This window comes from Triticum dicoccoides, chromosome 4A (genome assembly GCF_002162155.2).
Source record: "Triticum dicoccoides isolate Atlit2015 ecotype Zavitan chromosome 4A, WEW_v2.0, whole genome shotgun sequence".
Classification (NCBI taxonomy): Eukaryota; Viridiplantae; Streptophyta; class Magnoliopsida; order Poales; family Poaceae; genus Triticum; species Triticum dicoccoides.
The window spans coordinates 17,813,333-17,869,969 of NC_041386.1; the positions used below are offsets into that span (position 1 = coordinate 17,813,333).

General features: G+C 43.9%; 1 protein-coding gene and 3 non-coding genes across 4 annotated transcripts; all 4 read right to left on the minus strand.

Moving 5' to 3' along the window:
• Window positions 1-19,836: 19,836 nt before the first annotated feature.
• TRNAY-GUA lies at window positions 19,837-19,921 on the minus strand. The gene is given in 2 exon segments: window positions 19,837-19,872; window positions 19,885-19,921. It is a non-coding gene; the product is annotated as a tRNA-Tyr (tRNA).
• A 1,105-nt stretch (window positions 19,922-21,026) lies between these two features.
• TRNAY-GUA lies at window positions 21,027-21,112 on the minus strand. Its single transcript is given in 2 exon segments — window positions 21,027-21,062; window positions 21,076-21,112. It is a non-coding gene; the product is annotated as a tRNA-Tyr (tRNA).
• A 904-nt stretch (window positions 21,113-22,016) lies between these two features.
• On the minus strand, window positions 22,017-22,102 carry TRNAY-GUA. The gene is given in 2 exon segments: window positions 22,017-22,052; window positions 22,066-22,102. It is a non-coding gene; the product is annotated as a tRNA-Tyr (tRNA).
• Window positions 22,103-22,247: 145 nt separating this feature from the next.
• On the minus strand, window positions 22,248-26,790 carry LOC119284664 (probable 3-ketoacyl-CoA synthase 20). Its single transcript, XM_037563815.1, has 2 exons — window positions 25,837-26,790; window positions 22,248-23,235 (listed from the first exon to the last, which is right to left on the minus strand). The coding sequence occupies exons 1-2, from the start codon at window positions 26,545-26,547 to the stop codon at window positions 22,417-22,419; spliced, it is 1,530 nt and encodes a 509-aa protein (XP_037419712.1). The 5' UTR covers window positions 26,548-26,790; the 3' UTR covers window positions 22,248-22,416.
• Window positions 26,791-56,637: the final 29,847 nt, after the last annotated feature.

Sequence of the window (56,637 nt, forward strand, 5' to 3'; positions counted from 1 at the left end):
GAGGCAGCATCGATCGGCTTCATTTAGCAGCAGTAGCGAAGGAATCGCTCGATCGGGTTCAGTTAACAGCCATCGATAGATCGCTCGGTTTCAGTAACGTGTAGCCTGCAGTGCAATCGCTCGGATTCAGTTAGAGCCCAACGCCTCGCTTGGGTTCAGTTAGAGCCAACGCCTCGCACACACGCGCGTACGTGTACGAGAGAAACGCACATCGCTCGGCCCCCGACCTCCCATCGTAACCGGAAACTCCCCAAAATTTTCCTCCCCCTCGCTTCTACCACGGTTTTTTCCGTCATGGACGGCCCAAAGAATGTCATGCAGCTGCGTCTCCGGCCCGCCCAGGACGAAAAGCCCATTTTTCTGTCATGATTTTTGTTCATAGAAGTAGGAGCCCACCACATCTATGATGATACCGGGTTTTGTCACAATTATCGTCATATAAGTGTCATATGTATGACAGAATTTTTTTTTGTTCGGCCCAAAATGTCACGGATGTGTCTTTTTTTGTAGTGAGCTTAAACCCTAGTTTATGTGTTGCTTCGTAAGGGGCTGATTTGGGTCCATATGTTTCATGCTATGGTTAGGATTACCTTAATAATTTTGTTGTAGTTGCGGATGCTTGCAATAGAGGTTAATCATAAGTGGGATGCTTGTTCAAGTAAGAACAGCACCCAAGCACCGGTCCACCCACATGTCAAATTATCAAAGTACCGAACGCGAATCATATGAACGTGATGAAAACTAGCTTGACGATATTCCCATGTGTCCACGGGAGCGCTTTTCCTTATATAAGAGTTTGTCTAGGCTTGTCCTCTGCTACAAAAAGGATTGGGCCACCTTGCTGCACTTTATTTACTTTTTTACTTGTTGCTCGTTACAAATTATCTTATCACAAAACTATTTGTTACCACTTATTTCAGTACTTGCAGAGAATACCTTGCTGAAAACCGCTCATCATTTCCTTCTGCTCCTCATTGGGTTCGACACTCTTACTTATCGAAAGGACTACGATAGATCCCCTATACTTGTGGGTCATCAATAACCTAGATGGATCTTGCGTGTGCGTAGGATTTTTTTTGGAAATTACTGCGTTCCCCAACACGATGGACGACGCCTATGGTGGGGCGTCCCAGGTCGCACCCTCGAAGCCATCGTCAAACACATCGAGGCCGGCAACACGCCGCGCCTGGAGTACCTTGAGCCCCCACCTTCTCTTGCCGCCGCCGCAGCTCCTGGACGCCGCGGGGAATGGAGACGGTGACGTGAAAACCCACAAGTATAGGGGATCGCAATAGTTTTCGAGGGTAGAGTATTCAACCCAAATTTATTGATTCGACACAAGGGGAGCCAAAGAATATTCTGAAGTATTAATAGTTGAGTTGTCAATTCAACCACACCTGAAATACTTAATATCTACAGGAAAGTTTTTCGTGGCAAAGTAATATGGAAGTAACGGTAACGATGGCAAAGGTAATAGTAATAGTTTTGTAGTAATTGTAATAGTAGCAACAGAAAAGTAACTAAGTAAAGATCAATATGTGAAAAGCTCGTAGGCAATGGATTAGTGATGGATAATTATGTCGGATGCGATTCCTCATGCAACAGTTATAACATAGGGTGACACGGAACTAGCTCCAGTTCATGAATGCAATGTAGGCATGTATTCCGAATATAGTCGTACGTGCTTATGGAAAAGAACATGCATGATATTTTTTGTCCTACCCTCCCATGGCAGCGGGGTCCTATTGGACCTAAGGGATATTAAGGCCTCCTTTTAATAGAGTACCGGACCAAAGCATTAACACTTAGTGAATACATGAACTCCTCAAACTATGGTCATCACTGGGAGTGGTCCCGATTATTGTCACTTCGGGGTTACCGGATCATAACACATAGTAGGTGACTATAGACTTGCAAGATAGGATCGAGAACTCACATATATTCATGAAAACATAATAGGTTCAGATCTGAAATCATGGCACTCGGACCCTAGTGACAAGCATTAAGCATAGCAAAGTCATAGCAACATAAATCTCAGAACATAATGGATACTAGGGATCAAACCCTAACAAAACTAACTCGATTACATGATAAATCTCATCCCACCCATCACCGTCCAGCAAGCCTACGATGGAATTACTCACGCACGGCTCCGTATCATAAAACGCGATGAATCCTTCTCCCTGATTTTTTCCTCCCCGAACGTGAATATATAGAGTTGGAGTTGAGGTCGGTGGAGCACCAGGGGGCCCACGAGGCAGGGGGCGCGCCCAGGGGGTAGGCGCGCCCCCACCCTCGTGGACAGGGTGTGGCCCCCTGGTCTTGATTCTTTTGCCTGTATTTTTTATATATTCCAAAAATATTCTCCGTGAAGTTTCAGGTCATTCTGAGAACTTTTATTTCTACACAAAAATAACACCATGGCAATTCTGCTGAAAACAGCGTCAGTCCGGGTTAGTTCCATTCAAATCATGCAAGTTAGAGTCCAAAACAAGGGCAAAAGTGTTTGGAAAAGTAGATACGTTGGAGACGTATCAACTCCCCCAAGCTTAAACCTTTGCTTGTCCTCAAGCAATTCAGTTGACAAACTGAAAGTGATAAAGAAAGAACTTTTACAAACTCTGTTTGCTCTTGTTGTTGTAAATATGTAAAGCCATCATTCAAGTTTTCAGCAAAGATTATGAACTAATCATATTCACAATAACCTTTAGGTCTCATGATTACTCATATCAATGGCATAATCAACTAGCGAGCAATAATAATAAATCTTGGATTACAACACTTTCTCAAAACAATCATAATATGATATAACAAGATGGTATCTCGCTAGCCCTTTCTGAGACCGCAAAACATAAATGCAAAGCACCTCTGAAGATCAAGGACTGACTGGGAATTGTAATTCATAGTAAAAGAGATCCAGTCACAGTCATACTCAATGTAAACTAATAGTAATGCATACAAATGACAGCGGTGCTCTCCAACTGGTGATTTTTAATAAGAAGATGATGACTCAACATAAAAGTAAATAGATAGGACCTTCGTAGAGGGAAGCAGGGATTTGTAGAGGTGCCAGAGCTCGGTTTTTGAAATAGAGATGAATAATATTTTGAGCGGTATACTTTCATTGTCAACATAACAACCGAGAGATCTCGATATCTTCCATGCTACACACATTATAGGCTATTCCCAAATAGAATGGTAAAGTTTATACTCCCCCTACCACCAACAAACATCAATCCATGGCTTGTCCGAAACAACGGGTGCCTCCAACTAACAACAATTCTGGGGGAGTTTTGTTTGCAATTATTTTAATTTAAGCATGGGACTGGGCATCCCGGTTACCAGCCATTTTCTTATGAGTGAGGAGCGGAGTCCACTCCTCTTGAGAATAACCCTCCTAGCATGGAAGATATAGACAACCCTAGTTGATACATGAGCTATTCGAGCATACAAAGCAGAATTTCATTTGAGGGTTTAGAGGTTGACACATACAAATTTACTTGAAACGGCAGGTAGATACCGCATATAGGAAGGTATGGTGGACTCATATAGAATAACTTTTGGGGTTTATGGAAGTAGATGCACAAGCAGTATTCCTGCTTAGTACAATTGAAGGCTAGAAAAAGACTGGGAAGCGATCAGTTAGAGAGCGACAACAGTCATGAACATGCATTAAAATTAATCAACACTGAATGCAAGCATGAGTAGGATATAATTCACCATGAACATAAATATCTTGGAGGCTATGTTGATTTTGTTTCAACTACATGCGTGAACATGTGCCAAGTCAAGCCACTCGAATCGTTCAAAGGAGGATACCACCCTATCATACCACATCACAACCATTTTAATAGCATGTTGACACGCAAGGTAAACCATTATAAACTCCTCGCTAATTAAGCATGTCATGAGCAACTATAATCTCTAATTGTCATTGAAAACATGTTTCATTCATAATAGGCTGAATCAGGAATGATGAACTAATCTTATTTACAAAAACAAGATAGGTCGAGATCATACCATCTTTTCTCATCTCAATCAGTCCATCATATATCGTCATTATTGCCTTTCACTTCCACGACCGAATGGTGTGGATAATAATAATAGTGCACGTGCATTGGAATAAATTGGAATATGCAAGCATTCAATACAAGGGAGAAGACAAGGTAATATGGGCTCTTGGTTAGACTAACAACAATGCATATGAGAGCCACTCAACATTTTCATCATGGTCTTCTCCTCTCGACCCCCCAAATAACAAGAAAAGAAATAAAACTATTTACACGGGAAAGCTCCCAACAAGCAAAAGAAGAACGAAAAATCTGTTGGGGTTTTCTTTTAATTATTACTACTACAGGCATTGAAAGTAAACTAGCTAAAGCTACAACTAATTTTTTTTCTTAAGGTTTTTCAAACACACAAGAAAAAAGCTTAAAAAAGCAAATAAACTAGCATGGATGATACAATGAAAAAGTATAAGCACCGACAGCTGGCGTGAGTGTGTGAACATGAATGTAATGTCGGTGAGAAATACGTACTCCCCCAAGCTTAGGCTTTTTGGCCTAAGTTGGTCTATGCCCATGGATCAAAGCGACCCTCTCTGGTGTGTGGAGGAGTGTCATCTGGGTGCCACTGGTTGGCGATCTCCTCCGGATTCCACTGATAAGCAGACTGTCGATGAGGGTCAAGTGGCGGTTTCGGCTCAGGCTCTGGAGCTGGTGTCAGGCTCCAGTATGCATAAACGGCCTCCGGCAAAATGAGGTACGTGCCTGAAAATATGTCAAACAAAGAGGGAGCAGGCAAGGTAATAATCTCAAAGTAATTTTTATTAAATATCAATCTATATTTAAGCATCTTCTTCTTATCCCTAACAATAAAATCATGCGCTACCATACTCTTATAATCTAGAAAAATAGGAGGCAACAATTTTTCCTCTTTCTCATAATGCCTAATAGGTATGTTAAAGTGTGCAGCAAGGCGCGAGGCAAAGATGCCTCCAAAGACGGGACCATTCGTACGGTTCAGATTTAACCGTTTAGCAACAATGGCACCTAAACTGAAAGTAGCATCACGAAACAAGACATGGCGCAAATAATAATATCAGGGACACTAAGGTTTCCACTGTTCCCATGACCAATTAAGCATCTACTAGCAAATATTGTAAAATAATGTAGAACAGGAAAATGTATGCTAGTAATTCTTGCCTTGAAAACTTTCCTTGTTTCCCCTACAGCAATCATATCAATAAACCCCTCCACATCATTACGATGTGGTTCCTCTATGCTGCCTGCAAAGGGTATCTTACAGACCCGACAGAAATCATATAGTGACATCTCCTTAACCTCATCATATAAGTGAAATTCCACCGAAGGTGGTGATTTCTTAGCATGAAAGTAAAATTTTTGCACGAAAATATTAGTTAGGAGGAGATACTGTTTGCGACAGTCACGGAGGAAGTCGACGAGGCCTGCATTCTCAGCCAAATAATAAAAATCTTCATAAATCCCGGCTTCTCTCAAGAACTCATCACAAGGCCATTCACATGGCCGAACTTCCGCAGTGCGAGGGAGATTATATTTGGGCTTCTTATTTTCTTCAATTTGCTTATCCTTCGAGTTTCGGCTCGAAGAGCCCCTCAACAATCTTTTCATCATTTTGTTTCTCTGAAAAATTTCTGAATTTTTTAGTAACTCAAAATAAAAGTAAGCCGAACTCAACAAAATTGATAACAACTACTCCTACAAGTGCCTAGAGGCCATATCATGCATTAAAACTACTTGGGACCATATAAATTTGACATGCAAGCTCAAGAACAGGGTCACCTAAGCAGCAAAAATTTGCAATAAATAAAGCACTAGAGCAAAAACTAATTGGACCTTTGGAGGAGTCACACACCGAAGAACAATCCCCCAAAGCAGTTTTGTGAATGGAGCTTTGAGCAAGGAGATCGAAAATGGCAGCAAGATGAGCTAGAACTCAGGTTTGAACTGGTGGGGGGTTTTTTTCTGGAGGAAGAAGAAGTGTGTCGGTGCATGAATAAGTGGAGGGGGGCCATGTGGGGTCCACGAGGTAGGGGGCGCGCCCTGGACCCTCATGGCCAGGTGGTGGCTCCCTCTGGTGTGTTCTCAGTATTCTTAAATATTCTACAAAAAGTCATATTTCATTTTCGGGACATTTGGAGAACTTTTGTTTTCGGGGTATTTTTATTGCAAGCATAATTCAGAAAACCGATAGAAAATACTATTTTTGCTTTATTAAATCTAAATAACAGAAAGTAAAAGGAGGGTACAGAGAGTTGTGCTTTCTAACTTCATCCATCTCATGCTCATCAAAAGGAATCCACTAACAAGGTTGATCAAGTATTGTTAACAAACTCATTCCGAATCGCATGAAACCGGAGAAATTTTGAATAACACTAAGTTACCTCAACGGGGATATGCACGTCCCCAACAATAAGAATATCATATTTCTTCTTAGCAGTAGGAAGAGGAAATTCAAAACCTCCAATAGTAATCATTGAAGTTTTTCCAATAGAATTGATACTGTGGACTTGACGTTGTTTCCTTGGAAAGTGTACCGTATGCTCATTACCATTAACATGAAAAGTGACATTGCCTTTGTTGCAATCAATAACAGCCCCTGCAGTATTCAAAAAGGGTCTACCAAGGATAATCGACATACTACCGTCCTCGGGAATATCAAGAATAACAAAGTCCGTTAAAATAGTAACGTTTGCAACCACAATAGGCACATCCTCACAAATACCAACAGGTATAGCGGTTGATTTATCGGCCATTTGCAAAGATATTTCAGTAGGTGTCAACTTATTCAAATCAAGTCTACGATATAAAGAGAGAGGCATAACACTAACACCGGCTCCAAGATCACACAAAGCAATTTTAACATGGTTTCTTTTAATGAATAATGGTATAGTTGGTACTCCTGGATCTCCTAGTTTCTTTGGTATTCCACCTTTAAAAGTGTAATTAGCAAGCATGGTGGAAATTTCAGCTTCTGGTATCTTTCTTTTATTAGTAACAATATCTTTCATATACTTGGCATAAGGATTCATTTTAAGCATATCAGTCAAACGCATACGCAAAAAGATAGGTCTAATCATTTTAGCAAAGCGTTGAAAATCCTCATCATCTTTTTTCTTGGATGGTTTAGGAGGAAAGGGCATGGGTTTTTGAACCCATGGTTCTCTTTCTTTATCGTGCTTCCTAGCAACAAAGTCTCTCTTATCATAACATTGATTCTTTGATTGTGGGTTATCAAGATCATCAGCAGGTTCAATCTCTACATCATTGTTATTGCTAGGTTGAGCATAAACATGAACATCATCATTAACATTATCACTAGGTTCATGTTCATTACCAGATTGTGTTTCAGCATCAAAAATCGAAATATCATTGGGATTCTCAGGTGTGTCAACAACAGGTTCACTAGAAGCATGCAAAGTCCTATCATTTTTCTTTTTCTTCTTCTTAGAAAAACTAGGTGCATCAACATTAATTCTCTGATAATCTTGCTCAATTCTCTTAGGGTGGCCCTCAAGATACAAAGGTTCCTGAGTCATTTTACCCCCTCTAGTCACAACTCTAAAAACATTATCATTTTTCTTATTATTTAATTCATTGAGCAAATCATTCTGAGCTTTAAGTACTTGTTCTACTTGAGTGGTAACCATAGAAGCATGTTTATTAATAAGTTTAAGTTCACCTTTAACTCCAGACATATAATCACTCAAGTGTTCAAGCATATAAGCATTACGTTTCAATTGTCTACCAACATAAGCATTGAACTTTTCTTGTTTAACAATAAAATTACAAACTCATCTAAGCATTGGCTAGCAGACTTATAACGAGGGATATCACCTTCATCAAATCAATAGAGAGAATTTACCTTTACTACCTGTGTCGGGTTATCAAGACCATGTATTTCTTCAATAGGTGGCAAATTCTTAACATCTTCAACTTTAATACCTTTTTCTTTCATACATTTCTTTGCCTCTTGCATATCTTCAGGACTGAGAAATAGAATACCCCTTTTCTTTGGAGTTGGCTTAGGAGTTGGTTCAGGAAGTATCCAATCATTTTCATTACTCAACATATTATTCAATAGCAATTCAGCTTGATCAGTTCTTTCCCTGAAAACACAACCAACACAACTATCCAGGTGGTCTCTGGAAGCATCGGTTAGTCCATTATAAAAGATATCAAGTATTTCATTTTTCTTGAGAGGATGATCAGGCAAAGCATTAAGTAATTGGAGAAGCCTCCCCCGAGCTTGTGGGAGACTCTCTTCTTCAATTTTCTCAAAGTTATATATTTCCCTTAAGGCAGCTTGTTTCTTATGAGCGGGGAAATATTTAGCAGAGAAGTAATAAATCATATCCTAGGGACTACGCACACAACCAGGATCAAGAGAATTAAACCATGTTTTAGCATCACCCTTTAATGAGAATGGAAATAACTTAAGGATAAAGTAATAGCGAGTTTTCTCATCATCAGTGAACGGGGTGGCTATATCATTTAATTTAGTAAGATGTGCCACAACAGTTTCAGATTCATAGCCATAAAAAGGACCAGATTCAACCAAAGTAATTAACTCAGGATCGACAAAGAAATCATAATCCTTATCGGAAATACAGATAGGTGAAGTAGCAAAAGCAGGGTCATATTTCATTCTAGCATTCAAGGATTTTTCTTTCAGCTTAGCTAATAATTTCTTAAGATCATATCTATCATTGCAAGATAAAAAGTTTCTAGCAGTTTCTTCATCCATAACATAACCCTCAGGCACAACAGGCAATTCATATCTAGGGGGAGAATCTTCATCATCACTTTCATCAATATTATCAGTTTCAATAATTTCATTCTCTCTAACCCTAGCAAGTTGTTCATCAAGAAATTCACCTAGTGGCACAGTATTATCAAGCATAGAAGTAGTTTCATCATAAATATCATGCAAAGCAGAAGTGGCATCATCAATAACATGCGACATATCAGAATGAATAGCAGGAGTAGGTGTCGCAAGTTTACTCAAAACAGAAGGTGAATCAAGTGCAGAGTTAGATGACAGTTCCTTACCTCGCCTCGTAGTTGAGGGAAAAATCTTGGTTCTTTTATCTTTCAAGTACTTCATAGTGATCAACAGATATAAATCCCAAGTTACTCAAAGAATAGAGCTATGCTCCCCGGCAACGGTGCCAGAAAATAGTCTTGATAACCCACAAGTATAGGGGATCGCAACAGTTTTCAAGGGTAGAGTATTCAACCCAAATTTATTGATTCGACACAAGGGGAGCCAAAGAATATTCTCAAGTATTAACAGTTGAGTTTTCAATTCAACCGCACCTGAAAGACTTAATATCTACAACAAAATATTATGGAAGTAACAGTAACAGTGGCAAAGGTAATAGTAATTGTTTTTGTAGTGATTGTAACAGTAGCAACGGAAAAGTAACGAAGTAAAGATCAATATGTGAAAAGCTCATAGGCAATGGATCAATGATGGATAATTATGTTGGATGCGATTCCTCATGCAACAGTTATAACATAGGGTGACAGAGAACTAGCTCCAGTTCATCAATGCAATGTAGGCATGTATTCCGAATATAGTCATATGTGCTTATGGAAAATAACTTGCATGAAATCTTTTGTCCTACCCTCCCGTAGCAGCGGGGTCCTATTAGAAACTAAGGGATATTAAGGCCTCCTTTTAATAGAGTACCAGACCAAAGCATTAACACTTAGTGAACACATGAACTCCTCAAACTACGGTCATCACCGGGAGTGGTCCCGACTATTGTCACTTCGGGGTTACCGGATCATAACACATAGTAGGTGACTATAGACTTGCAAGATAGGATCAAGAACTCACATATATTCATAAAAACATAATAGGTTCAGATCTGAAATCCTGGCACTCAGGCCCTAGTGACAAGCATAAGCATAGCAAAGTCATAGCAACATCAATCTTAGAAGATAATGGATACTAGGGATCAAACCCTAACAAAACTAACTCGACTACATGATAAATATCATCCAACCCATCACCGTCCAGCAAGCCTACGATGGAATTACTCATGCACGACGGTGAGCATCATGAAATTTGTGACGGAGGAAGATTGATGATGACGATGGCGACGGATTCCCCTCTCCAGAGCCCCAAACGGATTCCAGATCAGCCCTCCCGAGAGAGATTAGGGCTTGGCGGCGGCTCCGTATCGTAAAACACAATGAATCCTTCTCCCTAATTTTTTTCTCCCCGAACGTGAATCTATACCTACTATTAAAGGGAATAGGTATTCTTGGTTTGGTTTAGTCCTTTTCGTTCGGTTTGCACACGCTAAGCGATCTGGCCCAGGTACTTGTATGTTGATGGGCCTTTTATGGACTTTCATAGAGACCGTGAAAAATAATTGGATCAAAATAAATCTAGGTTGTTGGAATTAAACACAGGACCTCCTGTGTAGCTCTTCGATGTAACAACCAACGGCCTATGCGCCTTTCACATTTACTAATTCTAACTCGCTCTAAATATACAAGTGGCAGTCATCATGTTTAGGGCGAGCTAATTAAGCAAATGAGCTAATAAAGAAGGATTGTGGGCTTAAATGGAATGTTTAAACGGATGTGCCTAATTAAAGAAAGGATTATGGATAAACCGGTGGAATAACTAAAAGAAAGATTGTTATCTTAATAAATTCTACATGAAGGATTTGAGGCAAAAAGGTAGGATAATTAAAATTTAAAAGGAAGATCTGTAGGCTTCAATGTGTTGGAGCTACTAAATTAAAAAAGTAAGGATTTGATTTCCGACTAAAACGGGTAAGGACGCCATGGTAATTAATGAAATAATTATACTTAAATGCCATTATACTTAGATGGAAACAGTGGGAGATTATGCCCAGCAAAGAAAATATGAACGCGGCTAAATTGCAATGTATTTTTTATGTTCATTTTGTAGAAGGATGCTGCGTTGCAGCATGTTCTTCATAGTGAATCCGGTGCTGTGGGACATTATGCTTGCATAAAACATCAATTTTTTCCGTTGCAACGTGAATATATAGAGTTGGAGTTGAGGTGGGTGGAGCACCAGGGGGCACACGAGGCAGGGGGAGCACCCAGGGGGGTAGGCGCGCCCCCATCCTCGTGGACAGGGTGTGGGGCCCTGGTTTTGATTCTTTGGCCACTATTTTTTATATATTCCAAAAATATTCTCTGTGAAGTTTCAGGTCATTCTGAGAACTTTTATTTCTGCACAAAAATAACACCATGGCAATTCTGCTGAAAACATCGTCAGTTCGGGTTAGTTCCATTCAAATAATGCAAGTTAGAGTCCAAAATAAGGGCAAAAGTGTTTGGAAAAGTAGATACGTTGGAGACGTATCACGACGTCGTCGTCGTCGGGCTCCGGCTCTCTGTCCTCCGGCTCGCCGGTGCTTCGCCCCGTCTAGCCAGAGCCGCGGGAGATGCCACTTGGGCACCGCACCCGCGGCGATGCCCTCATCATCAACGAGGGCGGCCGCCCCTCCCCTCATTCCTACCGCCTCGTCCGGCTGAAGACCAAGCCGGGTTTGCTCAACATGAAGAAGGAGCACCAGGACATGGCCGCCACCGACGAGACCTCCCTCAAGTGGGCGAAGGAGGACTATGTCCGCGAGCAGATGGAGCGCCAGTGTCGGGCCTTCGAGGAAATCGCTGCTCGGCACTGCAGATGTGAGGAGGGCGGCGTGGTCGTCCTCGACAGCAACGACGAGGATGTGCCCGGGCCATCCAACCTCCCGCACATCGGCGACGCCGGCCAGGGGTGCAGCAGGGACGGCGGCACCCAACACGACAACGACAATGACGACATCGGCGACTACAGCCGGTTCTACAGGCTCCTCGGCATGAAGAAGGTGGGGCGGCGGCGGTGGCTAGGTGTAGTCGTTTTTAGTTCGTGTTTTCATTTGTGTTTTTTAAGTTTTTTTGTAAAATATCAATGAAATCGTCTAGTTTGGACGTGCTTTGGCCGATTTTGGACGTGTTTTGGCCAATTTCATGTTAAGCGGCGCCTGGGGGCGATGGCTGGGAACCAGACCGGCTCCACGCCGAGATTTATCGTCGGTTCGCCCCCAGGCGGCGATATTTCAAGCGCCTGGGGGCTGAACGGGAGATGCTCTTATAACAAAAATAGGCATGGGTATGAGGTCTTATGGTTACAACCATATATTTGTGACGGGACCAAATATGATCTTAATTTGTGCTTTTTAAGATGTGCTTGCTATGTATTGAAGTGAGGGGTGTGTCCAAATTACGTCCTGGCCAGTGCACGTCCTGCATTAAGAGTCAGCTGTCCAATCGAAGACCCTATCCGTCGCGCACGGTTGCCTTGATAATTAAGATTGCAATAGTCAGACAAAATCATTTCGCATTTAATGACTACACCTCTTGAATCCCCAAGGATAGGATCCGTGTTACCGTAGTAAACATTTCTGTCACTAGTGTTTAGAATAACACTTCACGGTCTCCCTGCCCTTAGCCTCTCCGTGACTCATTCTCCATGATCCTAGGTACCTGCAAAGATGAAGAACGTGAATGAAATAAGATACACCCACATAAAAATTTTATGTTACACATACGAGTTGTTAATTCAAAGTCCTTCAATTGACCCCTCCAACAATTACATCGGGTTGCAAGGCTCTTGCTTCAACCCATACCTTACCGAACTACTTGAAGGAAATATGCCCTAGAGGCAATAATAAAGTTGTTATTTATATTTTCTTATATCATGATAATATTTATTATTCATGCTAGAATTGTATTAACCGGAAACTTAGTACATGTGTGAATACATAGACAAAACAGAGTGTCCTTAGTATGTCTCTACTTGACTAGCTCGTTAATCAAAGATGGTTAAGTTTCCTAACCATAGACATGTGCTATCATTTGATGAACGGGATCACATCATTGGAGAATGATGTGATGGACAAGACCCATCCGTTAGCTTAGCATAATGGTCGTTAAGTTTTATTGCTATTGCTTTCTTCATGACTTATACATGTTCCCCTGACTATGAGATTATGCAACTCCCGAATACCGGAGGAACACCTTGTGTGCTATCAAACACAATGTAACTGGGTGATTATAAAGATGATCTACAGGTGTCTTCGAAGGTGTTTGTTCAGTTGGCATAGATCGAGATTAGGATTTGTCACTTCGAGTATCGGAGAGGTATCTCTGGGCCCTCTCGGTAATGCACATCATAATAAGCCTTGGAAGCAATGTCACTAATGAGTTAGTTGCGGGATGATGCATTATGGAACGAGTAAAGAGACTTGCCGGTAACGAGATTGAACTAGGTATGATGATACCGACAATCAAATCTCGGGCAAGTAACATACCGATGACAATGGGAATGACGTATGTTGTTATGTGGTTTGACCGATAAAGATCTTCGTAGAATATGTCGGAGCCAATATGAGCATCCAGGTCCCGCTACTGGTTATTGACCGGAGATGTGTCTCGGTCATGTCTACATAGTTCTCGAACCCGTAGGGTCCGCACGCTTAAAGTTCGGTGACGATCGGTATTATGAGTTTTTGTGTTTTGATGTACCGAAGGTAGTTCGGAGTCCCGGATACGATCACGGACATGACTAAGAGTCTCGAAATGGTCAAAAGGTAAAGATTCATATATTGGAAGGTTGCATTTGGACATCAGAATGGTTCCGAGTGGTTCGGGCATTTTTCCGGAGTACCGGGAGGTTACCGGAACCCCCCGGGGAAGTTAATGGGCCTTAGTGGGCTCTAATGGAGAGAGAGGGAAGAAGGGCCACGAGGTGGCGCGCCTCTCCCCCTGCCCAAACCGAATTGAACAAGGGGTGGGGGCGCGGACCCCTCCTTCCTTCTCTTTCTCCCCTCCTTCCTTTCACTTCGGTGGAAGAAAGGAAGGGGGGGGAATCCTACTTGGCCGCCCCTCCTGGCCGGCCTCCTCCCTCCCTCCCTCCTTTATATACGTGGCCAGGGGCATCCCAATAGCAACACAAAGAATCTCTTAGCCGTGTGCGGTGCCCCCCTCCACAGTTCAACACCTCGGTCATATTGTCATAGTACTTAGGTGAAGCCATACGCCGGTAACTTCATCATCACCGTAGCCACACCGTCGTGCTGACGGAACTCTCCCTCATCCTCAACTGGATCAAGAGCTCGAGGGACGTCATCGTGCTGAACGCGTGCTGAACACGGAGGTGTCGTATGTTGACGTTCGACTACATCAACCATGTTACTAAACGCTTCCGCTTTCGGTCTACGAGAGTACGTGGACATACTCTCCCCTCTCGTTGCTATGCATCTCCTAGTTAGAGCTTGCGTGATTGTAGGAAATTTTTGAATTACTATGTTCCCCAACACTACTCACACATGGAGATTAGATCACACGAAGACCACATCAAAGAACACACCATGAAGATAGATAGATTGATAATATGTCTTACAATGAATGTCGTGTGTGATACATGATTACAAATATGACTAGATGGTGGAAATGAAGGTGGTGGCTATGGAGATGGAAATTGTTGGAGATGAAGATAATGACGACTGGTTGTTCTGCGCTTCTCATGACTTGTTCTGTTATCCATTTGGCCTCGGACCCTTTATAAAGTTTGTTCAGGTGGATGAGGAGCCTCGGTTTCCCCGCCATACGACTATCATATGAGCGGGCACGGTCGCATGGAACGTCATCTTTTGCTCTGTTTCTTCTGGTGCGCCTCCCACTTGATCCACTCTATCTCCACTTTGCTCATTTCCAAGTATTGGCTTGATTTCATCCATAAATAGCCCATTTCCTATGGAATCAAAATAAAGAAGGATTTTTGGAATCCTATGCATTCATTAGTCATTAGTTGCAATATCGGAGTGAATATCTCGGCTTTAATGAAATATATCGGTTTAAACTCAGGTTAGAGGAGTGTAAAAATAACACTCATCACTGTGCGTGTGGGACCAAATTGTACGCAGATCAACACCAGTGTGGGTCCAGTTGCTTGGTTTGCCGTAGCTTTTCTCTTCCATTCCTTGGGCCTACGCGAAAACAAACACTTTGGTTAGATTTTTTTTCCTGTGAAAACGCAAGTTAGTGAGACTTTCCACCGGATTGGAAAGGACGCGTTCCTTCGTACTGAACGGGATTTCCTATGGCAATTCCATAGGAACGAGTTTCCCGTGGTTTTCCTCCGGTTTTCCTAGGTACCGAACATGTCCAGGATTTTTAACCACATATTGTAGTGATCACATGCATGATGAGACAATGCAAATTTTTTTTACAAACAACGTTACAATATTTTGCAGATATGCTTAAAATCTTAACATTATGTTAGCAGTGTGCGCTCTAGACATGAAACACTGCTAACCATCACATTAGCAGCGTTCATCTAGCAATACAAGCTGCTAACTGTACTAATATATTATATTGTTCAGAAATAGAAAACCCACCTCATATAAATCCAAAAGTTGGAGATGTAGCTTTGATTTGTCTGCATTGGATGTAAACAAGATTTTTAGGTCACAAAAATAATAAAACTACCTTGCAATCTCACAAAATGGACACATCCCCCCTTCAAACCTACAAATCTCCCCTGACATCGATAGGTTGTAACCGATGTTGACATATCTCATAACTTTTGTGTACCACATCGTATTGTATTGTTCTATAAAATAGCAAACCCACCTCATATGAATTGAAAATTTAGAGATGTGGCTCCAAAATTTGGAGACGCGGCTTTGATTCATCTGCATTGGATGTATAGAAGATTTTTAGGTCACAAAAACAGCAACAGTACCTTGCTCTCTCACAAATCGGCCAGTCCCCCCTTCTAACATATGAATCTCCCCTGACGTCGATAGGTCATTAACATATGAAGATCTATATACACAACTATTCATTCAGTAGCAGAAACAAATGTTCCCTGGATCTATATAAATAACATTGTCTAAAATCCTGAAACTAATATGCAGGGGAGTACATGACAGCAGGAACGGAGCTTGAAGCACATGCTTACCATACTCCATGCTTGAAACATAGCTTGACAGCAGGAACAGAGCTTGAAGCTGCTGAAGTAATAAAATCCCTCCAACATCTAGATTTGCAGGGGAGATTTCTTTGTCGCTTCTAGTTAAAAGTCCTTTGGCCATCATCTAGAGAAAACCATAATCGGGTCTCAGCATACCCAGTTACTCCATCTAGAATATTCAGCATATCCACATGGAGTAGAAATATTCAGTCAGCATACAACAGAAATATTCAGTCACTTCCTGCCATCTACTCCCTCCTTCCCATAATGTAAGATTATGGGACGGAGGGAGTAGTACATTGATAGTAACAGGAATACAAGAGAAATATTCAGTCACTTGCTACCATTCAGTCACAGAATAAATATGACAGCGTTATGCTCTCAATTTCAAAATAAAAAATGGACAGCCTACAGTTCAGTGAAGTTCCACCAAAAAGAGTTGAGCATAATTTCAGAATAAATATGGACACCGTACATTTTCACTGATGTTCCCACATAGTTTATCTTGGTCGGTTTCACTATATATTGAACACATTCTTTGCAGTAACTGAACTTGCAAGTGACTGCTGGGACAGATGATCATACTGGAAATACACCATTGCAGTAACTGAACTAAACGTCTTTCACGACATTGAGATATTTACCTCCACAACTCCCTTCACTTCAAGCATAAGGCTTTTTCCTACTACTGACAGGTTCAAGAACATCTACCCACGAACATCTACTGACAGGCTCCACACTCAGAGAGAGGGAGAGGGACGCATCGTGTTGACCTCACCATGGTTTGATACTACGAAGGAGCTGGAGGTGTAGGAGATAAGCATGCCGGCAGCGCCGTGTTGACCTCGCCGCGGCCGGATCGAGCACCGTAGAAGCCCATCGCAACACTAACGCATGCCCTCCATCGCAGACCGAAGCTCACTGCCGGATCATCTTGATGGATGGCTTCAGTTTGCTATTTTAGCAAAGGCAAAGAATGTTGTTCTTGATCTACGCCCTCCACCGAAATGGAAATGCCCGGGTGATGTCTGCAACTTCCCTCTGCATCTTTTTGGTGATCAAAGCAGCTCAGGTTTGCTGTCTCTCCGACTTGTCTTAGTTTGCCTAAGGCCAGCTCTGAATTTCTGTGGCTTTGCAAACCTCCGATCGCTCAAATGGGATTGTGTTTATGTATCGAAGGACCTCCATTGCATGATCTCACACTGTGCTGTCCTTGAGCGGTTGAGCCTAACAGACTGTTTCATATCTTCCTTCACTATGTCTGAGCCACTAGACCACCTTCAATATGCTTGTATTCAGAATTGCAGCCTACAAAACATCCCGCTCTGAATAGTCGAATGACAAACAGCCCATGTGATTTTATTAATCTGAGGCATCTCAACATGGAGGTTTTGGTGGACGGAGATCCAGGTTGTTCAAGTGGGATTCTTCGTTTGGCTTCTCTATTGGAACTAACTCCCTTTCTGGAAGTGTTCGATTTGCATGTGAGTTACAGTCTTTTAAGTTTCCTTCTACATGATTTTTGTCGTGTTTGCTTTCTCCTTTATCCTTTGGGCATACCTGGAGCTTTTAATCGATAGATTTGCCCAAATGGCATCTATTAACCTTATGATAATGATTGAACATTGAAGAGAAATGGGAGCTTTCTGGGCCATTTCAGGTGCTGCTTAATTCCGGGCTGCGATACCATGGTGGCGGTGATTTCACGAAGACTTCAGGATCTCACCGTGCAGTTGTCATTGATCCTGTTGTGAAGACTCGTTTCGGCTCGCACTGTGCAGTTGAGGGCGGCCACTGTTCCAGGATCTCCTTGCAAAATAATACTCCCTCCGTCCCAAAATATAAGAGCATTTTTAACACTACAGTAGTGTCAAAAACGCTCTTATATTTTGGGACGGAGGGAGTACTTGTTTGTAGCCAAATTTCCGGAGGTCCTGACTGTTCTGAGGGCACCACCACCGCGGCACCGGACCTGGACGTGTGTGTCCAGTTGAGATGTTCAGTGAAGAACTGATGAAATATTATTCATTAACTTAATATGAAGTTAGCCAGATGGAAAAATTTCCCTTTTCTGAACCAGCGTCACGTTTACTGTTGGGTATTGCGATGTATTATCATCATGCTTTCTGGTGCAAATACAGTCATGCAGAAATGGAAGATTTAAGCCAATGAATGTTGTCTGAATATGAATTGAAATAGAGTTACTACATTTTCAAAGAAAAACATAGTTTCAACCTTCTGTTCATCTAGAATGGGTTTCATATGTGAAGCGTGAGTTAATTTAGTGAGCCGATACCAATCTGATTTGTACATCCTTTTTCCCATGCCCGGATAATAATGTGGATGATACTGATTCATTTCGAGAGAGTAAATTTAACAGAACTTAGCTTTCATCCCAATGTGGTATCCTAGCAAATTTACTCGAAAAATAAACACAAGCATTCCCTAATGGGTACGCTTCATTACGTTTTCAGTTAAGAAAGTGTCATTCCTTAATAAGGTATCTTTCTCAAGTGTCATTCATTACGTTTACAGCTAAAGTCAGTGTCATCCTTTTAACAATTGGATACAATGTACTGGATAGCGTCAATTTTGTTACTTATTTTTGCGATGCATTTGATCATGCTTTCTGGCGCAATGGGGAATCGGGGATATGAATGGAAATTTTAAGGCAACAGCTGCTCTGTAAAATTCAGTGAAACGAGATTTTCAGAGGAAACAGCGTTTGGAGATTCAGTCGTTGAGTTGAGGTGGCACCAATCTTTAATTCTTTATAAAATCTCCTTCCCTTTCTCAATATTCGTATAAAATGTGTACATAGATTTCTAGCACTGATTCCATCTCAAAAGAGAATTCAACTGCAAAATGATTGTCTGTAAGATTTAGCAAAAATTCAGTCGTTGAGTTGACTTATTAGTGAGGTGGCACCAATCTTTAATTCTTTATAAAATCTCCTTCCCTTTCTCAATGTTTGTATAAAATGTGTACATAGATTTCTAGCACTGATTCCATCTCAAAAGAGAATTCAACTGCAAAATGATTGTCTGTAAGATTTAGCAAAAATTACAAACTGCTTATCTTTTTGGGAAAACTTTGTTTTTGCCACTCTAGCTTTTACCAATTTTGCTTATGCCACTCTAGAATTTGACATATCACTTTTGCCACTCTTAGCTTTTGACAATGTATCACTTATGCCATTCTGTGGCAAAAGCAAAATTTTCATAGTGGCAATTGTGATACGTTGTCAAAAGCTAACAATGGCAAAAGTGAAATGAAAAATTATCGTTTTTGCCATGAAATGGCATTTGTGATGTATTGTCAAAAGCTAAGAGTGGCAAAAGTGAGATGTCAAATTCAAGAGTGGCATAAGAAAAATTGGCAAAAGCTAGAGTGGCAAAAACAAAGTTTTCCCTTTTTTTTATAAAAATATATTTGTACAAAAAAATCAACTTCAAAAATCCGACCTACGGGATTCGAACCAGTGAGCTAAGAGTGGCAAAAGTGAGATGTCAAATTCAAGAGTGGCATAAGAAAAATTGGCAAAAGCTAGAGTGGCAAAAACAAAGTTTTCCCTTTTTTTATAAAAATATATTTGTACAAAAAAATCAACTTCAAAAATCCGACCTACGGGATTCGAACCAGTGAGCTAAGAGTGGCAAAAGTGAGATGTCAAATTCAAGAGTGGCATAAGAAAAATTGGCAAAAGCTAGAGTGGCAAAAACAAAGTTTTCCCTTTTTTTATAAAAATATATTTGTACAAAAAAATCAACTCAAAAATCCGACCTACCGGATTCGAACCAGTGACCTAAGGATTCATCTGCAAGACTACAGTCCTCCGCTCTACCAACTGAGCTAAGGTCGGCTTGATGTTTTTGGTACAATTTTATGTTCCTTATCACTATTATCACCTATTTCTTCAACTCGTTTTCAGTTGACGTACAGCAGTATGTTCTGTTTTCTCAAGAACAAGCAATTTCTGCTGTCGTTGCTCTTCATTTTCATTAAGAGAAGTATAAGTATATACAAGAGCCTTGCAGAAAGAACATATGGCACCAAAACAACAGCTACTGGTGCCATCCACCTCCTTAGACCCGCCTGTGAACCTCCAGAGCAAGCGAGACAACCACATCAAACCAACCATATGATTCGGCGACGCATGGCAAGGAATATTAATTCTTCAGTTCATTCACTGGTTCATATTGATTTACATGATAGTATAAGAACAACTAGTGCAATGGGGATATTGAATGGAAATTATTTTTTCTGAACGGAGGCAAAAGTTGTGCCTCATTGATTAATTAAGAAGGATAGAACTTGCCTAGTTAATAAACGGAAAACCGAGCAAAAGCCGCTACAAACCTGACCACACGCGGACTACTCCCAAAGGATGAAACCCCACAACCGCAGATGCAGCCCAGCAAACGTAGTGAAACGGAATTTCAAACTTTTCAAAGAAAAACAGTGTTTGGAGGTTCAGTTCATCTATAAATGGATTGCATGTGTGTTGCCTCAGTTGACTTAGGTTGCAAAATTTCCTTTCCTTTCTCAATGTTCGTCGAAAATGTGGATTTCTGGCACTGATTCGTCTCAAAAGAGCAAAAAATGTACTACTTATTGTTAATAAACGGAAAACCAGGCAAAAACTGCTACAAACCTGACCACATGGGGACTACTCTCAAAGGATTAAACCCCACAACCGCAGATGCAGCCCAGCAAACGTAGTGAAACGGAGTTTCAAACTTTTCAAAGAAAAACAGTGTTTGGAGGTTCATTTCATCTATAAATGGATTGCATGTGTGTTGCCTCAGTTGACTTAGGTTGCAAAATTTCCTTTCCTTTCTCAACTTTCGTACAAAATGTGGATTTCTGGCACTGATTCATCTCAAAAGAGCAAAAAATGTGCTACTGCTTATTGTTTTTCATAGATATAGAGATATTATAGACGAAAAGCAAAAAGAAATAGAAATTCCGACCTACCGGATTCGAACCAGTGACCTAAGGATTTATCTGCAACGACTACAGTCCTCCGCTCTACCAACTGAGCTAAGGTCGGGTTGTTCTTTTACTAAATTTTAAAACATTTATCAAGGAGTTCTTCAAGTGTTCTGTTTTTCTCAAGAACAAGCAATTTCTGCTGTCGTTGCTCTTCATTTTCATTGAGAACGAAGTGTATACGAGAGACTTAGAGAACCACTGCCATGGCACAACAGCTACTGGTGCCATCCACCATCCCTCAGACCAGCCTGTGACCCTCCTCCAGAGCAACTGAGCAAGCGAGACAACACATCATTGATTCAGCGTCGCATGGCAATCCTCTGTTTTCACCATGCAGGCCTAAGGATCAAACCAACCATATGTATGATTCAGCGACGCCTGACAAGGAATAACAATTCTTCAGTTCATTCATTGGTTCATGTTGATTTACAGGGTGGTATAAGAAGAATTGCCCTTCAGCATAAGAACTGATGCAATGGGGTATATGAACGTTTCTTTAGATCAAAGGAGCCTCCAGGCAAAAAGAGTATGCTTACAAGAGGAAACAAAAACAGCCATACTAGAATGAAAAGAACCTTTTTTTTGCGGAAAGAATGAAAAGAACCTTAACTAGGGAAGATGCAAACCCTCTCACACCCAGCATCTACCCACTACAGGAGCATCACATACTGCTGAACTCATCACAGAAGCAGAAAGAGACTTCTCTTTTAACAGTGAGACGGAGCTAAAATTTCAAGCCAACAACTGTCCTATAAAATTCATAGTGAAACGGAGCTTCAAACATTCCAAAGAAAAACATTGTTTAGAGATTGCATGTGTTGCCTCAGTTGACTTAGGTTGCAATATCTCCTTTTCCTTTCTCAATGTTCGTATAAAATGTGGATTTTTGGCACTGATTCATCTCAGGAGCAAAAATTAAAAATTGCTTATTGTTTTTCAAAATATAGACGAAAAGAAAAAGTTCCGACCTACCGGATTCGAACCAGTGACCTAAGGATTTATCTGCAAAGACTACAGTCCTCCGCTCTACCAACTGAGCTAAGGTCGGATTGTTGATTTGTTTAGTTTGCCAAAGTATATTAGCGTAACTACCTAGGTACTTCTGTGCGTTTTCAGTTCATGTGCAGCAGAATGCCGGATTGTTTTTACCACAATGCATGCCTGCTAACCACAGTATGATTCAGCGACGCATGTCAAGGAATATTAATTCTCGAGTTCATTCATCGGTTCATATTGATTTACACGGTAGTATAAGAAGAATTGCCCTTCAGTATATAGTAGTCCCGGCCAGCAGCGACACGAGCTAGAGACGATCACAGGTGCACGCACGCACGCTTCGATTCTTCGAGGATGAGAAAGAAACTAGGCGGCCGTCTTGTAGGACGCCTGGTCGTCGTCGATGGGCACCACCTTGGGCACGTGCACCGGCAGCACGTCGACGTCCTGCGCCCAGGGGCTGCCGGCGTCCCCGACGGCGACGGCGTCGACCGCCCTGAGCGCCTTCCAGACGGCGCTGTTGCACTTGAAGCCGGAGCCGAAGGCGATCTGCCACACCCGGTCGCCCTTCTTGATCCTGCCCTTGGCCTCGCAGTAGGCGAGCTCGTACCAGAGCGAGCTGCTGGAGGTGTTGCCGAAGCGGTAGAGCGTCATCCGGGACGGCTCCATGTGCCAGGCGCTGAGCTTGAGGCTGCGCTCCAGCTCGTCCAGCACGCCGCGCCCGCCCGCGTGGATGCAGAAGTGGTCGAGCGCGAGCGTGAAGTCCGGGGTGTGCGGCTTGACGTCGGCGCGGAAGACGCGCTTGAGCACGACGGTGGCGAGGAAGCGGAGCTGCTCGGAGAGCGGGAGCACCAGCGGGCCCAGCGTGGTGATGTTGGTGCGCAGCGCCTCGCCGGCCACGGACATGAGCTCCTTGGAGAGCGACACCCCGACGTGGCCCGCGTCGTCCTCCTCCTGCGTCACGCAGCCGTAGCTCCGGTCGCTGGCGCCCCGGTGCGTGCGCACGGTGTGGATGAGCTGGTACTTGGCGCGCGCCCGCTCCTGGCGGCGGTTGGAGAGCAGCACCGCCGCGCCGCCGACGCGGAAGAGCGTGTTGGTGACCAGCATGGGGCGGTTGTTGCCGAGGTAGGCGTTGAGGGTGATGTTCTCCGTGCTCACCACCAGCGCGTACGTGTCCGGGTGCACCTGCAGCGTCGCATCCATTACTGCCACGTCCATTCATTAACCAACCAACCCAATCGCTACAGCTATTACTGCCATTAATGGTGGAGGAGCAACATAGAAGATCATAGGTGCATGTGCACCAGTGCTGGCGCAGATGGATTTCATGGCGTGGGATACTCCCAGATTCGCTCCCTGATCATGATCCGAAGGAGGAGGACCATTTCGGCGGGCCTTGATGATTCCGAGTCATGGCGATAGCGGATAGCTACTACTACTACGGGTACGTGCGGATTCTTCTTCCCCTGCTGGGACTGCGTTCTCTCCGCGCGTCCGCCCTATTCTAGTACCGATCGATCCCGGCCTCTTTTACCGCTTCCGTCGTCGCAGATGCCATGCTGCGCTCGCCAGTGCATGGTCCAAAACTCCTCTGGAACGGAGAACACGATGCAACCATGGCCAGCAGAGGAGCAGGGGGGCAGTGAACAGTACTCCAGTACCCACCCGGCAGAGACTGGCGCGCACACATTATGATGGCAGTAATCGACCCCCAACGGTCACGGGGGGCCGATATGTATGTGTGGGTGGCTGACCGTCCTCCGTTGCAGACAATCAAAGCTGGGATGATTAGTCAAGGTTATTTACGCGGTCAGACTGGCTCAGAGCCGTGCGCGAGGCAACGCTTGCACAACCGCTCGATCGTGATCCAACGTCACGTTATGTGTTCGGATCTGATACTAAATTCCGATCGGTTGGAAATTCACATTATGTTATTGTTTAGCCAACCGATGTTTTTTTCCTTCTAATTTCAAGCCTATTTTATCTGTAGGAGACTATAATAAACTAGGTTAAAACGCAATATACTTCTACAATGGTAAATGAAGGATTTTTTTTTACATGAAATGAAGCATAAGTTAGCTATTGCACCTTGAGATGTGCCGATCTCCAGAGTAACATTTTAAATGGGTTTGTCCTGGATCCACCGTAATTTTATGGGACCATCCTTTACATAAGGATGGCCCATCGCCAGTCAATCTGAACTGTTCAGAACTGAACGCCGGGAGATTTATGGCCCCGTTTCTGATCTAGGACTTGATCACGGTTGTTCGATTAGCATGGGTAACCTCCATTATGACTGTTAGGGGGGTCGATTGCCAGACATCATGGTAGGCCCTTCATGAATAAAATTATCTTATTTTCTAACAAATCTTCCTGTGCTGCCAAGTGGTTGTTATACAACGAGGATGCAAAAGAAGACGTAGTTTTCTTATAACATATCTAAGGCATGACATAGTGAAAACAGAGTTCGATGATCGTATTTCCCCTTTGCCACAATCAAGAAAAACCCCTCATTGTTTATTATGAGAAAGTATGCATACCAATGCATCTTTAGTCATCTTGAACCATATGTTAGAAATAAATTACTCATGGTCTATTTAGGCTTGAGAATGGAACATTTAAAACATTTGATGTGAACATTTTGTACATCACTAGAAAGGACGGAAGTTAAAAAATGGCCCCATGTGTGTTGGCTCATAACTTCACTACGTATATACGTGCAAAAGATAAGCCTAGAGTTAAGCTATACCCATTGCCAGTACACCAAGATCAGTGTAAAAAGGATTCGCGCAACTTACATGCACGCTAACTCTCGTTGTAAATTTCATAATTAATCATGCATGCTAAAGGTAATCATGGTTAATGTGCTTTTTTATGCCTCTCTCAAAATGTTGCGTATTTTTAAGGGTGCTTTGCTATTTAATTCGTACTATTTACGCACCGAAGCTTCAAAAGCACCCATCATCTAGACACCTTTTAACATATTAAAAAATGTTGTTTCAAGCAAAAAAGAAAGCCTCATGACAAACCAGGTCACGGGTATGGATTTCATGTGTCTTATACATCGATGGCGTTAAACCTCAAATATTTTTACCGTACAATAGTACTCCCTTCATTCGGAATTACTTGTCGCGGAAATGGACGTATTTAGACATATTTTAGTTCTAGATATATCCATATCCGAGACAAGTAATTCCAAAAAGAGAGAGTATATAAAACTGCGCATATATATGATACTGTTCGGAATGAGCGATTAGCTACTCAACAAACCCACACTCAACAACATAAAAACAGCATATATGATGAAATATAAGGACGGATTAATTTATCATATAAATATAAAGATTAAAGACAAAATTAATGTTAAAACAAGCTTATATAAATACGTTGACTGGAAATGGAGGATACTTTAATGTTGGAAGAACCAGCTGGACCTGCCATTTTATTCATATTCCTATACACCTACTTGAAAATTCAGATTGACATGGTTTTGTACTCTACTATCATGCTAGTCCTGTCATAGTATGTTGATGTTAACGACCTCCGTGATGCGACGTCTAATTCTAGCTTAACCAATTAGTGCATGTCTCAGATATTCCCTTGCCCATCCACATGCACACTACAGTACTAGGCCATGCTGTGCATGCATGGGCCGCACGATGCATGCCCATGTCTTCCGTGCGTGCTTGGGCAGGGTGGTGCATGCTTTGCATTAAGTTAACAAGGTTTCAAAAAAAAAAAAACAAGGTGACTGACATGTGGATGTAGCTGGAGATGTATGGATACCTGAAGGAGGTGCTTGGCGAGGTCGATGGCGATGATGCCGGCGCTGCAGCCCATGCCGCTGAGGTTGTGGCTGACGACGTCGTGGCGGAGGCGGTACCGGTTCACGATGAGCGACACGAAGGACGGCGTGGGGCTGTAGAGGCTGGAGTTGGCGATGACGACGCCGACGTCCTCCGCGCGCACGCCGGTCTTGGCCAGCAGCTCGTCCACGACGCCGAACACGACGGCCTCCGACTCGTCCCTCGCCGTCTGGAGGCACATGTCCACGGGGATGCTCATCAGCGACGCCGGGAAGTGCGTGGCCTCCCCGAGCCCCGACCGCTCCATCATCCGCTTCTGGAACGACATGCTCTCGTCGTCGAACCCGCCGGCCAGCCCGAACTGGCGGATGGCCTGCGCGCGCGTCGCCTCGTGCGCCGGCCCGGGCTTGTACCCGGCCAGGTCCACCAGGTACACGGGCCGCGGCCGCGACGTGGCGTAGGCGTACACCGCGGCGGCGCAGCCCGCGCACGCGGCCACCAGCACGGCCGCGTTGGCGCGCGCCTCGCCCCAGAGCGCGGCGAGCGACAGCGTGGACACCAGCGGCGGGGCCACGACGAGGAGCAGCGTGACGGCGAGGAGGTGCGGCAGGCGGCACACCAGCCGGTGGTACAGGAGCCTGGCCTGGTTCCGCGTCCCCTGCTTCACCGTCCGGAACAGATCCCTGTCCATGGCTCCACAAGGACGTACCTCGTGAATGGAACCCTGAGCCACCACGGTTCTGCGGACAGACCGCCGATTCGTGTGAGCTCGCTAGCCAGCTATGGAAGCTACAGGCTTTGCCGAGGTTGCCACGGCTCTGCGAGGTGGGCGCTGGCTAGCTAGCTCTGGTGTGTGGGAGTTCGCGGCGCGGGGCGCGGGGATTTATACGGGGAGATCAATGGAGCAGGGAAGCGGATGGAGGGAGGGGGAGATTAATGGCGGCAGGCTGGTTGAGGAGGTAGCGGGTTAATGCGCGCGCCGGCCGGCCCCCATGGGCACGATACCGGTGAAGCTAGTGCATGCACCACAGTAGCACACACACTCAAACCAATCGAGCAAGAGAGGCGCCAACCCACACGCATGCGACCCCTCGGCCGTGCCATCTATGGATGATGGATCGGACGGCATTAACAAAATGAGAGCTACGTAGCTCTCTAACGTGCAAAAACAATTGTAGATCGGCGCTTCCATGTGCATCTGTGTTGTGCATGCGTACGTGCAGCTAGCCGTGTTGGCCGGGTCATAGTACTATTGATGGGCGATCGAGTAGTGAGTTAATGGCCGGGCTAGCTGTGGGTTTTGATCGTTTCTTGACGCATGAGGCAGACCGGGCGGTTTCATACTTCAACAGTGCTCGCCATGTTGCAGTGTTCGGCAGATATATGTTGCATGCATGTGCTCGGCATGTGGGAGTGTATGGCCAATCTAGCACTACTAACTGCTGGTAGCTGCGGAAATTCTGCCACTTGCTTTGTGTTCATTTTCTGGGATTGGTATATGGATCAATGGTTGTAGATGTCTTGTCCTATGACAACATAGTCAAGTGTATTTGTTGCCCTAAATTGGTTACTTCTCGTTCAAAATGTTGGGCAACCTTTAGGTGCATCATCGTACGTGTGCCCTCCTGAAAACACAACATAGAACTGCTGATGTGCGCGTGCACACACACACACACACACACACACACACACACACACACACACACACACACACACACAACTTCAGAGAAAGTAACAACATTAAGTTTAGGTTGGAACATATGCATCTATCTCTTTCCTGCAATTACTTGTTTACGCAATTTTAACCAAAAAGAGTAAAACCCTCTAGTTGTGATATTGGGGGTAGGGTTTGCCCCCTTTTAGTAAATCTTGCCACATTGTACTCGATAGTCGATGTGACCTTGTGATGGTTGTTAGTACTCTATTTCACTATTTTTCCCGAACTCACAATGCAAACCCATTTACGTTGGTGGTTCAGGTGACTAGGCAAACAATTTAGACCGATATTCAATGTAGGTGTAACCGATATAGTACATAAGCAGTGCGGTGCAGCTAGCAACATGTGTATGACAAAGTTGATGCAATTTCGTATAATTGAGTTGTTTTTGATGAAATTTACATAATTTGATGTAACTTGGCGAGTTCCTAACGAGTATGTTTGTCTAGTTAGTTGCCATGTCATCCTAACGATTTAGCTTTTGCGGTTGGAGAACAATTAGATGGGTAATTGTTGTTGGAATGTGATAACAAAGAGGTAAATATGTTGAGATTTTAGTTAGTGGGGATAAGAAAGATCACAATTATGAGGTAAAAAGTGAAGTTTAGTCGAATCTAAACAACACAAACCCTCCCTGCATTCTCCTCCGTTCTAAATAACCTTAGGCTACATATGTTCACTCTTTGCATGCACCAATGAGAAGGGAAAGCAAGGAGAGTATCTTAAGAGTCGTTGATTAGTTCACTTTGACATGACAGCAAGAAGGTATTTTGGTTGCGAGAGATCATGTCGTCCTCAGTGGTTATTTCTTCTTAGCTTGAATCACCAATGTCCACTTTTAATATACTTTTATATGTTCAAATCATCCAGGTTTGGCTTTCACCAGTATATATTTTTAAGTGTTTGTTGATGTCACTTCTATTTTTTGCAAACATGTCGAGTTATTGGTGTTTTGCGGTACTATCTTCAATTAACACCACAATATCCTTCCAACACCGAGTATATTTTGTCGGTGCCATAAACTTGGCTTGCACACCACACAAGTGGAACCACCAAGCATCATCTGAAAATTAAAAGCTGATGCATAAATGTTCAATAAAACCTCTAGGGCTGCCAGCGGGAGTGTTGACGTATAATGTGCTGCCTAGTCTCTTCCATCAGATCGGTCTTTTGGTTGCATTGGCTAGAGCATGCACTTCTACATGGTATCGGAGCCAAGAGGTCTTGAGTTCAAGACCCGGTCGACACAATTAAATTGCAGCCCATTTTCGGTCCACGTTTAGGCCTGAGGGAGCCACACGTGAGGGGGAGTGTTGACGTATAATGTGCTGCCTAGTCTCTTCTATCAGATCGATCTTTTGGTTGCATTGGCTAGAGCATGCATTTCTACAGGGAGATCATGTAAAACCCCATATACAAGTGTACTAGAAGACTTCTTTTTTTCCAAGAACATGAAAGAGAATTGCACGCCTCATATATTAAGGAGAGAAACAATATATACTTACATATAGAACGCCATTGGGGACACCCTACACCACACCTAGATACAAAATGCTATTCTCCTAAAAAAACCATGAACACCGCACGTACTGAAAGTCAACCAACTGTAATTTTGGTTTGACATTAACATGAGGTTGACTTTTGATGTACTTAAATACTGAAAGTCAACCTAGTATAATTTTGGTTTGACATTAATGTGAGATTGACTTTTGATGTTCTCATACAGTATGTGGGATTCGTTGGAAGCCCGCACACATCCTTAAAAACCTTTAAGGATATGATGCATAAATGTTCATGTGAAATCCTCAAAATACTTAGTTCAGTTTATCAGTTCAGAAATTAATCTCTAAATCCATAATTTCAATCAAAAGGAGGAAACCAACGCACGTTCCCACTTTCTTTGTGATCAAAGCTACGGCAAACAAGGAACACATGAACATGAGCATGCTAACGATCCACTCACCGGCTGCCAAGTGAACCCATCACATGAGCCAAGCCTCATGCTTCTTGCGCTCAGTATCTTGCGCCGGGTTGTCCGGGGGCAGTTAGAGGCATTGCACAAATCTTTTTCTTTTTTTTTGAAAAGGAATTGCGCAATGTTTGAGTGTTGCTTCTTGTCGTATCTACAAGAATTAACATATATCATCTTTGTTCCGAAATATAAGTCGTTGAGGAGTTCACTTCCCAACGACTTATATTTCGGAACGGAGGGAGTAGTTTTCTATTTACTAGATCGTGCTTGGAAAAGGGTGTGCCGGAGTGGGTGCGATGCACCTGAAACTTTGTACGAGACCTAGCAATAGTACTACACAATAACTGTTGGCTGTTTCCTACTCGACCATGGCTTGAACGAATACACATGACCAGAAACAAGACAACCACAGCCACTAGTTTCACATGGGATACCTGTATCTCCGATGCCCCAGCAAAACCGTATGTGGTGAAGGAGAGCCGGTCGTGCGCGCTCCAGATCATGCACCATTGATAATGCAGCAGGCCGGGGTCAGCAAAACCGGCGATCCAAACCGGGACCGCACACGGTCCCTCCTCTCAGGCCGATGGCCGACGAGGTGATAACAATGGTCGTTACTGCTACTTGCTTTCCTTTTGGGACATGTAATGCAGACGGAGGGCTTGAATGCCCCCGATGCGTTTGGCTTCCTCTCGGCTTAGCTAGGGCATGGCCGTCCTTGCGTACACACTGTTTCAGAGTTAATAACAATTTGGCCTTTTCTTTTTGTTTGGGTAAGAGCCAGCTGCTAACTTTAATTTGCAGGCCTCAATTTTATTTTATTTTAGAAAAGGAGGTTGGGCGCCTCTGGGGCTCGGCACCGATTAATTTATTATATTTTTTAAGAAAGCCTTAAAATAATTTATTATATTTTTTAAGAAAGCCTTAAAATTGTTCATCTGAAGCCGCCTTCTACGCGATAAGTGTTGCTACGTCTACAGGCTTGATGATGGGGTGCCTCACACCTACGTAGAACATAAAAAAAAATCAAAGCATCGCCCAAGCACACTCTTAGCACCTACCAGGACGACCACGGAGGAAGTTGCGCCGGCATCATCAAAGAGAATGGGCAGTGATAGGCGCCGGCGCACCGGCCCAATTTTCGGCCGGTCGGCTGCCGAGCGTACGATACAAATTTTTCAACCGTACGATACAACTTTTCCTTGTTTCCAAAAAGTCAACCAAGATGGAAAAAAGGTAGCGACCTAGTTTAGGCGCGCTCGCCGGCCGCCGCACTTGTCCTCGGCATCTCGTGCTTGCCGGTCACCCGTGCCACCGCGTCCACCCACCCGTGCTCGCTGGCGTTCGTGCCATTGCGCTCGTCTCAGCTGCCTCCGCTCGACATGGTTGTAGCTTGAACACAGACGGGTTCAAGCATGTGGTCACCATGGTTGCAACATCTCGGCCGTCTCCTTCTCCGGCCGCCGTCATTGACTTGCACCGCCACTGCCATGTCCAGCAAAAACAAATCTAAAAAGCAACAAAAACCTCCAATACACAGTTGAAGCAAAAAAGATAAGCTGGTTCCAGCAAAACTTGATGCTATTTCCAGCAAATATCGAAAGCAACAAAAACCTCCGGTACTCGGTTGAAGCAAATAGATTTGCCGGTTCCAACAAAACTTAATGATGGTTCCAGCAAAAATCTCAGCAACAAAAACCGATAAGCCAATTGTAGCAAATGAATTAGCCGGTTCCAGCAAAAAACAAATGCTAGTTCCAGCAAAACAATCTCACTGAAAAAAGAGTCCAGTGCCCATAGTAGCAAAAAAAAAGACGGTTCCAGCAAAAATAAAGGCTGGTTCCAGCAAAAAAATGTGTTGCCTGCCTAGGGCGCGTCCGGTTCCAGCATCAAGGGACACTGGTTCCAGCATCAACATGTGCTGCTTGCAGCTCCCTGTAGGTCGGTTTCAGCATCGCTGCGTGAGCAGGAACCAATCGCCGTCGTCGCGCACCATGGTGACGTAGCGGGTGCGCGAACTTGCAGCCCAGTCGTCGGGCCCTTTGCTCGCAGCTCCAAGGAGGGGAGCGTGTGTGTGCAGCATGTGCTCGTGCTCAACCTCGTCGATCCATGGTGTACTGCCTAGGATATGAGAGAGAAAAGCAAAAAATACAAACAGCTCACCCCCTCTCATGGATATATGGTGGAAAATGTCACGGGGAACAGATAAGGCAACAAAAACAAACTCGATTTCATGAGGATTGGGTGTGGATTCCTGAAGAGAGAGCACAAGAAGGGAGATGAGAGATATTGAGCAAGGGGATTGAAGGAGGAGATGCCTCATATGGTCTCCAGAATATGCGAGGGGATAAGATGGAAGCGGTGGAGATAAACTTGGCTTTGTGGGTGGTGGGCCAGGGCTGTAGCGACACAAGCGTAGCTTTGTGGGTGGTGGACCAGGACTGTAGCGACGCGAGCGTGGCGACCGGCCGAACACTCGGCCGGCGCACCGTTCCCAAACATTTACCACAAAGAATCCGGCCTGGCCAAGACGAGCAAGGGGCCAGGTTGGCTCCCACGGACCCATCCAGCTCCAACAAAATGGGGTTCCAGAGACTGGCTAGCCGACGGACGGGCCTCAACGACGACGGGCTTCAGCATGACCCAGCTGCTTCACTCTTTATCTTAAAATTCGTTCTCCATAAAACTTTTCAATTTTCCTCATGTTATCGTCCATGAGCTCTATTCTATAGAACAAGAATAAAGGTGTTCCGTCCTCGTAGAGTTTTTTTTGGTGGCTTACTTTATTGTCCTTATGAGTTCTAAAATGCGAAACATACACGAACATACATATCTCCTCATGGTACGACCATGAGTGTTTTTAGAAAAGAAGGAAGTGAAGGAAATATGCCCTAGAGGCAATAATAAAGTTATTATTTATTTCCTTATTTCATGATAAATGTTTATTATTCATGCTAGAATTGTATTAACCGGAAACATAATACATGTATGAATACATAAACAAACAGAGTGTCACTAGTATGCCTCTACTTGACTAGCTCGTTAATCAAAGATGGTTATGTTTTCTAACCATAGACAAAGAGTTGTTATTTGATTAACGAGGTCACATCATTAGTTGAATGATCTGATTGACATGACCCATTCCATTAGCTTAGCACCCGATCGTTTAGTATGTTGCTATTGCTTTCTTCATGACTTATACATGTTCCTATGACTATGAGATTATGCAACTCCCGTTTGCCGGAGGAACACTTTGGGTACTACCAAACGTCACAACGTAACTGGGTGATTATAAAGGAGTACTACAGGTGTCTCCAATGGTCGATGTTGGGTTGGCGTATTTCGAGATTAGGATTTGTCACTCCGATTGTCGGAGAGGTATCTCTGGGCCCTCTCGGTAATACACATCACATAAGCCTTGCAGGCATTACAACTAATATGTTAGTTGTGAGATGATGTATTACGGAACGAGTAAAGAGACTTGCCGGTAACGAGATTGAAATAGGTATTGGATACCGACGATCGAATCTCGGGCAAGTAACATACCGATGACAAAGGGAACAACGTATGTTGTTATGCGGTCTGACCGATAAAGATCTTCGTAGAATATGTAGGAGCCAATATGGGCATCCAGGTCCCGCTATTGGTTATTGACCGGAGACGTGTCTCGGTCATGTCTACATTGTTCTCGAGCCCGTAGGGTCCGCACGCTTAAGGTTACGATGACAGTTATATTATGAGTTTATGCATTTTGATGTACCGAAGGTTGTTCGGAGTCCCGGATGTGATCACGGACATGACGAGGAGTCTCGAAATGGTCGAGACATAAAGATTGATATATTGGAAGCCTATGTTTGGACATCGGAAGTGTTCCGGGTGAAATCGGGATTTTACCGGGTTACCGGGAGGTTACCGGAACCCCCCGGGAGCCATATGGGCCTTCATGGGCCTTAGTGGAAAGGAGAAAGGGGCAGCCCAAGGGGGCTGCGCACCTCCCCCCTTCCCCTAGTCCTATTAGGACTAGGAGAGGTGGCCGGCCACCCCTCTCCCTCTTTCCCCCTTGGGAATCCTAATTGGAATAGGATTGGGGAGGGAGTCCTACTCCCGGTAGGAGTAGGACTCCTCCTGCGACTCTCTCTCTTGGCCGGCGCCCCCTCCCCCCTTGGCTCCTTTATATACTGAGGTAGAGGCACCCCAAAGACACACAAGTTGACACAAGTTGATCCACGTGATCTATTCCTTAGCCGTGTGCGGTGCCCCCTGCCACCATATTCCTCGATAATACTGTAGCGGAGTTTAGGCGAAGCCCTGCTGCTGTAGTTCATCAAGATCGTCACCACGCCATCGTGCTGACGAAACTCTTCCCCGACACTTTGCTGGATCGGAGTCCGGGGATCGTCATCGAGCTGAACGTGTGCTCGAACTCGAAGGTGCCGTAGTTTCGGTGCTTGATCGGTTGGATCGAGAAGACGTACGACTACTTCCTCTACGTCGTGTCATCGCTTCCGCAGTCGGTCTGCGTTGGGTACGTAGACAATACTCTCCCCTCGTTGCTATGCATCACATGATCTTGCGTGTGCGTAGGAATTTTTTTGAAATTACTACGAAACCCAACAGTGCTATCAGAGCCTAGGTTATTGATGTTGATGTTATATGCACGAGTAGAACACAAGTGAGTTGTGGACGATACAAGTCATACTGCCTACCAGCATGTCATATTTTGGTTCAGCGGTATTGTTGGACGAGACGACCCAGACCAACCTTACGCGTACGCTTACGCGAGACCGGTTCCCTCGACGTGCTTTGCATAGAGATGACTTGCGGGCGACTGTCTCTCCAACTTTAGGTGAACCAAGTATGGCTACGCCCGGTCCTTGCAAAGGTTAAAACGGAGTCTATTTGACAAACTATCGTTGTGGTTTTGATGCATAGGTGAGATTGGTTCTTACTTAAGCTCGTAGCAGCCACATAAAACATGCAACAACAAAGTAGAGGACGTCTAACTTGTTTTTGCAGGGCATGTTGTGATGTGATATGGTCAAGGCATGATGCTAAATTTTATTGTATGAGATGATCATGTTTTGTAACCAAGTTATCGGCAACTGGCAGGAGCCATATGGTTGTCGCTTTATTGTATGCAATGCAATCGCGATGTAATGCTTTACTTTATTACTAAACGGTAGTGATAGTCGTGAAAGCATAAGATTGGCAAGACGACAACGATGCTACGATGGAGATCAAGGTGTCGCGCCGGTGACGATGGTGATCATGACGGTGCTTTGGAGATGGAGATCACAAGCACAAGATGATGATGGCCATATCATATCACTTATATTGATTGCATGTGATGTTTATCTTTTTATGCATCTTATCTTGCTTTGATTGACGGTAGCATTATAAGATGATCTCTCACTAAATTATCAAGAAGTGTTCTCCCTGAGTATGCACCGTTGCCAAAGTTCGTCGTGCCCAGACACCACGTGATGATCGGGTGTGATAAGCTCTACGTCCATCTACAACGGGTGCAAGCCAGTTTTTGCACACGCAGAATACTCAGGTTAAACTTGACGAGCCTAGCATATGCAGATATGGCCTCGGAACACGGAGACCGAAAGGTCAAGCGTGAATCATATAGTAGATATGATCAACATAAACGATGTTCACCATTGAAAACTACTCCATCTCACGTGATGATCGGTCATGGTTTAGTTGATTTGGATCACGTAATCACTTAGAAGATTAGAGGGATGTCTATCTAAGTGGGAGTTCTTTAAGTAATATGATTAATTGAACTTTAATTTATCATGAACTTAGTCCTGATAGTATTTTGCAAATTATGTTGTAGATCAATAGCTCGCGTTGTTGCTTCCCTGTGTTTATTTTGATATGTTCCTAGAGAAAAATTGTGTTGAAAAATGTTAGTAGCAATGATGCGGATTGGATCCGTGATCTGAGGTTTATCCTCATTGCTGCACAGAAGAATTATGTCCTTGATGCACCGCTAGGTGACAGACCTATTGCAGGAGCAGATGCAGACGTTATGAACGTTTGGCTGGCTCAATATGATGACTACTTGATAGTTTAGTGCACCATGCTTAAACGGCTTAGAATCGGGACTTCAAAGACGTTTTGAACGTCATGGACCATATGAGATGTTCCTGGAGTTGAAGTTAATATTTCAAGCAAAATACCCGAGTTGAGAGATATGAAGTCTCCAACAAGTTCTATAGCTAAAAGATGGAGGAGAATCGCTCAACTAGTGAGCACGTACTTAGATTGTCTGGGTACTTCAAATCGCTTGAATCAAGTGGGAGATAATCTTCCAGATAAGATAGTGATTGACAGAATTCTCTAGTCACCACCACCAAGTTAGTAGAACTTCGTGATGAACTATAATGCAAGGGATGACGTAAACAATTCCCGAGCTCTTCGTGATGCTAAAATCGACGAAGGTAGAAATCAAGAAAAACATCAAGTGTTGATGGTAGACAAAGACCACTAGTTTCAAGAAAAGGGCAAAGGGAAGAAGGGGAACTTCAAGAAGAACGGCAAGCGAGTTGCTGCTCAAGTGAAGAAGCCCAAGTCTGGTCCTAAGCCTGAGACTAAGTGCTTCTACTACAAAGGGATTGGTCACTGGAAGCGAAACTACCCCAAGTGATTGGCGGATAAGAAGGATGGCAAAGTGAACATAAGTATATTTGATATACATGTTATTGATGTGTACTTTACTAGTGTTTATAGCAAACCCCTTAGTATTAGGTACTAGTTCAGTTGCTAAGATTAGTAACTCGAAACGGGAGTTGCAGAATAAACAAAGACTAGTTGAAGGGGAAGTGACGATGAGTGTTGGAAGTAGTTCCAAGATTAATATGATCATCATCGCACACTCCCTATACTTTCGGGATTAGTGTTGAGACTAAATAAGTGTTATTTGGTGTTGGCGTTGAGCATGAATATGATTTGATCATGTTTATTGCAATACGATTATTCATTTAAGTAAGAGAATAAACTGTTGTTCTGTTTACATGAATAAAACCTTATATGGTTACACACCCAATGAAAAATGGTTCATTGGATCTCGATCGTAGTGATACACATATTCATAATATTGAAACCAAAAGATGTAAAGTTAATAATGATAGTGCAACTTATTTGTGGCACTGCCGTTTGGGTCATATCGGTGTAAAGCGCATGAAGATACTCCATAAAGATGGATTTTCGGAATCACTTGGTTATGAATCATTTGATGCTTGCGAACCGTGCCTTTTGGGCAAGATGACTAAAACTCCGTTCTCCAGAACAATGGAACGTGCTACTGACTTATTGGAAATAATACATACCGATGTATGCAATCCAATGAGTGTTGATGCTCGTGGCAAGTATCATTATTTTCTGATCTTCACAAATGATTTAAGCAGATATGAGTATATCTACTTAATGAAACACAAGTCTGAAACATTTGAAAAGTTCAAAGAATTTCAGAGTGAAGTGAAAAATCATCGTAACAAGAAAATAAAGTTTCTACGATCTGATCGTAGAGAAGAGTATTTGAGTTACGAGTTTGGCCTTCAGTTAAAAAAAACAATGTGAAATAGTTTCACTACTCATGCCACCTGGAACACCACAATGGTGTGTCGGAACGTCATAATTGTACTTTATTGGATATGGTGCAACCTATGATGTTTCTTACCGATTTACCACTATCGTTTTGGGGTTATGCATTAAAGACAGCTGCATTCACGTTAAATAGGGCACCATCAAAATCCGTTGAGACGACGCCTTATGAACTGTGGTTTGGCAAGAAACCAAAGTTGTCGTTTCTTAAAGTTTGGGGCTGCGATGCTTATGTGAAAAAACAACCTGATAAGCTCGAACCCAAATCGGAGAAATGTGTCTTCATAGGATACCCAAAGTAAACTGTTGGATACACCTTCTATCACAGATCCGAAGGCAAGACATTCGTTGCTAAGAATGGATCATTTCTAGAGAAGGAGTTTCTCTCGAAAGAAGTGAGTGGGAGGAAAGTAGAACTTGACGAGGTAACTGTACCTGCTCCCTTATTGGAAAGTAGTACATCCCAGAAAACTGTTTCTGTGACACCTACACCAGTTAGTGAGGAAGCTAATGATGATGATCATGAAACTTCAGAACAAGATACTACTGAACCTCGTAGATCAACCAGAGTAAGATCCGCGCCAGAGTGGTACGATAATCCTTTTCTGGAAGTCATGCTACTAGATCATGATGAACCTACGAACTATGAAGAAGCGATGGTGAGCCCAGATTCCGCAAAGTGGCTTGAAGCCATGAAATCTGAGATATGATCCATGTATGAGAACAAAGTATGGACTTTGGTTGACTTGCCCGATGATCGGCAAGCCATAGAAAATAAATGGATCTTTAAGAGGAAGACGGACGCTGATAGTAGTGTTACTATCTACAAAGCTAGAATTGTCGCAAAAGGTTTTCGGCAAGTTCAAGGTGTTGACTACGATGAGAGTTTCTCACTCGTATCTATGCTTAAGTCTGTCGGAATCATGTTAGCAATTGCCGCATTTTATGAAATCCGGCAAATGGATAAACAAAACTGCATTCCTTAATGGATTTATTAAAGAAGAGTTGTATATGATACAACCAGAAGGTTTTGTCAATCCTAAAGGTGCTAACAAAATATGCAAGCTCCAGCGATCCATCTGTGGACTGGTGCAAGCATCTCGGAGTTGGAATATACACTTTGATGAGTTGATCAAAGCATATGGTTTTATACAGACTTGCGGTGAAGCCTGTATTTACAAGAAAGTGAGTGGGAGCACTACAACATTTCTGATAAGTATATGTGAATAACATAGTGTTGATCGGAAATAATGTAGAATTATTCTGCAAAGCATAAAGGAGTGTTTGAAAGGAGTTTTTCAAAGAAAGACTTCGGTGAAGCTGCTTACATATTGAGCATCAAGATCTATAGAGATAGATCAAGACACTTGATAAGTTTTTTCAATGAGTACATACCTTGACAATATTTTGAAGTAGTTCAAAATAGAACAGTCAAAGAAAGAATTCTTGCCTGTGTTACAAGGTGTGAAGTTGAGTAAGACTCAAAGCCCGACCACGGCAGAAAATAGAATGAGAATGAAAGTCATTCCCTATGCCTTGGCCATAGGTTCTATAAAGTATGCCATGCTGTGTACCATACCTATTGTATACCTACACTAGTTTTGGCAAGGGAGTACAATAGTGATCTAGGAGTAGATCACTGGACATCGGTCAGAATTATCCTTAGTGAAATAAGGATATGTTTCTCGATTATGGACGTGACAAAAAGGTTCGTCGTAAAAAGTTACGTCGATGCAAATTTCCACACTGATCTGGATGACTCTAAGTCTCGATCTAGATACATATTGAAAATGGGAGCAATTAGCTAGAGTAGCTCCGTGCAGAGCATTGTAGACATATAATTTTGCAAAATACATACGGATCTGAATTTGGCAGGCCCGTTGACTAAATTTCTCTCACAAGCAAAACATGATCACTCTTTGGGTGTTAATCACATAGCGATGTGAACTAGATTATTGAATCTAGTAAATCCTTTGGGTGTTAGTCACATAGAGATGTGAACCAATCACATAAAGATGTGAAATATTGGTGTTAATCACATAGCGATGTGAACTAGATTATTGACTCTAGTGCAAGTGGGAGACTGAAGGAAATATGCCCTAGAGGCAATAATAAAGTTATTATTTATTTCCTTATTTCATGATAAATGTTTATTATTCATGCTAGAATTGTATTAACCGGAAACATAATACATGTATGAATACATAAACAAACAGAGCGTCACTAGTATGCCTCTACTTGACTAGCTCGTTAATCAAAGATGGTTATGTTTCCTAACCATAGACAAAGAGTTGTTATTTGATTAACGAGGTCACATCATTAGTTGAATGATCTGATTGACATGACCCATTCCATTAGCTTAGCACCCGATCGTTTAGTATGTTGCTATTGCTTTCTTCATGACTTATACATGTTCCTATGACTATGAGATTATGCAACTCCCGTTTGCCGGAGGAACACTTTGGGTACTACCAAACGTCACAACGTAACTGGGTGATTATAAAGGAGTACTACAGGTGTCTCCAATGGTCGATGTTGGGTTGGCGTATTTCGAGATTAGGATTTGTCACTCCGATTGTCGGAGAGGTATCTCTGGGCCCTCTCGGTAATACACATCACATAAGCCTTGCAAGCATTACAACTAATATGTTAGTTGTGAGATGATGTATTACGAAACGAGTAAAGAGACTTGCCGGTAACGAGATTGAAATAGGTATTGGATACCGACGATCAAATCTCGGGCAAGTAACATACCGATGACAAAGGGAACAACGTATGTTGTTATGCGGTCTGACCGATAAAGATCTTCGTAGAATATGTAGGAGCCAATATGGGCATCCAGGTCCCGCTATTGGTTATTGACCGGAGACGTGTCTCGGTCATGTCTACATTGTTCTCGAACCCGTAGGGTCCGCACGCTTAAGGTTACGATGACAGTTATATTATGAGTTTATGCATTTTGATGTACCTAAGGTTGTTCGGAGTCCCGGATGTGATCACGGACATGACGAGGAGTCTCGAAATGGTCGAGACATAAAGATTGATATATTGGAAGCCTATGTTTGGACATCGGAAGTGTTCCGGGTGAAATCGGGATTTTACCGGGTTACCGGGAGGTTACCGGAACCCCCCGGGAGCCATATGGGCCTTCATGGGCCTTAGTGGAAAGGAGAAAGGGGCAGCCCAAGGGGGCTGCGCGCCTCCCCCCTTCCCCTAGTCCTATTAGGACTAGGAGAGGTGGCCGGCCACCCCTCTCCCTCTTTCCCCCTTGGGAATCCTAATTGGAATAGGATTGGGGAGGGAGTCCTACTCCCGGTAGGAGTAGGACTCCTCCTGCGCCTCTCTCTCTTGGCCGGCACCCCCTCCCCCCTTGGCTCCTTTATATACTGAGGTAGAGGCACCCCAAAGACACACAAGTTGACACAAGTTGATCCACGTGATCTATTCCTTAGCCGTGTGCGGTGCCCCCTGCCACCATATTCCTCGATAATACTGTAGCGGAGTTTAGGCGAAGCCCTGCTCCTGTAGTTCATCAAGACCGTCACCACGCCGTCGTGCTGACGAAACTCTTCCCCGACACTTTGCTGGATCGGAGTCCGGGGATCGTCATCGAGCTGAACGTGTGCTCGAACTCGGAGGTGCCGTAGTTTCGGTGCTTGATCGGTTGGATCGAGAAGACGTACGACTACTTCCTCTACGTCGTGTCATCGCTTCCGCAGTCGGTCTACGTTGGGTATGTAGACAATACTCTCCCCTCGTTGCTATGCATCACATGATCTTGCGTGTGCGTAGGAAATTTTTTGAAATTACTACGAAAGCCAACAGGAAGACCCTCGGCCTTTGCATCTGGGTGATGCATGTGGTCACTTTATTAATTAATCTCATAACATTTTACAAAGTGCAACGAGGCTGGTTGGGTTACGAAGCATGAGGATAAGGAGAATATTATGTACCAGCACTTCACCACCGCTTTGAGCAAAGGGCCACGCAGAACCACAGACTTCAATTGGCAACTCCTCCACTTTATAGATTGTGATCTTTCCAGTCTTGGGTATGAGATGACGGCCGAGGAGGTGATTGCAGCCATCAAGGCTATGCCTAGCGACAAGGCTCCCGGGCCTGACGGCTTTACTGGGGCATTCTTCAAGAGCTGCTGGCCAATTATAAAGGACGATCTTATGAAGGTCATCTCCGCCTTCTCGAGTTTGCATGCGGACAACTTTCACTGGCTCAACTCCGCAAATGTGGTTCTCTTGCCAAAGAAGGAGGGGGCTGAGGCAATCACGGACTTTAGGCCTATCAGTTTGATCCATATGCCGTCGCCAAGATTGTGGCCAAGGTGATGGCGATGAGGCTCACCCCTTTTATGAATATCCTCGTATCCCGTGCTCAGAGTGCCTTCATCAAATCTAGGTGCATCCACGACAACTTCATGTATGTTCGCAACTATGCTCGCCGACTCCAACGAACAAACACGCCATCACTCCTGCTCAAGTTGGACATCAAGAAGGCTTTTGATTAAGTTAGATGGGAATATCTTCTCGACCTGTTACAGAGGAGAGGTTTTCCTTCGAGGTTTCGTAAGTGGATCACGACCCTTCTTTGGACGTCTACATCGAGGGTTCTTCTCAATGGTGTTCCTGGCAATCCTATCCAGCATGGGCAGGGCCTCCGGCAGGGGGACCCAGTGTCTCCCCTTCTGTTTGTCCTTGCTATTGACCCCCTTCAGCAAATCTTGGACGTGGCAACAGAGAATGAAGACCTACACAGATTACGTGGCCGTGGTGCCCGCCTTCGCACCTCCCTATACGTGGACGACGCTGCCATATTCTTGGCGCCTATCAAGGAGGATGTGGATATGCTTGTCACCATACTTCAAAGCTTTGGAAACGTCACCGACCTAGTTACCAATATTAACAAGAGTTTGGTGGCCCCTATTAGATGCTCCAATGTCGACCTTGACATGATTCTGGGTGCCTTCCCAGCGGTCAGAGCTCAGTTCCCCTTGCGATACCTCGGCCTTCCGCTGTCCATTCATCGTTTGCAGGTTGTGGACTTCCAGCATTTGCTTGATAAGATTGCTGGAAAGATCATGATTGGCCAGGGAAAGTACATTACGATGGCTGGGAGGAGCACGTGGGTAAAGTCGGTTATCACTTCGCAGGCCATCCACCACCTCACTTCGCTTGTGGTGCCCAAAGGAATGATGGCGTCCATCGTCAAGCTGCAGCGGGCTTTTCTTTGGGGAGGCACGGATAAAGTTTCTGGAGGCAAATGTAAGATAAGATGGGAGAAAGTTTGTACGCCCAAGGACATGGGCGGCCTAGGCATCCTGGACATGGAAAAATTCGCACGTGCCTTACGGCTCAGATGGCCTTGGTTGGTTTGGAAGGACGCGGAAAGAGCTTGGGTTGATTTGGGGCACCCGTGCGATGAAGAGGACATGGCGCTGTTTTATGAGTGCACTTCCATCACTGTTGGCAACGGGCAAAGGGCCTCTTTCTGGCACTCCCCTTGGCTTGGGGGTCGCAAGCCTAAAGACATTGCTCCCTCCATTTTTGCAATTTCCAAACACAATAATGACACCATCCATAGGGCTTTGGATCTCAACAAGTGGATTGCCAACATCAACACAAATTCTGGGCTCACAATTCAGCACATCCTTGAATACTATGAGCTTTGGGTTGGATTACGAGAGGTCTTCCTTGATGAGGGGGTGGATGATGAGATTGTTTGGAAGCTTTCGCCTTCCGGTGAGTACACGGCATCGTCGGCTTACAAAGCTCAACTCGACGACTCCACTGCATCGAAAATGAAGTCTGCAGTGTGGAACAATTGGGCGCCGCCAAAGCACAAATTCTTTGCTTGGCTTATCATTCAAGACCGTGTTTGGACGGCGGACAGGCTTCAACGGAGAGGATGGCCAAATTGCGGCCTATGCCAGTTATGCAAGAGGGAGTCAGAGACGGCGGCACACATCATCTTCCGCTGTCGATACACGGTACACATTTGGACGGAGATCAAGACTTGGATGGGTTTGACCGGTGTGGACATCACCAACTGGAGTAGCTTCAATAGCGTCAACGATTGGTGGCACCACATGGTAGGCGTCAATGGTAATGTGAGAAAGGGCCTTGCATCTCTCGTCATGTTGGTTTCTTGGGAGATTTGGAACGAGCGGAATGCCAGAGTATTTAGGATGATGTCCTCCATGCCAAATGTAATCACGTCTAGAATCAAGGCGGAGGTCAGACTTTGGGGGTTGGCAGGGGCCAAACGTCTGAGTTCTCTTATGCCGCGAGAGTAGGCTTATCGGTTTCGGGGCGTCTATGGGAGGTCGGTCATGTAATTCAAAACTATTCTTAATTAATGAGATGAGGCAAATCTTTTGCCTCCGTTTCGAAAAAAATAACACTTTACAAAGTCATACAACAGTAAGACTAAAGCCACCATCTAAGTAACAACTGTCGCTACTCCTATCCAATTGATGAAGGGCGTTAATAGCCTCGGCCTAATACCAGACAGACATCACAGCCAAATCTAAACATCTAAGACCTAAGGTCCCAACCAGGACGCCTGCCGGGTATGGGGCACCTACCAGTCCGGTGCACTCCTCAACTAGGACGTCTGCCGGGCATGAGGCCGCCGCAGCCACCTGTCACCGATCCATCTTCAGAGTTGTACTGTTGCATCTACCGTGTCAGGTCCCTCTGCTATCGACGCCACCACGACGCCAGACAGCATTGTCCTCCTGCGCGAGTCCATCCTCGCACATCGAACTCCGAATCTGCACTGCGCCATGCCATCGAGATCCGTCGCCATCAATGTGCAGGATGAAACACCGCTCCACCAAAGATGTCGTCTGCTGGTCCCGTGAAGCCGAGTGCACCTCCAAGAATGCCGCCCCCAAGGGGGTAACGACACATGCTTGCCGCCGACATCCGATCAACCGATCTAGGGTTTCCCCCGGAGGTATGAATGGAGTTGGGAGTTTCACCTCGATGATGCCTTCATGAAGAAAACGATGATAGGGGCATCGTCATCATCGGCTCCGGCCATGGACCGAAAACCAGGTTTTCACCCGGATCCGTCCCAAGAAATCCACCCGACAACCTGTGCACCGTCTCGGCCGCCTTCAAAGCCCCAGATCCAGCCGCCTAGATCCGGCGACCAACCGCAGCAACAGTGCCACCGTAGGAGCCCTGGCGCACCAGCCACTGCCTGAGTGTGCCACCACTGGAGCCTAGGAGGAGGGCTCCCACCCCGCCTCGCCAAGCCGCGAGAGCCGCCGAGATAGATCCCGTGCGCTCGTCACCGTCTCTAATCCGAACCAATCCATAGTAGATCCTCGTCACAGATCCGCCTTGGACAGGGACTGTACCAGGCCATGCCGCTGCGAGAGGCCCTATCTTCACCAGCCGCCACCCTTCAGGGCCGCCGCCCCGGGATCCAAGCAGTACATCGCCGCTGCCACCGGCCATGTTCCGCCGCCGCCGACCGGCCAAGCCGCCAGCCACTGCGACCTCCGCCGTCATGACCAAGCACGCCCACCGATCAGCCAGCACCACTAGATCTTCTATGAAGCCCGCCGCTCCGCCGCCTCCTCCCATCACCACGCCGCCAAGGCGCCATCGACGACCAGATCGGCCGCGCCGCCGCGACGACGCTTAGATCGGGAAGGAGGGCCCCTGCGCCCCGGGTGACCTGCCTCACCCAAAGGAACGCCAGAGGGAAGGGGGCCGCCGCCGCCCCCGTCAGCCGCCAGGGGCTTTACTCGACGACCTCCTCCAATAGCGGCGGAGGGGAGGGGAGGGAGGGGTTGGGAGCCTGGCAGCGGTGGGGGCAGGGTCCCGCCCGAGCCGCCCTAGCGGGGGGCGACATGGGGGATGTTGAGTCAAAGAGACCCTCTATGTCCAGGCTCAGGGCCTGCATATCATTTGCCCCCCTCCCCCGGTTAGAGTAGGCGCTGCATCCAGTGACCCTTCAAACTAGAGAAAATTCCTTATTTGACACTATCTTAAAATCTGCTTCCTTATTTGACACTGGAAAAAAATTCTTCCCTATTTGACACAAGTTTTAAATTTTATTCCCTATATGACATTTCCATTCATTTTGAGCCTAAATGACACCTGAAAAGACTCTTTTGCCCCTCATGTGGTATGTGTGTAGGGGGCAATAGCGCACACACGCAACACCAGTGCGAGGACAGGAGCACACACAGCAACATATACACATGCACCAACACACACGCAACAACACGCACGCGCACGTGCACACACACACACACACACACGCACACACACGCAGCAACACACATGCACGCGCACGCACACACGCAGCAACACGCACGCACGCAGCACACACACACATACACAAACACGCAGCAGCAGCACACACGCAGACAGCACATAGGCACGCAATAGCACACACACACACGCACATACACACGCAGCGGCACACATGCACACACACATGCAGCAGCAGCACACATGTGCGTGTGCACCCACACACGCAACAGCACACACGCGCGCACACACATACCGCATGAGGGGCAAAATCGTCTTTTCAGATGTCATTTAGGCTCAAAATGGACGGAAGTGTCGTATAGGGAATAAAATTTAGGACTAGTGTCAAATAGGGAAGAAAAACTTTTTCAGTGTCAAATAAAGAACCAGATTTTAAGACAGTGCCAAATAAGGAATTTTCTCTTCAAACTATCAAAACACCCGGGGGCTGTATAGATACCTGCCTCAACCTCAAAAGACATGCCCAAAATAAAAATCCGGACAACCGGTCTCTTTTTTCTGTATCACGCAAGTACGCACTACTAAGGTGAAAATCATCAATGCCTTTTAGCTATGCAGAAGGATTTCTGGATAGTTAGAACTTTTTTATCATCACTCACGAAGTAGTTTTTCTAGAAGAGGCTTACGTGGCTCTTCTAATCATAACGCTCCTAAGTATGAAATGAAGGATCCTAGTGTTATAGACAGGGGTTTCTTTGTTTAAATGGTTAATGATAGGGTGTTCACTAATCATTTTAAGCTCCCTGTTTTCACCCCATGAAGATACATTAGCATCCGGTTGATGTGGCAACATAAGTAAATCTCGGTGCTTCTTTTTCCTTAGGAGATTTTTTAATTGAAATAAAAGTGGCACGGAGAGATTCCACTAACTAAAGAATATTCCGTGCGTTGCTGCGGAACCGTTTGCAATATATTCCAAGTGATTTGATTGTATGAAGCATGAATAATTGAAATAAAAATATATGAACTAAATCTATAAGTACATATATCTATTGTATTTGGTTATTGTGTAGTCAATTTCTTTTTTAATACAAGTGGCATACTATAATGGAAAACTCTTTCTCATGCATGTCTTTAATGAGATGACAGGTGTGGTGAGGTAGTATGTGTGCATGAGTTCAACTAATAATGAAAAACTTTTTCACATGCATGTTGTGGCGAGCCTTTGATGAGGTGGCGTGTATACATGTTAAGATAGTAGAGGTAGCGGGGATTGAATATCCAATTATGAACCCGGCCTTATCTGCACCCAGTGAACAGTAAATTCAGACAAAAATACTATAAAAATTCAAAGTCTCTGATTTTTTTTCATGGAAGATGTTTGAGTGTGTGAGGTCCATTCACACATCCGAGTAGCTCTCATAAAAAAACGATCCGGACAATGCACAAACAATAAACTTTCTCACATATCCTAAATTTTTCTTTTTTCTGAGTTGCCCATATGTCCAAATGCGCTAAAATTTGGCACAACCATTACACACAAGGATCTTTTGTCAGATTATTTTTGGAACATTTTGTTTTTTTACTATTTTTAACGAATTTACTATTCACTCCAGGGCGCATATGAGCCTGGGAGCCAAAACACCGTGTCTAGTGGGGATGAACTATGTAGGTATATATGATTTCTCTAACTTCTCAATGTTTTATTTAGACGGATTATCCAATGAAATTGCTATTGGTTGCATTTTAAAAATTGTATTAATTAAAAGAGTAAATATTGTTCTTACAATCTCATGAGGCAAGACTCAGCACGCAGGTCGACACTATATCTTACATAGCCCTACCACATAAGTATCTTCATCCAATATGTGCAAGCTCTCGAAATAGGCTTTCACCCCGCTTTATAAATAAAACAACGGTCCATACAATCCATGTTCGAACAACACCCGACAGATAACAGCTGGGGCCACAACACAGTCAAGCCCAAAAAAGCATAAAAAATAGAAAAAAAGTCACCTAGTGGCCGCCGCGTAGCGGCACTACGAGGACGATAGTCGACGCGCCGAAGCCAAAAGCGCATCCATCATCAAGCCAAGTCGGTCACGATCACGCTGCCTCAAGAGCGGGTGCCAGTGCTGGAGTGAGGCCGCTTGCAGCCGCACGCATGGCCACCTATGAGCTAAACCACTACCCTTTATTTCTTTTGAGGAATTGGCAGCATGTACTGCCTGTATATAAAGAGGAGTAAATAAAAATACAAAAGTTGCATTACATAGCCGTTTTTTAAGGTGTGCCCCACCACAACATAGTCGACACTTTGATGGGGTGAATCCCCTTTGCAATCGCTGATCTGTCGATACAGGTGGGGTCAAGTACCTTTGCCATAGAGGCTGCAATCCGTCTCAATGATCACGGGAAGATCAGTGCCTGACATCGCCATTCGCAATCCTTCCAGACAAGCAATAGCTTCTGCAAAATTCGCTCGCGTGCACCGCGGAATATAGTCTCAAACAGATAGAATATTGTTTCCTTCAGGATCTCAAACCACGGCGCCCCGCGCTCCGCCACTGATTGCCTCCAAGAAAGGACCGCCATCGTTGACCTTGGCCCAAACCAAAATTCAGGCATTTCCCAACCATTCTCTCTATTGGTGTGCGTTATCGGAGTACTGTTGTTATTTGTTAACTTGTTATCATGCTTTTGGTGTGCGTTAAGGAACACCGTTGTCCGTTGGAAACGCCGTAATAAGGTGCACAGTATCCACACTTGTGTTGCAGCCCGCAAGATATATACACACTGCATGGTCCATCCCGTGCTGCAGACTTCGACCCCATTTATATTCCAGCAGCTGGCAGCATATGAAGCTGTCCTCATCCAAACGGAAAGTCGGTCGGTGCGGCGCATTCCGTGCGCCGCGCTGGAGGTAGCAAGTACTGAGGGAAAACGAAAGCAGCTGAACCAGAAAACAGCCGTCGTTCTCGGACCCGTCCGGCGCCTAACTACGCGTACTACTCGGCGGCTTCTTTTGGCAAACGGTCTGGCCGAAGCTAATCTGCGACGCCGAGGCCGATCGAAGTGGAATTGACTTGTTCTGCTCGGGGTTGGCTGAAGGCATGCAGATGCAGTGCACGCGCGCTGCGTACGTAAATGCAGCTAACGACCGACGGGGCCGGCAACTAACCACCGGCTCCCAGCAAATCATGGGAGGAATTTCGGGGAGGCGGCCGGCCACTGTCACGTCCCATGCATGCATCCTCCACGCTTCACGGATCCCGTATACTGCTAGCTTCTCTCTAGTTCATCAGCTAGCTTAGCTGCGCTCAAGCGATAAGCCATGTCTGCGTGCGTGCCGATCGAGCGACGGGCAGCGGCATGGCGCCGGCCGGTCACCGACACGTGCCATGTCGGCGTATGGCACGGCAACCGTCGTGTTTTGCCCATGCGCGGGCCAGAGGCATCTCTCGTCCGTATGTGCATACTCGCCGACCATCTCTCTGGACCGAGTGATTCCGGTGCAGTTTTCGTCCATGGCCTGGCCTGGACCTATCGTGATGGCTACAGTATTTTTTAACAGGCATGTATAGTGGACTCATAAGAGCATCAATAACAGGACGTTGGGTTTTTTTTAAAGTCTACATATCAATATACACCAAGACTCTACAAACAGTCTAAAGCACCTCTCATGTACTTGTATCTCTCGTGGTGATGATCTTTTTGTCTGCTAGCTAGATCGTGCCTCCTCTTGGACGTCCATCTCTTCTTCTTTTTTGCGAGAAAACTTTCGATCTATTCGCCCACTATCAAGATAGTACAAAGAACACTAAAAGTAAAATTTACATCTAGGTCCGTAGACCACATAGCAACGACTACAAGCACTGGAGCAAGCCGAAGGCGTGCTGCCGTCATCGCCCCTCCCTGGTCGGAGTCGGACAAATATTGTTGTAGTAGACAGTCAGGAAGTCACCGTACTAAGGCCCCATAAGGAGCAGTGCACCAGAACAGCAATCATCGCCGATAAAGAGAAGCATAGATCGGAAGGGTCCAACTTGCAGACACACATACGTAGACGAACGAAGACCAGATCCAGTCGGATCCACCCAAGACAAACGCCAACCGGATCTCACGAGATCTGTCGGAGACAAACCTCCACATGCCTTCCGATAATGTTTGACACATCACTGGAACGGGGGCTAGACGGGGAGGACCTTATTCCATCCTCAAGAAGCCGTTGTCGCCTCGTCTTCTTGAGTATGGCACAAATCCTAATAAAACTCAGAAAACACCTAAAAACCGAGCCCTTCCGTCGGCAAGGGCCGAGATCCACCACGCCGGCAAGAGGCAGGGAAACCCTAGATGAGTTCTTACGAGAGCAGGAGCGAAGGGGCACGGGCTGGTGTTCTCTCTTCTTCTTTAACTTTGATGTTTGTACAGTTTTCGGCAGCCTGGTTTTCCGTATAAATGGGGTCAGCTTGATAAGGTGTTTGATCCGGTTTTTCTTATAAATTGGATCAACAAAGCTTAAGGATGTGAACTCAAGGATGTGAACGAGCTAGGGAGACCTTTATTGAGCAAAGACGCCGTCTCTACCATCTGCACCTTTGGCAGAATTTAGAAGCTATCTCATTAACTCGGTAAGTTGGCTATTGCCTAAATAATAATATGTATTGATCATTTTCACACCTTAGATGGTCTCAGTCTAATTTTGATTTCACACTAGCAAGGGAGGCATTTCCCTTGCTTTAAATTGGCTACTACTCCCAGTAGTAGACAAATCTTGGTATTTTGATTCATAGATAAAGATATAGACTCATCCTAACACTAAAGAGATATTGATACCTTCATTCTCATGATTAATCATGGACTAGCACCGAATCTATGCTAACAAATCGAGTACGGTTGTGTGGATTAGTTTGTCGTGCTTTCTTTGCGGGTTGTACCTTATTGTGATGCAGGGCTTGAGCATGGTTGTGTGGGCTAGTTTGTCGTGATTTTCTTTGTGAATAGCACATTATTAGTGTTGCACGACTTGAGCGTGCCTGTGTGGGTTAATTTCCGGATCCTGGAATGACAATTGCCTCAGATTGCGATTACGGTTGGCCTCCTAATTGTCGGCCATCATCAAAATTTAATCGATTGTTTGCGGCTAGTTACTTTGCTAGGTTCTTCAATACTACGTCGTGAATATCAGGCCACCCCTTGTATACCTCTTAACCAAAGTGGGTGTCCATCACAGCTAATACGAGACTTGAAGTTGTGTGATGCAAGCAAGTGAAACCATTCAAGATATTTGTTTTCTACTTAATAACTTTTGTATGCGCTAAAACCTTGTACAATAATAAAGGTGATTGCGTTCAATCGATGCAAAGGCCATAGCCCGTAGGTTTCCTCCTTTTCAAGCAAGAAACTACCTTGCTGGTATATAATTTTGCAGCATCCATATGGTTGTGTGGTGCAGTTAAGTTGGAGACATGCTTAGAGGCTTTCAAGGAAAGGCATGTATACTTTCAAATTGGAGGATCGTCATATGTCTTAATGAGTGGACAGATAAATTGCTACCCTGGATCTTCAAACTCTTGGATCGTTCTTGGCACCGCTGATAATTAGACAGTGTTTTGTTACTAAGTGGGATTTAATCGAGGATATCTAGGGAACTTTGGCACGCTGTCTTCTCCTGCATGGGTCATGAGAGAGACAGCCCGATGTGACATGCACGTCTAACAAACAAACACATTAACTTAACTTTGGGCCTAGACCAGTAGTGCCTCGTTGACACTCATAACTAGTACTTGTGCCAAGTTTTTTCTTCTTGTGTAGTTGTAACTGTACCCACAACTAATAGTGACTACATAACTACTCCACTATGTGTTAGCACCTGGTTTATAAATCCAACATTAAATTGATTTTTTTTCATGATAGGCCTCATTTTATGTGGTTTATATTTATCACTTGTTAGATCCTGGTGTCAGTTTTTTAACTTATATTCTCGTCCCCGGCGCAAGTTTGTTAGGCCCATGGAATTTAGTTAGCTTCACAAACCTTTACCGAGTGTAATAATTTATTTGTTACTTGTTAATAAACAACCTTCCGATACTACATCAACGGAAGAATTTAATGAGAGCTTAGTTGTCTTTTAGTTAGGACGAATAGAGTTTATGTGTGGTGCATATTAAAAAAAGATGAGAAATAGGCAGATATCATATGCCACGAGAGCAATCAGTGTAAGAGACTGACCGAAGGAAACCCTAAATGCCGGCGAGGTTGGACGCATATCATGTTTGTTTCCTTTGTCGTAACCAACTCCATAGATGACAGGGAGCCTATGATGTTCTGGTCTCACGGATCGTTACCCGTTGATTTGGTAGATTTTCATATGATGCTTTGGCTGTCTCGACAATGGTGGCGGCGACGATGGTGGTCCCATTTTTCCCCTCCTAGCTAGTATTCTTCTTCGTCCCTAACACTATGGCAAGGAAACAGTTCAATTGACAACATGTCATGCAAGGGGTGTGTCCCTAGCCTGTAATGATCTAAGGTTCCCGCCTATTGGGGTGGCAGTTCATACTTGTCTTCTACCTTTAGGTAAAATCCACCTTGTTCATGTTTGTTTGCCCTCTACGATTTCTTCGACGCTATGAATGGATGTCGAAAATGTAGGTGGACCTGGGGACGAAGACTTTGGATGATTTTTTATGTAAATTTGAGTTTGATCAAGGGTTTTTGTTGTCTGTGTTTGCCTTTGTATCTTTGATCGGGTGTAATTTTTTTAGTCAAGTAATAAATTCAAATCATTTCCTAACAAATGAGAAATGAACAACTAAATGTACATGTTGTCATATGCTACCTAGTGCAACATGGTACAAAATAGTTGGACAACATGCTTATTGGGAGGCCTTTATAGTAATGTTTATAATGCCCGGCCAAAAATGTAACAGGCGGTAAAGAAGAGCTAAAGTGCTAGAGGATCAACTTGTTCTTATTAAGAAACACAAAAGCTTTGCCGGAATGCAAAAAATGTGTCAATGCAAAAGAATTGTTCCTAAAACCTGAAATAGCCACTTTTGCTTAACGCAAAGATGCACAAGGCTTTGTCCATGCCCCGGAGTCTTTGCTCCGGAAAAGAAAAGAATTAATTGGGATTATCTATCCGTAGGTTGTCTGAATCTTGTATATCTGAGACAGCCTGTTAGAATTTTAATTGGTCAACATCCAAGCATTCTCGCCTCACTAACTTCAATTGTACTATAACCTAAGGACTGAAATTGCGCTAACATTGCTCTGAAATTGCGCATGTCCAAAAAACCAATACAATTTTAGAACCTAACTAATGTGCAATTGTAATTTACAGAACTTCACGAAAATTCCAGTCGAGTAAGAATTAGCAAAAGCATGCAATTTTCGGGTGCAATGAAGCCACTCCAAATTTGAATTACTAAAATCTAGAAAGGGAAAAGAGAGAGAGTAAGAAGGCACATCCTTCAACAGACAATAATCCGCTGTACGCTAACGTGTGTTATTAATTTGATGGGACATAGATTAGATCTAAGCCTAGATTTGTTCAGCCGTTTTATGTCGAAATTAGGTTTCGGCATAAAGAACCATTACTCGATGAACATGGATCGTTTGCATCACCTACAGCGGACGGTGGTCCCACGATTAGCTGAACATGATCAACAATGAAGTTATCAGATATGCATGGGTCCCAAGTTGGCCATGCAAGTCCTAACATACAATATATGACTGCCACGCGATTTGCCGAAAAGGAACAGCAATCCGCAGTACGTATATTGGAGTCAGTCTTGGAGTTGTATACATTGTACAGGTCTGAGATGTACACACAACCGAGAAGGAAGAAGATGAATCAAACGAATAAAGTAGAGGTCTGAGATGTACACACATTGCGTTCAGGTACATGCAGTCAATCTTGAGAGTTCTATCTATCTAGTATGTGCATCTATCGTTCACAAGATGTGTGTTGACATGACATCGTCTAGGAATGTACTAGTGCAGTCTTAAAAATGCTCTTATATCATGGGACAGAGTGAGTACATGTGTATTAGATTTTAGACACAGTGCAGTAGTGCAGTAGACACTAGTCAAGCTTCGCAAGTCACACGGGCGTCACCACTCACCAGGTACAGACAGGTGCAAAGTGAGCACGTACATGCCGTTAATTGCGCGTACAACCGATGTTGGTGCATGCATGTAGCCTGGAAGTGCCATGGCGCCTTAAGCATCATCCGTAGATCCATCGCCTTCGCGACTGATGTTCGTCCACTTCACACGCTGTGTGTTGACCAGGGCGACAGTGCAGTGGTCAAGCTTGTGCGCCCTTGTGCGTCCGTAGGCGTAGATCAATCATCGACGTACGTGGATCAATTAGGTTCGTCGGACCAGTACACCAGGTACATCGTACATGCATGCTGTTAATCGCACGTACATGGTGGTAATTGCGAGGTACGTGCAACCGATGTCCGTGCATGCATCATGCAGTAGTTGTAGTAGCCTGGAAGCTCCATGTCATATTTACTGCATGATGAGTTGCCTCTTTCCCTTTATCATTCGTCGGAGTCGGAGTCTGTTAATTATAGTGAACCCAGCACGGCTGATCGCTGTAAAAATAGTATGGCGGGAGACAGCATTGTGCAGTTATGTTGCGACTTCCTTTTTTTGACATTATTAGTAGTGATGCGACTTTTGTTCTCGTCGGATCTTGCCACCGTTTTCTTTGCTGCACAGGAACAGCTTCCTTTTGCAAGCTGCATGTCGTACTTGGGCGCTATGATCGGGCTGTGCGCACAAGGTACATGCTTGTCACTCCGTTCTAAAAGTCAGCAGTGATGACTACTGCTCATGCTCAGTCCAGATCGGCATGCAATGCACGGTGGAATGCTCAAGTCGTCGACCATGCAAGCGGACGCACGAGGGTGTGAGTTGAGACCGGTGGCCGCGAAACCATGGGCAAGCTACTTCGTGCACAGTGTGCGATCACCAGTGATCAGAAGCACATTTACCTCTTCCCACAGAGAAAAAAAAATGGAAGAAAAAACACATTTGCCTCGGGTGCAAGCTAGGAGTAGTTGTAGTTGAACCCGTTCTCGGTAATTCACTTTTGAGGCCGGGCTCATCTACATCTGATGAACAGTAAATTCATTAAAAAAATAGTACAGGGGCAGCCGGTGCATGTAACACCCGCTGTAGGGTCCGACCAATTTGAGTCATTTGCAGGCAACATTTCCCTACAAATTAAGAAGATTTTAAAAATTCTAATTTTTTTTGGCATTGAAGTGATCGAGTGTGCAAGGAGCGTGCAAATTGTCGTCATGTTTGGACATCTGAGGAGCTCTGGGAAAAAAAGACAAAATCGAGACCAAATAGTGTACTTTTTCAAAATTTCTTTCACAGCCAATTTTTTGTTGTAAAGGCCTCCTCGAATGTCCAAACAAAATGATTTTTTGCACGCACAACACACATTCAAGCATCTTGGATGTCAGTTTTTTTGCTATTTTAAATTATTTTACTGTTCGCATGCATCTTCGCACCATTTCATCTTTGTTTTTTCTTTTATATTTTTCCTTTTCCTTTCCTTTTTACTGTTTCTTTATTTTTAACCTTTTCTTTCTTCTTTCCTTTTTCCTTTTCATTTAAACTCGTGAACATTTTTTGAAATCTCGAAAATTTTGTGAAATCATGAACATTTCTTTTGAAATCGCGAACATTTTCAAGAAACTGATGAACATTGTGTGAAATTTGAAACAATTTTTAAAGCTCACAAATACTTTTTGTTTTGACGCACATTTTTTAAATGAATGAATCTTCAAATTCGTGTTTTTCTTTAATTCTGTGATTTTTTGGGGAAATTAATGAACATTCTTTGAATTCTCTGACATTTTTCAAATTTATGAACAATATTTTCATATGCAAAGATTATTTCAAAATCATGATATTTTTTATTTTCAAAATATTATTCTTGATATGCAATTTTTTTAAAAGATATGAATAGTTTTTTAATTCATGAATATATTATGATTTATTTTTCAATATCTTGGACATTTTGTGAATTCATTATCATTTTGGAAATTCTCATTTCTTTTGAAACTTAGAAAAAATTGAAATCCCAACTAATTTTATAGAATAAAAAGGAAATCATAAAAGAAAATCAAAAGTTAAAAACAAAAAACTATAAAATCAATTTTTAGGTCACGAACTGAAAGAAATATTGGGCTTCCTGCCCCGTATATGGGCTGGCATGAAAGGGCGCATTGGGGGCGCGTTTCGCAAACCCTATTCCACGCCTTCAGGGCCCATTAATTAAATTTACAAAAAAACTAACGCCCACACGTGTGGCATCTTGCACATCACCCACAAGCCTCCATTACTACTCATTTTATCACGAGTGAACAGATGACATCAGTAGGAATCTTTTTGGTTTTCGGCTTAAAAATATTTTATCTCCTGATTAAAAATTGAATTAAAAATCTATTTTGACCATTAAATCCGTCTCAAGGAGATCTTCAAAACTAGACCCCATGTTGATATGTTTTGATGAATTTTTTTGCCCAAAAATTGTCATGATGTTTACACTGTAGGTTCCATAATGCTTAAACTAAAGTTGCCATGTGGCAAATTTAGTTTGTAGAGCATGGAAAGTTTAGTATTTTGATGATGGCAATTTCAGTACTTTGATCATGAAAATTATTTTTTATGAACCATGACAATTTTAAGTGCATGTATCATGTCAATTTTAGTTTATGGTTTACGGCAAGTCTAGTTTCTTAGTTGTCCGTTTTATAATATGTCAAAATTTACTTTTAAATATGGAAGAAAATAGCTAAAACATATCATGGCAACTTCAATGTAAACACTATGGCAATTCATGTGCAATAGACATGGCAACTTTTAACCCAAAAAAATTTCGTTGAAATATATTGATATGAGATCTAGTTTCGAACATCTCGTCGTGAGGGATTTAATAGTGAAAATGGATCTTCAATCAAAATTTTCATTTAAGAGATAAAACAATTTAAAAATTGAAAATCCAAAAAAATTAACACATGCATGCATGCGATGACGTGGCGCAGTTTATGTGTTATAGGACGTGTGAGCGAGTTTCGCTCCAACCACACGAGAAAAGAATTAGATGAGACCAGGTCTCACGGGCTAGCAGGTGAGACCCATCCTGATGTATGACACATGGCATTCATAAAGCATCCAATCTTCCTCCCTTGATTTCAA

Coding starts and splice junctions, on each gene's coding strand:
- LOC119284664 (XM_037563815.1), bottom strand. CDS start 26,547: ATGGACAGGGATCTGTTCCGGACGGTGAAGCAGGGGACGCGGAACCAG. Junction 23,236..25,836: donor TCGCCAAGCACCTCCTTCAG/GTATCCATACAT, acceptor GCGACGCTGCAG/GTGCACCCGGACACGTACGC.